Consider the following 72,089-nt stretch of genomic DNA (forward strand, 5'->3'; position numbering starts at 1 on the left):
TGTATGGACTATCGAAAGCTAAACACCACGACTTGTAAAGACCACTTCCCTATGCCTTTTATTGATCAAATGCTTGATCGGCTAGCCGGAAGAGCTTATTATTGCTTTTTGGATGGGTACTCGGGGTACAACCAAATTAACATTGCATTAGAGGACCAACAGAAGACCACTTTCACTTGTCCTTATGGCACTTTTGCTTTCAGCCGCATGCCTTTTGGCTTGTGCAATGCCCCGACTACTTTCCAACGGTGTATGATGTCTATTTTCTCGGATATGGTGGAAGATTTCTTGGAAGTCTTCATGGATGATTTTTCTGTTGTTGGTGACTCTTTTGACGAATGTCTTGCCAATCTCGGTAAGGTATTGAAGTGGTGTGAAGAAACCAACCTTGTACTTAATTGGGAGAAATGTCATTTCATGGTGACAGAAGGGATTGTCCTTGGCCATAGGCTTTCCGAGAAGGGTATTGAGGTAGACCGAGCAAAAGTTGATGTCATAGCCAAGCTCCCTCCACTAATTTCTCTCAAAGGGGTTCGCAACTTCTTGGGACATGCCGGTTTCTATCGGCGGTTCATCAAAGATTTCTCCAAGATCGCCAACCCGATGTGTAAGCTTCTTGAAAAAGAAGCTAAGTTTGCATTTGATGAGAAGTGCCTTAAGGAATTTAATGAGTTGAAGGAAATTCTCACCTCTACTCTAATTATTGTATCTCCGGATTGGTCAATGCCATTTGAGCTCATGTGTGATGCAAACGGATTTGCTATTGGTACGGTGCTTGGGCAAAGACACAACAAAATTATGCACCCAATTTATTATGCTAGAAAGACCCTCAATGGAGCTCAAATGAATTATACCGTCATCGAGCAAGAGGTTCTAGCCATTGTCTACGCGTTTGAGAAGTTCCGGTCCTATCTACTTGGATCCAAAGTGGTTGTTCATACGGATCATGCGGCCTTGAGATATTTGATGACAAAGAAAGATGCAAACCCACGGTTGATTCGTTGGGTATTGTTGTTGCAAGAGTTTGTATTTGAGGTCAAAGATCGAAAAGGTTGTGAAAACCAAGTTGCAGATCATCTATCTAGACTTGAGGAATCTGGGAGACCGAATGGAAATCTTGAGTTAAATGATGTTTTCCTCGATGAGAGGCTCTTGGCTGTATCTTGTGAGGTTGCCCCTTGGTATGCAAATATCGCCAACTTCTTAGTGACGGGTCTTATCCCCGACGATATCAAGGCTTATCAAAAGAAGAAATTGTTGAGAGATAGTCATTAATACTATTGGGATGAGCCCTATTTATTCCGCACTTGTGCCGACAACATCATTCGGCGATGTTTGGCCGAATCCGAAGCCATGGTAATCTTGAAAGCTTGCCACGACTCTCCTGTGGGGGGGGGGGGGGGGGGGGGTCATCACAATGGGAATCGCACAGCAGCTAAAGTGCTTGAATGTGGCTATTATTGGCCTACCATTTATCATGATGCAAATTTGATGGTGAAATATTGTGACCAATGTCAACGCCAAGGGTCAATTGGGAGGAAACACAAAATGCCAATAAATATTGTCATGGAGGTTGAGCTATTTGATGTGTGGGGCATCGACTTTATGGGCCCATTTGTGAGTTCTCGTGGTATGCGATACATCCTTGTTGCGGTTGACTATGTGTCCAAGTGGGTTGAAGCTGTAGCATTTCCTAACAATGATGGCAAGAGTGTCACTAAATTTCTCAAAAGAAACATATTCACAAGGTTTGGCACTCCAAGGGCAATCATCAGTGATGGTGGCACTCACTTTTGCAATAAGCAATTCGCTAATCTCTTGGAGAAATATGGAGTGCAGCACAGGGTGGCCACTCCCTACCACCCCCAAACTAGTAGGCAAGTCGAAGTCTCCAATCGGGAGATAAAGAGCATCTTAGCCAAGACGGTTAATGCAAGAACTGATTGGTCATCTAAGCTTGATGATGCTCTTTGGGCTTATAGAACAGCATTCAAGACACCCATTGGTACTTCTCCTTATCGGTTGTTGTTCGGTAAAGCTTGTCATCTACCTGTTGAACTTGAACATAAAGCTTTGTGGGCATTAAAAAAATTGAACATGAATTGGGACGAAGCAACCAAGCTGCGGTTATTTCAAATGAATGAAATGGATGAGTTTCGGTATCATGCCTATTAGAGTGCGAGTTTTTACAAAGAAAGGATGAAGCACTATCATGATGTCAAACTTCTGAAGCGAGATTTTCAACCAGGTGATTCAGTGTTGCTGTTCAATTCAAGGTTGAAGCTCTTTCCGGGCAAGTTGAAATCCAAGTGGTCCGGCCCTTTTACTTTGGTGAGTGTGTCACCCAATGGGTCAATGGAGTTAAAGTCCGACGATGGGATGCGTACTTTCAGAGTGAATGGCCATCGGGTAAAGCACTACCATTGGATGGTTGATGGAGACAAGATTGTTGATGCTCACCTGTTGAAACATGGCACAGGGCCTTAGCATCAAAAGTGGTATTACGTCGTGCCGCAACGTTAAATTGTGCGCTTCTTGGGAGGCAACCCATGTGCACTTTCATTTTTTTTTCATTCCATTGATTTTTGTTGATGTGTTGAGGAACCTAAGTGTTGAACCCAGAAATTCCCAAGAAAGCAGTTACACGACACATTCGACAGAACGTCGACCTGATCGACGAGACGTCGAATGCACCGTCGAGTGGATCGCATGAAACATTGGTCACTGGAAATAATGGCAAATCGACGATAGGTTTGACGCTCCGTCGAACTAATCGACGGTCAGAACGACGGGCGTTCTTCTCTCTTTTTCATATATATATAAAAAAAACTTGACGGAGGGGGGTGTTCACTCGACGGAGCGTCGAATTAATCGACGCTCCGTCCTTTTACCGCGACGGTTCGAAAACGTGGGTTTATAACCCACGTCCTTTGCACTGATTCTTATTTTTTTTATATCGTCTCTCTCCCTCTCTCTCTCTCTCTCCCTCTCTCTCCACCTCTCCCCCTTTCCATAACCGTTACCCCACCCACTTTCCCCTTTCCTTCACCACCCCACAACCGTCACTCCCCCCCTGCCCTACTACTCTGTCCCTCTGTGTGTGTGATTCTTCGGGTGTTTTTCCTTCCTTAAGGGCTGAAATCATATTCTTTCCATTTTAAGGTATGTGAATTAGTGGATTGTGTGCTCCCTTGTGTGATTGTTTTTGCATTCCATGGCTTGTTTTGATTATGTTTGCTTGTTTTGATTGTTTTTGCATTATTTTATGATTTCTCTTGGGATGCTCATTTTTTTGCTGGGGGTGGTTTGTTTGTGGTTGTTGGGTCATTGATCTTTAGCCGAGTCGGAGGGCATTATGACTAACACACCTCATTCATGAGATTGTTGTTGTTTTGCCCACCAACTGTTCGATGAAATGCCAAAGTATGGCATTGTGTGTCACGATGGCTTGGAGGGCATTACGACCATCGAGTTGTTTTGCCCGCCAAGTGTTTTCCCTAGTCTAACCCAAGCAAACATAGGGTGAAGTCTTAGTAACCCCAAAATACGTGACGATTGACACCTCGGCCAAAGAAGTGCATGGGATCTGTAGTTTTAACATGCGAAAGCATTCGACGCCTAGTTCGACGGCCCGTCGATTCAATCGACGGACCGTCCTACTCAACGTCGAATGAGCCTTCTCAGAATTCTTAACCAAAACAACATTGACGGTGGATTCGACGGCCTATCGAATCGATCGACGGGGTGTCTTCCCAACCGTCTTTCAGTCGAAATTTCCAGTGGCTAGCGTGAGATCGACGATGAGATCGATGTCCCGTCAAATAAATCGACGGGGCGTCTTTCCAACCGTCTTTCAGTCAAAATTTCCAGTAGCTAACAGGAGATCGACGGCTCGACGATCAATTCGACGACCACTTCGACGCTCGGTCGATCTGGTCGACGACTCTTGTAGCACATCGACGGACCGCTGGCAGCTTTAACATTATCGCATGTCTTGCACTTTTGTCTGATTCTGTTATATTTCTATGTTGTCTTAACAACGAAGGGTGTTCTTGTCTCAGGTATGCCGCCAAAGAATCCAGTCAAGCGGGGTGGTGGTCCCAGAAAAGGCCGAGGTCGGGGTCAAACAACCCTTACTCTTAGGGATGAACCCTCTGACTCTGAACGTCAAGCGGTAGTCCCAACGACTAGATCGAGGGCACATACCACCACTTCCCAAGCAGAATCACCCACTTTACTCTCCTCTCAGTCTGTAGAGGGGACTTTATCCTCCACATCCGCTGATTCTAGCGATGCAGCAACAGAACAACCAGCCGCTCCTGAGCGAAATTCAGATGAGGAGCAAGAGCGGCTGCGGCTGCACAAGATGGAGATAGCTGAAATCCGCTTCCCCTATGAAGGGTGCCGAAAGTACTATGTAAAAGAGGCCACTACAGTCAGCGGGGGTAATCCGAGGAGAAATATTCAAGAAGAAGAACAAATCAGTATGAGCGGCTTAAAGAGCTACCCTTGGATTACTGATCTCATCCAGCACTATCATCTTGAGGCATTCACACAGCCTCCAGGGGATTATTGCCCGGCCATGGTTCGGGAATTATATGCTACCTATAGAGTAATGCTCGAGCAGCGCCACAAGAACAAGAGAGCTTTGAAAGCCGCCCCTCCATTAGACACAATGTATGTTCGGGGTGTCCATGTTGACATCTCAGCCCGCACAATCAACAAGTTTTATTTTGGTGATGACTTCGTGGCGTCGACCACAGTGGAATATGATGATAAGTTTGAAAGAAGGGCTGAACAATCGGTACGGGAATGCTTTGCGACGGTGATGGCTAGAGGGCCGGCGGACCAGGCCCTATGGGTGAGACACTTGGCTGCCAAAATCCACAAGGCGGATATCAGCTTGGAAGCTAAATTTGGTGGAATTTCGTCACATATCGGGTTCTGCCCACGGGAGCAGATAACATAGTCACGCCGGACAGAGCAGTGGTTGTGGCTGCCATGCTATCCAGGTACCTAATGAACTTGGGTGATCTGATCAGTAGAGCCATTTGGGCACGCGTACCACATGAGGTGACAACCTTGATATTCCCATGCCTTATCACGTAGTTGTGTAGCTTGGCCTAGGTGAGGCACATTGATACATTTGCCGCTACTCTTCCCACAACAAAGGTGTGCTACATCACACGGAGTAGGGATGAGACCCTCCGTACATCTCAGGCCACCAGTACTTCATTGCTAGATCTCAAGGGTGAGCAGGCTGAGCATGTCATGGATTCAGTACCACAGGGCACGATTGATATAGGCACGGAAAGACTGTCCACAACAGAGGCCTCCACACCATCTGTAGCTGATGCTACCCCTTCTTCAGAGGCACCACCTCGGCCTGCTGTTCCATCTGCATCTCCTATTCCTCAGCCGCAGCATCAGCTTCCGAGGATCTCTTTGTCCTCAACAGAGCCAACTTCAGAGAGTTTGCAATCAAGGCAGAGCAGTGCTGATCAGCAGGTGACCCGGATATTATAGCAGTTGGGTAGGTTTGTCCAGAAAGAGATTGCACCGGAGTTGGAGCCTCTTCAGGAGGCTATGGAGAGGCATCATGCTAGATTCAATGCACGACTTGACAGTTTAGAGATGCGGATACTCACTATTGAGAAGAAGAGTGAGTCTGGTACTTCAGGAGATTTGAAGACTGAGCTTGACCAGCTCCGAGCTGAGATTGCGGCCCTTCGGACAAGAGAACAAGTTATTGTGGATGACCCGACACCACCTGCACCAGTCGCCAGCATTTTCAATTTGATCAGAGTAGTTGACTTGGTGACTGAGGATGAGCCTAGGGAAAGTCGCAAGAGAAAGAGACCTGTCACATTGGCTGATGATGATGATGAGGAGGAGGATAATGAGGATGAAGACCCCGAGCTTCAGGAGGGTATTCGGCGGTCGCGCCTGGACACGAGGTTCACCGGCGCATCTTCTAGCACTAGTGCTATCCAACACCAGTCAGGTCGATCACGATAGCTCCTCAGGACCTGCAACCACAGAGCCAGTCAGCTCCACCGCTTCAGTCCACTGAGCCAGCAGTAGAGAGGGCCCCCATTCGTACTGCTGCGGAGGAGACACCTCAGTAGCAACAGCAGGATTAGAGCATTTTAGGTCGGCCCCACTACCATGGGGTGATGGTATGATTTTTTTGATGCATTGGGGATAATGTATCCTCTTTTTGCTGGGGGTGGGGTAACCTGATGTACTTTGTAGTATATATATTTGTTAAGTTTTATTTAAAGTAATTGTGACTTTCATGGTTGTTGCATTTTGAACTTATGGCATGAAGTTTGAATGAAAAAGGATATTTATGAACTTGAAAATGGATTGATTTGAAATTGACCCCTCCGAAAGTTTATTGCGTATCTCAAGTTGTAATGAATTGACATGTATGGTTCTTTTTGTGACATCATAGATATTAGAGTGTGTATGAATTGAATGTTTAAATCCTTATGCCATTGTGAGTGTGAGAACTGCTTGTGTTCATTGTTAGCATATGTGGATCCAGAACTTGCCTGGTAGGTCGTGCTATATTGCTTAGGATAGTTGGTTGTGAAGTGATCATAGGCTTTCTTTCTAAATAGTCACGTCAACCTTAAAAAGCCCAAAACCCGTTCTATATGAATATCACTAGTTCCCACATTGAGCCTTTGATTTTTTTAATAATTCTTTCTTTCTTTCTCTCTTGATTAGCCGTAACAAACCTTTTCCCCGCTTCATGAATTCATTCCATGTTTGCACCCGTTCCCTTCTTGACACTACTAGAGAAAAGAGGCAAATCGCCTAAGCTAGGGGTGGTATATGTGTGAAGTAAAGGCCAAGAGCCTAAAGCTGGGGGTGTGTGAGTTGCATAGTCGAGAATTGGATGTGATAGCGGATCAAATTTTTTAAAAGTGTATATATATAGTTTTATAATAATAATATTATTGTCTCATTAAAAGATTGTAAATTCTAGTAAGAGTAAAATCACATCTTAGTCATGAGTTGAAGAATGAATAGATTGGGCATGACAAGAAAGGTCAAAATATGTAGTGTCAAAGAGGATGAGTCACTAATTCCCAAATGAGTATCCTACCCGTCCCCGAGCCTACATTACAACCCAAGAACAAGTCCTATAGTGATCACAACTGAACCATCCGAAAGTGTAGGCATTGAAATTAAAGGTAAGCATATGGTATCTGCACTTGTAAATCATGAACTTCTTTGTGAGCGCGAGTGCTTTCTACTCTCATCCATCCTTGTCCCGATTCTTATTGTAAAATTGTGTGTGGGACATTCTCTAATCTAAGTGAAGGCATAATAGTGAATACTCGCACGCATAAATGCTTCTAATAATGTGATGCCATCGATTGAAGCGTCATGGTCAATTCTAATAAGTTTGTTTGAAAGTACCCTGTTTGGGAATGAGGAAAGAGGGAGTTGATTTGAAAAATGCACATGCCGGTAGCGATGAGCAAGCACCATTGTAGTCACTTTTACTTTATTTTTAGCATAGCTGTAGTTTTATTTTGTGGTTGTTTTGTCTGACTTGCTTGAGGACAAGCAAAGATCCTAAGTTGGGGGTGTTGATGTGTCGGGAATTTGTGGCACATTTGACGCCTTTTTACTATGAATTTTGGTTGTTTTCAAGTAAGTATGGTTCTCGCTAATATGTTTTGTTGTGTTTTAGGAAAACAATGGCCCAAAAGCAAAAAGCAAAGAACAAAGGAAAAATTGGCCAGAAATGAAGAATCAATGTTCCGTCGATCAGCCGACGGACCGTCCTTCGAAGCGTCGATAAGCTCGATTTTCCAGTGATGACAAAGTTGAAACGACAAAGGACGGAGGCATCGACGAAGCGTCGAACTGATCGACGCTTCGTCGTTTGTGTCGTCAATCAGGATCTCTCAACAAGAAGAGAGAAAGACGGAATACTCGACTGAGCGTCGAACTGATCGACGACACCGTCCAATGGAACACATTGCTGAAGGTACAAAGGATGGAGAAATCGACGGATCGTCGAACGATCGACGGTCCGTCGATCTTGCTATCGGGGGAAATTTTGTCAGTAGCTGCTGTGCGTTTTTTGGAGCCTATTTAAAGAACATTTTAGGTTTTTTTTTTGGCAGTCGATCTTTATTGCAACCACGTGAACAAAGTTCCATTGGTGGGTGAGCATTGAATACACCCCTTTTGGAGCTTAGTGAAGACAACAATATTCCATTTTCCATCATCTTTATCACACTTTGTAAGCTTTATGTCTCATTTATTGCTTACTACTTTTGAGACCATAATGTGTGAGTAGTTTCTTTAATCAAAGTTGTGGATCCAAATGATGGGTGCTATGTAATGGGTGTCTAACATTGTATATATATATATATATATATAATGGGTTGTGATGTGTTTTATTATCTCTCGTATTCATTGTTCATTAGTGGTTGCAAACACTTGTTCATGCACAAACCCTAGTTTATTTGGAAAGATGAACTAGGGTGTGATTTGAAATAATATAACAAGGACTCGGGGCGCTAACCCTCGTTTAGTGAACTCGCTTAGGGATAAGATGAGTTCTACTTGGCATATTTAATCAATCTTATTTACAACTTTTCTGCATTTGGGAAAATCATGAAAAGAAATACTCTCTAACTATTGGAAAATATTAGAAAGTGCATTAGAGATTAAGTGCATACATAACCTCGACCCATTAGAAATATATCATATTGACACCCATAACATAACATCTAATCATCGCGGGGACACAACTTTGGTTCTCCAAATCCAAACAAATTCCAAGCACCTCAAAATAGCGAATACAAACCAAATCTCTTTTCAAAATATTCGGAATAGGATTAAAGACTTTAAAGACTAGTATCGCATACAATTAGTACCCTTTTCTTTCCATATTCCCTGTGGGATTCGACCCCAACCTTGTTTGGGTTACTATATTTGACAACGTCTGCTTTACGCCATTAATAGGTGTAATTTGAGCGTATCAACCACCAAAACAAACATACCAGCCACCACCCCAGCAAAACTACCACTCACCACAAAACCACCCTCCACAAGCCTATCAACCCCAGAATTACCAAAATCAGCCGCCACCCCTAACATATAATGCGCCACGTCCAGCTTTCGAGAAAAGACCCTTAAGAGAATTCACGACGCTCCTCGAACCAAGGGCTCGACTACTGGAAAGGCTACTGACCACGGGGTTAATTCAGAAAGCCCCACCAAAGCTGGCACAGCTCGAAAGCAAGTTTTAAAGGGCCGATCAGACTTGTACCTACCATTTAGGAGGGAACGGGCACAACACGGAGGATTGCATAAACCTGAAACACAAAATCTAGGATTTGATCGATGAAAGAGAAATCGTTCTGGAAACTGCGCAGCCAATATAAACATGAACCCGTTGCCGAATCATGAAAACCGCGCGGTCCACATGATAGAGAGGGATGAAGACTGGGAAGCTTGTGGAACATTGTCTCCCAAAATAACCGAGCCTCCTGAACAGACAATTGCTTCCCTCACGCTCCAGGGACGACCCAAAGTCAAAGTCTAGATCCTCAGTCCGGAGGTTCCTAAGGCTATACCCAAGCTCAAAATTTTGGTGCAAGCACCCGTGACAGCCCAGGTGGCGCAACGGGTTATACCTGACCCCAAAGAGCCAATCGCTATGTATACAACTATGACCCAGGGCATGACTCGCTCAGGACGATGCTACACTCCTGAGGAATTGGCCCAGAGCGCCGCAAGAAAGGAAAACATTCAGAAAATAGTGATAACTGAGGGAGAGGCCGAAGATTTCTGGCGGCGCATGCAGCTAAAAGATTATTCCATCGTTGAGCATTTGAAGAAGGCGCCTGCGCATATTGCGGTGCTATCATTGCTAGCTAGCTCACTCTCGCACAGACATGCTCTTATGAAAAGCTGGACGACACACACGTACCAGCGAATACAAGTAGTAAAGACTTAGCCGGGTTAGTAGCCCATATCAACGGGGAATATAAAATCCGCTTCTCCAAGGAAGAGTTGCCCGTTGAAGGGACGTCCCATAACAAAGCCCTCCATATCACCCTGGAATGCCATGACAAGGTCGAAGGGTACTTGTGGATAATGGATCGGGCCTTAACATTTTCCCTGTAACAACCTTAACACAGCTTGGCTATGTCATAGGCAAAATTTGACAGAGCAGGACGAGTGTCAGGGGATTTGACGGGTCCCTGAGTGAGTCCTTGGGAGAGATCGACCTGTAGATCCATGTTGGGCCGACCTCATTCACGGCTGAGTTCCAGCTCATGGTAATTACCTCAAATTACAACATGCTCTTGGGAAGACCCTAGATCCACTCCGCCGGTGCGGTACCGTCGAGTCTGCACCAGGCCATAAAATTTGAATGGTAGGGCCAGGAAATTATGGTTGAAGCCGAGAAAGATACCCAGAAGCATCTCTACAACATTATACCAGCAATTGAAAGGAATCCCAACAGATCAAACTTCCACATGGTGGAATACGTTGGGGCCACCCACTCAGAAGGGGAGGTCGACAGACCCATGCCGACAGTCCACAGAATGATTGCCTCCACGATGCTAAGAAATGGTTTTGAAATGGGAAAGGGCTTAGGAAGGGAACTTGAAGGGATAACTGAGCCCGTGCCAATCCCGAAAGAGAATTACCGCTTCGGTCTGGGATATACTCCTAGCGAGGGCGAGCTTGCAAAAGCTATCAAGAGACAATTTAGAACAGAGAACCTGCCGCAGCCGATTCCAAGTTGTACTAGTCATTTCCCAACAACGTGCCAATGCCAAATGAAGAAGAATTTGACGGGGATCTCGAGTTGCTGTTTTAAAAAAAAGGATGCTATGCGATCACCGACAAGATCCAGGAGGCACCCATCGTACATAGTCTGAAACCAGGAGAGCACGTGAACAATTGGAAATCTACTCCTCTCTTGGATCCTCGGTAGAGAGATAGATTTTTCTTGAAAAATAATCTTTTGCTAAAAAGAGGCGGCGTAGACTGAGACTCGAGCGACTGCCTTTTTCTAAAACTACCTAATGATGTTTCAAAATGGAAATAGTTTGGCCTTGTTCCGAACCAGGACCACAATTAGTAACTCATTTGCTTTTGAATTAATAAGAAGCCCCGGTCTACGCAAAACTGTTGTTCTTATTAGATAATAAAATGAAATATTTTCTTATAACAACCGACGAATAAGCCTAATTTTACTTTGCCTTGCTTTTTCAGTAATAATCATAATAAAATAACCAAAAATGTCATGACATGTCGCGAAACGAACGAGGAATATAGGCAGCAGGGGTACGACGAAACGACGATGATGCCAGAAGGGATGGTAGAGGAGTTGGAAGAATTAGAAGAGAAAAAGAAGCCCAATATGGACGAAACCGAGGTGATCAACCTCGGCAGCGAAGAGGACGTCAAAGAAACACGGATCAGTGCTCACTTAAGAGCCCCACAAAGGGAAGAGCTCATAGCTTTGTTAAAGGAATATGTGGACGTCTTCGCCTGGTCGTACGTAGATATGCCAGGGTAGAGCACTGAAATAGTGGCCCACATATTGCCCATCAAAGAGGGTTTTGTCCCCGATCAAACAAAAGATACGAACATTCAAGCCAAATATGAGTATCAGGATAAAGGATGAAGTAGAGAAGCAGATCCAGTATGGAATAGTGGAAGTAACGTCCTACCCACTTGGGTAGCCAACATAGTGCCAGTACCCACGAAGGGCGGAAAGATCCAAATCTGTGTAGACTACCGAGATCTCAACCGAGCCAGTCCGAAGGATAACTTCTCTCTCCCGAACATCCATATCCTAATAGATAACTGTGCCAAGCACGAGCTGCAATCATTTGTGGATTGTTTCGCCGAGTACCACCAAATACTCATGAGTGAGGAAAACGCTGAGAAGACAACCTTTATCACCTCTTGGGGAGTCTACCATTACAGGGTAATGCCGTTCGGCCTCAAAAATACCGGCGCCACATACATGAGAGCCATGACTATCCTGATCCATGATATGATGCATTAAGAGATCGAAGTCTATGTGGACGATGTCATCATAAAATCAGAAGAAAGCTCATAACACACCATGCACTTGCGCAAGTTCTTTGACAGGCTTTGCAAATTCAATCTGTGGCTGAACCCTGCTAAGTGCGCATTCGGAGTGCCTGCCGGAAAGTTGTTAGGATTCATAGTCAGCCGCAGGGGCATTGAACTGGATCCTACCAAAATTAAAGCAATTCAAGAATTGCCACCACCCAAGACCAATAAGGAAGTCATGAGTTTCTTGGGAAGGTTAAATTACATCGGGTGATTCATAGCCCAGTCAATTGTGATCATGGAGCCAATCCTTAAATTGCTCAAGAAAAACGCTCTCACGAATTGGATGGAGGAATGCCAAGAGGCATTCGACAAAATCAAAGGATAACTCTCCAATCCTCTCGTTCTGGTGCCGCCCAAGCAAGGGAGTCCTCTCTTACTATACCTGTCAGTATCAGAAAATGCTTTCGGTTGTCTGCTAGCCCAGCATGATGAAGAAAGCAAAAAGGAACATACAATTTACTATTTGAGCAAGAAGTTTACATCCTGCGAGGTGCAGTACACGCTCGTAGCGAAGACCTGTTGCTCTCTGACTTGGATCGCCCAAAAGCTAAGGCACTACCTATCAGTGTTCACTACCCACCTCATATCCCGAATGGATCCATTGAGATATATTTTTAGGCAACCAATGCCCGTGGGAAAATTGGCTAAATGGCAGATGCTACTAAGTGAATTTGACATCATATACGTTGTACAAAAGGTAATCAAAGGACAAGTCCTGGTTGACTTGCTGGCAGAGTGCCCCGTAGATAATGAGCTTGAGCCTTTACGGACTTTCTTCCCAGATGAGAAGGTAATAGCTATGGAAGAATAGTTGATAGAACCATACTCAGGTTGGAGACTGTTCTTTGATGGGGCAGTCAATTACAAAAGGTCAGGCATTGGAGCAGTGTTGATATCAGAAACGGGACAACACTACCCGATGGCCGCAAAGCTCAACTTCAGGTGTACCAACAACATGGCAGAATACGAAGCATGTTTCCTTGGCCTCAGGATGGCATTGGACATGAACATATCAGGGCTGTTGGTAATCGGGGACTCCGATTTACTCATAAATCAAGTAAAAGGGAATTGGGCAGCCAAAAATGATAAGATACTCCCGTATGTAAATCTAGTGCAAAGACTGTGCGGGAGATTCACGAATATCGATTTCAGGCATACCCCGAGAGCTCTAAATGAGTTCGCAGACGCGTTAGCTACGATAGCCTCCATGATCCAGCACCCCTAGAGTGCTCACATTGACCCTTTGGAGATCACATTAAGAGAAGAACAGGCTCACTGCGCCCACATCGAGGCCCAGCCAGATGGCCAACCATGGTACATCGACATCAAAACATACTTAGAGAAGGGATAATACCCCTTAGAGAGTTCATCAAATCAGAAGAAAACTATCAGGAGGCTGGCTAATGGTTTCTTCCTGAACAAAGAAGTATTGTACAAAGGACACCTGACCTTGGCTTACTCAGGTGCGTGAACGCCGGAGAGGCTACAAAATTGCTGAAAGAAGTGCATGCAGGGGCATGCGGTCCCCACATGAACAAATTCGTCCTTGCAAAGAAAATCCTAAGGACGGGTTATTACTGGATGACCATAGAGCATGATTCATGAAAAGTCGATCTCTCTTTCCGGAGGAAGACCTGGGAGTTCATCTGGGAATTCATCTGAAAATTCATTCACTACTGGGACGGATTGAAAAGTTGGTGGCTTTGCTTCGGTGTCATGAACTCGGACTAAGTGATAAATATAGCCCTTAGCTATCATCTTCCTTGCCTTAAGGTAGGAAATAAACCTACCTCTCGGAGACGCGGTATTACCCTTCCATTTAAGCACGGGTTCTCCCAAAAAATTGGAATCGAACAACTTTCATTCGGCAATCAACATTGGCATAACAAGAGGCCAACCAATCCATACCCATAATCACATCAAAATCTAGCATTTCCAGCTCAACTAGATCAACTTTAGTCTGGCGATCACATATCACAATTACACAGTTCTTATATACTTGTCTAGCTATCACGGGATCACCAACCGGAGTAGATACCTCAAAAGGTTTAATTGGCTCGAGTTTCACCCCAATACGACCAGCAATATAAGGAGTAATGTAAGATAGCGTAGAACCCGGATCTATCAATGCATAAACCTCATGAGAGAATATAGATAGTATACATGTAACCACATCCGGGGAGGACTCGAGATCCTGTCGTCCGACTAAATCATAGATACGGGGCTGGGTGCCACCTGAACTGGACACTCCCCCTCTGCCTCTACCTCGACCTGCTGGAATCTGGGGAGTCTGCCCTATCGGGCGCACAGAAAAAGAACTAGCCGCTGATTCTGTGGGCTGAACCCCAACTCTACCACTCATCGATGGACAATCTCTCATCATATGCCCAACCTGGCCACAGACATAGCAAGCATCTAAACCTCGGCGACACTGACCAGAATGTAACTTACCGCACTGGCTACATCGCAGTACTGGTGGTCTCCCCTGGCTATAATCACCCCCAAATTGAGAACCTGAGGCTCTCGAACTCTTACCCTGTCCTGAATGAATGGAGCAGTCAAATATCCTGCCTGCAAATTGAGGAGGTGCACTAGTCGCTGACTGGCCTGAATATCTAAAATGTGTCTGCCTTGATCCCCCTCTATAGTCGCTACCGGTACCCATAGATCTGGCCCTTTTACTCTGCCCTCTATCGATATCGCGCTCACTCCTTTGCGGATGTTGCTGCTCTTCTAAGTTCTGGACATGGGCCTGAATATGGGAAATATCCATCCCCTCTTGCAACGAAGCTGTCAAGCAATCCTTGAATAAATGTGGCCGTAAGCCTCTCACAAACCTATGCACTCTATCTCCCATGTCGGCCACCATAGTCGGAGCATATCTAGCCAATGAGTTAAAGTGAAGGCTATACTCCCGGGCACTCATATTTCCCTGCTTCAAATTTAAGAATTTATCCGTTCTGGCCCGACGAACCTCAGGTGGCAAATAGTGGTGGATAAATGCATCGATAAATTCTTGCCAAACCGAGAGAGGTGCATTTTCCTTTCTTGAAGATACCCAATTATTATACCATAGGACCGCTACATCACGGAGTCTATAAGATGCCAACTCCACAGATTCAGATTCGGAGGCATGGATGATTTTCAATATCCTCAACATCTCATCAATAAAACCTTGCGGGTCTTCGTCCGGCTTAGACCTAAACAATTCTGGAGGATTTAAACTCATAAAATCCCAGGCTCGAGTACTAATCGCCCTGTCACCTTACATGTACCCTGCCGTTGTGCCTGAGCGGCAACAAACTGTGTCAATAGATGAATATCCTCGGTCATTTGTTGACCCGAAGCAGCCGGTGGAGGGACTGGAGGCATAGGAGCTGGAACTGAAGCCCCCTCTTGTTCTTCTATAATAGGTGGAGTATGAGAGGTGTTTGATGGAGCCTCATTATGTGATTCACCTTCCTCTACATTAGTTGGCGGCTCCCTTTCTATTCGCCTTTCTGTTGTAGCCTTGCCCTTCGGGGCAGCTGTAGCTTTTCTCTTTGGCGGCATCACTGAAATCATAACGCATAATTAGGGAGGAGAAAATCTTATAACATAGCTCTATCGCACGATCTAGTAAGGAGAAGAATGGTAATTTTTCCTAAATGCCTTGTAGCCTCCTGTTTATAGATGTAGCGCGCAGCACACCATAAACAAGACTTTACTAGACACGGCTCGTAGACACTTCCTAGGATTGAACTGCTCTGATACCACTTTTGTCACGACCCGACAAGGGGCCATGAAGGGTACCCGGAGCTAACTACCGAGCACCACCCATTCTAATACCCATCATACTTATCCTGCATACATTTATTGTCCTCACACGTCTAGTCATAAGGAAAACTATTTTCAATTTGAACCATATCTGCATTTATATACATAAGCCCTTCGGCTATCCAAATGATAGATATACAAAGAGGGAAATCATGAGACCATATCACCCACACATACATATCTACAAGCCTCTACTAGAGTACTAGACATAAGGACGGGACAGGACCCCGTCGTGCCCCAATATGTACACAAAATAATATCTCAAAATAGCACCTCCGGAGTAATGAGGTGCTCCTATAAATCTGCTAATAGCTCTTATGGATCCGCGTCGTCTCCCTGTCTACCTGTGAGCATGAACACAGCGTCCAAAGAAAAGAACGTCAGTACGAACATTGTACTGAGTATGTAAGGCATAGAAAATAATGATACATCAATGAAACCAAGAGACATCAAGTAAGGAACAACCTGTAACTGACTGACATTTAAGAATGAAATAATGCATGCTAACTTACTTCATAAACATCATCGTATCATGTATGCATATATGTATAAACTGCCCGACCATGCAGGTACGGTGTGATCATCATTAGCCCGCATCCGGGGTAACCATCTCATGCTGCCCACTAGTGGTGTTTGCCCATGCCATCTAGACATGGTGTATACGCTGCCCGCCTTAGCGGTGTCTGCCCGGCCATAAAGGCACAGTGTAATATCATCATCATGTACTCATCATAATGCATGCATAGGAACTCAAAGACAACTATACTTTATCGGGGCGACGTAAAGTCGTGAACCCCCGATTCCATTATGAAGTTTCATAAGCATTCTGCCTTACCTTAAAGGAATTAGCATATAAGGTGAGAGTAGCACAAAGAACGACATTAATTAATCATAATTAGGATCATTAGCTCTGTAGAAGCATCATATCATGAACTTTAGAATCTTTAGACTTAAGCTCATCATCATCATTATCATACTCATAACGTATCTCTTATCTTTATCTCATATGAGGCTCTTCATGAACATAGACTCATACTTTCCGGAATGTAAGAAGGTCATGGAGAATGAGGGAAAATATTCACGTTTCTACCTTCAAGAGAGTTCATACTAATATTAGATAATCGATAACGTAAGCACACTTGAACTAAGCAAGAGAAAAATTGGGCAGCACCTTCTTTGTTTATACAACTTTCTCCATATCATATATCAACTCCCAATCATCAATGATAACATTCATAACATCATAATCAATAACTTTTGTCAAGTTCATCATTATCCAACTCCCACAATTCCCTCTCAAGGTCATCCATAATCATGATCATAATACAAAATTACATTCATCCTCACTAATGTCTATCCAATGTTCTTAACATCATTCATAACGTAATTATAATCACAACATATCAAGAATCGTGATTCATATTAATCTACTACTCAACAATGTCACTATTCTCATGTTTGTAACCCATTTTCTACTTCCTTATAATCCAAGTCTTTCAACCTCTCAATAATTTAAACAACATGGAATGATCATAAAACTTACCTTTGATTGAGTAGGAATGAGTTTTGGATAGCAATACTCCACTTCAGGAAAACCTTAGTTTCACTTCCAAAGAGATTTCTTGCCTTGGATGAACCCTAGTGAGCTTTTTGCACTTGATTCAATTGAATTTATGATATGAACCTTTGATTTCCTTTGTATTCTTGAAGATGAAATGTGTAGAACCCTCTAGAAGTCTTGAGAGAGATGGAGAAGTGGAAAGAATGAGAAAATAAGAGTGGGAACATGTATTTATACTTGCAACTTATTCAGCTTACACAATCCGTATAACATTGTACGGTCCGTATAAGTGTCTGTGGTTCACCATCAGGGAAAACATCTTCCTGTCGGGTGTTATACGGACCCTTATACGGACCCTTATACGGACCATATAAGCGGTCGTATAACCCCATTTCTCAGAAATTATTTCCGTCGTTCGTTTGATCTCCAATCCTTATGGAACCTTCTTGACACTTTTTTAACACTTCATTACCAATCTAAGGAGCGTTATAACTCCTCTTTAATAAATCATTAAGTCAACATTAGCTCGGTACTTTACGAAACTCTTCCAAAACACAGCATATGCTTTGCCTTCCTTAAGGAACTTTCTCTTCTTACTTCCAACATCTTTGGAATCTTAATTAGAATCGCTAAATAACTTTTCTTACTTATAGAAACATCGTATACTCCTTACCCTACGTTAGCCTATTCACTAGGCAACGATATGAAATTTTCCGAGGCGTAACATTCTCCTTTAATTTTAAGGAGGCACTTGACATTTTTGGGTTTAACCCCTTAGTAAAACCTTCTGCTACCATTTCTCCAGTACCACAGGCAAAATCATGCGTTCCTTTTTACACCTGATCATAAATTCCCGCGGCAGCTCTGTGTCCTCCTGCGCTATTTTAAAGATATTCGCCTTTCTAGTCGATATCTATTTTGTACCGACATGTGCCTTGATAAAGGCATCTGCAAACATTTCGAAAGAATTAACAGAATGCTCAGGTAATAAAGAATACCATGACACTGCACCATTGGAAAGTGTTTCAACAAACATTTTTAAGATTCAATTTCATCTGGTTGCATGTTGTTTCCCTTAACGGCACAAGTGTATGATGTCACATGCTCCTGAGGATCCGCTGTTCCGTCATATTTGGGAAGATCCGGCATTTTGAACCTTTTAGGAATCAACTTTGGCATTGCACTAGGAGGGAACGACAATTGGATGTATCTCTTTGAATCTGGTCATTTCAAAACCGGTGGTGCTCCCGAAATCTGATCTATCCGAGTGTTGAATACATTGAACTTCTTTTCGTTCCAGTCCAATCGACTGTTAACTCTTTCTCATTCTGCTTAACCGACTGGATAGGGCCTGAAGATATTTCATGATTTTCGGTGCTTCGTTATTCCCGGAACCATTCTAATGCCTTCTTCCTGATCCTCGGCCCTGACTGTTGTGCCTCCGTTTGCACATGTCTTACCTTTCTTCTATAGGTTTGCAATTACCTTTTGTACATATCAAAGATTTTTCTCAAGTCGGACCCGGTAACGTTACTTCACCTTCACGTCATCATCATCGTTTGGGGTTAAATCATCCCCGGTGTGCTTCTAACCCTGGAGTGAAGCCGCAGGTTTATTCCTTTCCCGAATTTCTCTAGTAGCCGGATCGACTTCTTGGGTGATTGTGTTGTTCAACAACTCATTGTTAAGGGCGTTGGTTTGATCTCCAGTGCCTGCCATATTCCGTAAGATTTACCCGATTTTGGAGAATTTATAAGTGATTAGTAAGGTTAAGAGCAACAAAGCAACACCACAATTATCTTTAGCCCCCACGGTGGGCGTCAAACTGTTTACCCTCAAAAGGTACAATTGAATTTGTTTAGCGATTTAAAGGATATGCATATTGATTTGTTATAAATAGTGTAAATAACGAATGATAAGTAAGGAAACCACGTAAATATAAAACAATAATAAAATAAGTCTGGATAGCTTGAGCTCAGAAAAATCTCTCAATGAAGATGACTCCGAATCGATTCCAAGCCTTGAAGAACAGTTTGTATCCAAAACAAAAGTAAATGAATCGTACTATAATTTGATTGAGTGCATAAAGTGTAAATTTTTATGCTAGAATTGGATGCAATATTGAGCTCCTTTTATAGGTGATAATTTTGAAGCCAAATGCCGCGAATCATTCTGTCATTATGAATAATAATGATCAATAAATGCTCCTTATTTACAAATGCATTACGTTTAGCTACATACCCGGACCGGATATGTAACGCCTGAGGCTAATAATTGCTCCACAATAATTGATCTGGATTCTTTGCTATAGACGCGTGTGAAATAGTTTCCTCCGGGATCTCTATTGAATTGCATCCTAATTCATTTCACTTGCCACATGTCAACACCATACCTTGCTACGTGTACCTTCAGTTTTTACCCTATACAAAGAACACATATAGTTACATTTCACAAATTCATACTAACACCATCTTAAGGAAAGAAACAACACTGAAAAGAAAAGGGAAGGGAGAAGGGGTTGCAGAATGTAAAACACTTAACTAAAGTCATGGGCGGAGCCACGTTTGGCCAAGGGTGGTCAGGTGCACACCCTTCGTCGGAAAATTACGCGGTGTACATAGGTTAAATGTTAGCTACTATGAGTATATATTTAATTTTGTACACCCTTAACACAAGTGAAAAGAAAATTTGCACACCCTTCGCCAAATTCCTGACTGCGCCACTGACTAAAATTCAAACAAGAACATATAATATAATTTATAAGAAAACATAGATCATCTAGCCTGTCACACTTTTAACATAACCGAAAAATCAAATATTAAAAAAGTGAAGAGGATTACCTCTTGTTGAGCAGTGACCTGGGACTTTGAGAATTGAAGATCACTTGATTGTCACGACAAGACTTCGTTTTGGCCTCCAACCAACGGAGTTTGACGTTTAGATGAAAGAAAACAAGAACAAATATTAAAATCGAATAAACGACTCAAAACTCAAAGCTTTCGGATAAAAATTCCTATTTAGCTGAATGTAAAGAGTCTTTATATCGCGTTATCGACGACGTCATTTCAAAACACATAAGTTGAATATATCAACTATAAAGTTGCACCTGAAAGAGGCTTTTTGTTCAAAAACATACATAAGTAGTAGTATTTTGCATGTTAGCGATAAGGGTTGGTTTTAAGAAACCAAAAAGTGAGCCATGAGGGCAATTTTGGAATACTGTGTAAACTTTATTATATGAACCACTTTTGTTACAAAAGTATCAAAATGAGGTGCAGTGTAATATCATCTCAAACTATAAAGAAGGTTATTTTATAAACATAAATCAAGGGATAAATCTTAGAATCATGGAATGTAAGTGTGAAATCTGTAAAAATGATGGATTAAGTTGAACGAGTTGGACATTAGTTGGCCAATCTTAGACTAACTATTGAGGAACGATCCATTTATTGATTAAGTACATTTCAACGCAGTCAAATTCAATCGAAAATGCCTATTTGCCATACCTAATTAACACCTAAATCTTTTTGCCTTTATTAGATCCATCGTAGATGCTATTCCTTCGGTGTTAATTCATGTGACATTGTTTAACTATGCATAAAGATTTTGAGAAAAAGGATGATGAAAAAGGCTTTTGAAATCTATGTTATAAATCTTAAATACTTGTGTCAAGCTTTCATTAAGGTGTCGTTTGGTTGACAGACAAAATTATCTCGTGATTATAGTTCTGAGACTAATCTATCCTATCTCTTAGATGGGATAAGAGGTGAGATAACATAAAACAACAATTTGAGGAATAAATTTATCCTGTGTTATTTATACCTCTCACGAACAAAACATAAATTTAAGTCAAAATTTAATTCTGGTATATCCCACTTTATCCCATGAACCAAATAACCTTAAAGGCATAAGGGGTTTTAAAGTTCCAATTTGTTTCTAATTCACTACAAGAAAAAAAAAATATTTGGCAGCAATTTTTTTTGGTTGCCGTATATTGATTATTGTTGCAAAATGTACTTTTGGCAACAATTTTTTTTTTGTTGCATAGACTTTTCGCAACGGCTGTTATTGCAACAACGCGCAGCAACTTTTTTGTTATTGCCAAAAATACTTTTTGCAACAATAATCACTACTATGGCAACAAAATTAAATTCTTTGGCAACAAAAAAGTTCATTTGCCAACAAGAAAACTAAGTTGTTGCCAAATATTAAATTTTTTGTTGCTATTTCTATACTTTCTTGTAGTGATTATTTTTTTAGGATCCAATTTGTTTCTAATTATAAAATATGACATTCTTTTTGGGATAAATTAAAATAAAATGAATAGATACATTTTTCTTTCTTTTGACGTAGCATGCCACCAATACAGATCCTCCTTAAGCCATGTTGCAAAATACGTGTCCCTCGCTTCTGCTTAAACGTAACATACGTAAGGCTCTAATACCTACTCCTAATAGTCTACTACTTATCAGCATAACACATACTATAATGTCTTCTTCATGTTACAGATACGTAGTTTAGTTACTTGTATATATACAAGTGGTCACAGCTAAAATAGAACAGAGAGAGAAAAAAACTTTTAAAATATGGCTACGGAACAACAAAAAAAGGATTTGAACGAGAGGGCTAAGCAAGGAGAGACTGTGGTTCCCGGAGGAACTAGAGGTAAAAACGCTGAGTCCCAGCAACATCTTGCCCAAGGTAAACTAACTATAGCTACTTTTATTGGAAAATGCAAATAGTACCTAGATCTATGGTCGGTGTATATCATCTTATAGACAATAGCGGAGGTTAATTAAGTTCTCATTTGACGAAAAATTATACTCCCTTCACTTTATAATAAGTGTACACTTCGTTTTTTTTGTTTTTTTTTTTTTTTTTGCTTTAAAGTAAGTGTTCTCTTGTATAATTAAAAATTAATTGTATAGATTAATCAATTATTTTATTTAAATTTACTTCTATTTAGGTTATTTAGATAAGTGAGTCTTTAGATTATTTGGATAAAGTGAGTTTTTACGTAAGTATTTAATTAAGAACAATTTAGTCAAAAAATATGTGGACACTTATTTTGAACTCTGGAGAGATGGAGAGAGTATTATGCAAATATGGAAAATATTGATTTTGTGTATATATAAATTTTTTGAATCACATTGCGACTTAAATATAGTGGAATAGCTCGGAGTGAAGCTAGAATTCTTGTTACGTGTTCGGCACAATTCAAAGTAATTTTTGCAAAATTTCTAATTTGTATTAAGTAGCTTCTTGCATATGGTTTGTTTGGTGATTAATATATAGTAATAATTCACGTGTTATAGGAAGGAAGCAAGGAGGTGAGGCAAGGAAGGATCAGGTGGGTAGTAAAGGACATAAGGAGATGGGAGGAGAGGGTGGCCTATAAGGCGGAACAGAGCCTGAGGTGGAGCAGGGACTCGACGTGGACGAGTCTACTGGTTGATTTGGACACAGCAAAGTTTATATTGTACTAGCACTTTATGAATTAGCTAAATGTGATATTACTGTACATAAAATGTTCTTCCTTTTCTAAGTAATAATAATTAATGCAATTCATGTTGCAGCACATAATTCACGATGTCTACCCGTTCGATTATAATTTTTCCATTTGGCCTCGTGTGGAAGATTAACTAGCAGCTGCAATTTCAAATTGATCAGTAACAGGTTTCAACCTGGAGAATAGGGAGGCCAGGATCAATAAGTTTTCTTTACATACTTCAATGTGAGGTGCCCTAGTCAGGTGACAAAATCGTCCTTGAAAGTTCTATTAATCCTCTCAGAGGTGGATTTGGAATTTAAGTTCACATTAGTTTTAAAACCGCTGATTGAAAAAAGATTGCATCATCTTAAAGGGCTAGATAGGTTTACAAAATAATATTTGAGCTACACACTGCTAGCATTAGTAGGGCAATTGGCGCGAATGCCCCTCAGACGTGTTGGTCTTTAAATTTTGCCACACTAATTCGTAGTTTTTAACTTTTGCCCTTTCCATCTAATGGAACGGAAGAAAAAGACTGAAATACTCCTACACCATAAACATATAAATAACGAAACCCAAACGAAATCCAAACATAATGACCATAAATCTCAATTGAACACAGAAATCTCCATTGAACGCAGAAATCTCCATTGATTGGAAACGCAGAAATATCCATTATCTTCAATACAACGTCGCAAAAAAGGTAAATACAAAACATATAGATTCAAATTTATTATCTTCGTTGAGTTATTATAATATAATTGGTAAATACAAAACATATAGATTCAAATTTATTATCTTCGTTGAGTTATTATAATATAATTGTTCAGAAACATCTAATATTCAACTGAAAATAAACATTGCGGGTGATAAAATTTACTAAACAACATCGAATTCATAGAATATATTGTGATTATTATACAATGCTTATCTGATTTTGATTTTGATATTCATATTCTGATTTTGATTAATTTATATGTTACTTCTGATTATTATACAATGCTTATGAGTTATTGTACTGAAATTGTGATAACTTCAGTTAATCAAGTAGAGTTGTGATAACTTCAGTTGACATAATTGTGAAGCCTCTACTTACCTTATAAGGCAGAGTTTCAGTGCAAACTCTATCTACTCATAGGCAGAGTTTTTGCAGGAGAACTCTGCCTTAAGGCAGAACTTAAGTTTGTAAACTTATCCTTATCCTTACTAGGCAGAGTTTGATCAAAACTCTGCCTAAAGGTAGAGTTCTTGCAGGTAAACTCTGCCTTAAGGTAGAACTTACAAATAACATAATCTGGTTATAAACACAGTTTTGACCGGTAGAGTGTTATACCTTAAGACAGAACTTACAGGCATAAATTTTGTTAACTTCTGATTTTTTTGAAACTCTGCCTGTACAGGCTTAACTTTTTCTTAACTTGTGAATCTAATGAAACTCTGCCTGTACAGGCATAACTTTTTCTTAACTTGTGAATCTGATGAAACTCTGCCTGTACAGACATAACTTTTCTTTAACTATGTCATATTTTTGAAACTCTGCTTGAAGAGGCAAAACTTTTGTTAAATTGTGATTTTTTTGAAACTCTACCTGAAGAGGCATAACTTTTCTTAACTTGTGATTTTTTTGAAACTGTGCCTGTACAGGCATAAATTTTTCTTAACTTGTGAATTTGATGAAACTCTGCCTGTACAGGCATAACAAACTTGTGATATTTGATGAAACTCTACATGTACAGGCATAGCTTTTGTTTAGTTGTGAATTTTTTGAAATTCTGCCTGTACAGTTATAACTTTTTCTTAACTTGGGAATTTGATGAAACTCTACCTATACAGGCATAACTTTTCTTTAACTATGTGATATTTTTGAAACTCTGCCTGAAGAGGCATAACTTTTGTTAACTTGTGTGTTTTTTGAAACTCTGCTTGTACAGACATAACTTTTCTTAACTTGTGAATTTGATGAAACTCTGCCTATACAAGCATAACTTTTTTTTAGTTGTGAATTTTTTGAAAGTCTGCCTGTACTGACAGAAATTCAGAACTTCAGTAACTTTGTTTTAGGATGAGTCAAGTGTTGGTAAGTAAACTTAATTTTACTGTGAAGTCTCTACTTATCCTTATCATGCAGAGTTTGATAACGCGAATTCTGCCTTACGATAGAGTTTTTGCAGGGAAACTTTGCGTTATGGTGGAACTTACAAATAACATAATCTTGTATAAAGGAAGACTTTGACCAGCAGAGTGTTATACCTTAAGGCAGAACTTACAAATAACATAATCTGGTATAAAAACTCTGCCTTAACTTACAAAAATAACATAATCTGGTCTAAGGCAGACTTTGACAAACAGAGTAAAAAATGAAATTTGCAGAACACAAATAAGATGAAAAAAATAGATTATAAAAATTAATACAAATAACATAGTAAGAACCAAGCATAGTAATATTCCATTAAAAACATTAACATAGTAATATTTAAATATTTCGATAACAACATAATAAAAACATCCATGTCCTAAAAAAAAAGATAAAACAATATACTTAGAAAAAACAACAAACCACCCCCTATAAATCACTCATAACCATTATAAATAGCTTCATCATCAACTTGACCAGTGTGCTGAAAGAGCCTTTGCCTGACATATTGAAGTTCTCAGCGTAGATCATCATTGTCTCTACTTAAAGCATCGTAAAGAGCTCTTAGAAAAGCTACATCACGCCTGCGATTAGTGATTTCTCAAGTAAGATGGTGATTCACATTATTATGGTTGTAAGGGTAATTAAAACGAGGATGATCATGTGGTTCCCTGCGATGAGGACGTTGGTATGGTTGAACATCACCATTAGGACGTATATTATTCCCATTAGATGCTATTTTGCATATGAATATATTTGTTTTTGAGAATGTAAATTGTTTTTTGTTTGTTTTCCAAAAATTGTATTGCTTTATAGAGGTAGGAATTATGAATATGAGCAGTTGGAGTAACTATTGAACCGGTGGGATTTCAATTTGGATAAGAATATAGACAGTTTTTCAATATTTTTGAATATAGACAGTTACTCCATTTTAAATTGGAGTAACTGTTCAAAAGTAAATCAAAAATTTTAAACGGTTTGGATTTCAATTTGTATAAGAAAATATACAGTTTTTCAGCATTTTAATTTATTTTTTAAATAAGCATCGCACTCTATGACTTTCAGAGTTTGAAACTCAGCCTGAAGATAGCAACACTCTCCCTGAAGGTAGAGTTTGACTGCAAACTCTACCTTATCAGTCATACTCTGTCCTATAAGGTAACTCTGCCTCAAGGGAGAGTTTCAATCAAAATCAACTCTACCTGAAGATAGAAAAACTCTCCCTGAAGGCAGAGTTTGACTGCAAACTCTACCTTATCAGTCATACTCTGCCTTATAAGGTAAACTCTGCCTCAAGGGAGAGTTTCAATGAAAATCAACTCTGCCTGAAGATAGCAAAAGGTAGAGATTTGCAATAACTCAAAAAAAAAGTTTAGCATGGTTTGCATAGTTTACATAGTTTAGCAAAATTCTCCCTGAAGGTAGATATTAAATTGCAAAGTTCTGCCTTAAGGCTTAATTTTGAACAAAGTTTTACCACCTCCCAAAAGTTCTGCCTTAAGGCATTGTTTAGCATACAACTCTCCCCCCAATCAAACCTTGACTATTTTGAACAATTATGCCTTGCACCTGTGTGACTATTGTCTTTTTAGCAAGTGCATCTTCTATTTATGCAGGAAGTTTAATAAAAATGGTGCCAACCTGCATTTATGTAGCTTTAAATGAAAAATGGGACGCCAACAACTATGTGAATCATGAGACGAACCTAATGCTTGTAAATGGTGGTGTAACTTTCGAAGAATTCAGTCAATAGTTATTTGAGACACATACAGAATATAGTTAGCAGAAAAAGGACAACATATGGTTTGACACTAATGAGAAAACATCCAAGGGGATGCGGGTAACAAATGACAAGGATCTTACCACTTGCTTGTACTTGCTCAACAACAATAAGAAATTCAGAAATTCCCGTTTCATAGTAGATTTCAATCAAACTGATGCTGAAGGTCAGACCATAGAAGATATTGACAGACAACTCTGCATTGCTAATGAAGAACACATATTTGTGAATGAATTTGATGGGGAACAACCCAACTCTATTGAACAGAACTTTGGGATTCAACATTACCAAACTGAAATGCTAACTCCAAACCAAACACCTCAACCACAAGAAAGACAGTCACCCAACATTGCACATATTGAAAATAATGACCTAAATGCTTCCCAACATCCAGCTTCAATGGGGATTTTATTTTTGACTCCAAACCCAATAGTTCAGCAAACAGAAATACAACCATACAACCAAAGAAAGATACTAAAAAGGAAGAGAATACAAACTAAAACAATAATTCTGACTCTTAGTGCATCAATTGATCAAATACAAGTTGGTACTTTCTTCAAAGACAAAGATGTTGTCAAGAAGTGCAAGAATAACATTGCCATTACACGTCATCAACAGTACAAGGTTGAAAAATCTTGCACACAAAGGTATTACATCAAATGTGTTGACTCAAACTGCATTTGGTGTTTCCACAGTTCAAGATTGAAAGAATCAGGACTTTTCAAAGTGATTAAGTATGAAAAAAAACACAGTTGTTCTATAGATTTCATCACCTCTGACATGAGGAATGCAATATCCAAAGTCATAGCAGAGTACATAACAGATCTAGTGCACCATACATTACAAGAGTAACACCCAAATTTGTGATTGATGAAATGCGAAACAGATATGGGTTGCACATTGGTTACCACAACGCATGGCGTTTCCTCCAATATGCTTACGATGTGATAAGAGGTAGCCCAGAAAAGAACTACCAACTGCTACCACAATATCTTCAGATGATGAAACATAGAAATCCTGGCAAAGTTATTAATATCAAGTATGCTTTTTTCGCTTATGGTGCATGAATTGAAGGTTGGAAACACTGCAGACCAGTAATGATGGTGGATGGAACGTTTTTGAAATTGAAATATCGTGGTGTCCTCATGATAGAAGTAGCAAAGGATGGAAACAACAACATATTCCCTCTTGCATTTGGAATTGCAGACTCTGAAAACAATGATTCCTACAGGTGGTTCTTCACACATTTAAAGTTTTCTTTTGGCACGCGAGAAAACCTATCAATTCTTTCTGATTTTCACTCAGTAATTGCAAATGCAATCAGCCAAGTGTATCCAGATTGCCAGCACGGAATATGCATCTACCACATGGAGAAAAACCTGCAGAAATATTTCCCATCTGAAGCGATTCTAGCCCTATTCTACAATGCAACAACTACATATAAACGGGCAGATTTTGAGAGCTACATGACACATATACGAGAAATTGACCCAAAATTTGCAGAATACATAAAAGAAGAACCACCAGAAAGATGGGCTGGTTCGTTTCACACCAACAGGCATTACAACATGCTTACAACAAACAATGTTGAGACAATTAAGTCTGTATTAAGGAAAGCAAGGGCGCTTCCAGTATTGGCATGTATAGATTACATACAAAATAATCTACAAAATTGGTTTTACAACAGAAGATTGGTTGCAGCAGGCCCATCCCGTGACCTGACATATTGGGCTGAAATGATGTTGCTTGAAAGGATAAGTTGAGGCTTCACAATGAAAGTAAGTTTATTTTACCAGCACTTGACTCATCCTAAAACAAAACAAAGTTATGCCATTTCAAAGTTACTGGAGTTAAACTCTGCCTTAAAGGCACAGTTTTATCAAACCTTGCATGATAAGATAGAGTTTAAAATCAAACTCTACCCGATAAGGATAAGTAGAGACTTCACTATGAAATTAAGTTTATTTTACCAACACTTGACTCATCCTAAAACAAACTCTGCCTCTTAAGGATAAGTAGAGGCTTCACATATGAAAGTAATTTTATTTTACCAACACTTGATTCATGCAAAAATAAAACAAAGTTATGCCATTTCAAAGTTACTTAAGTTCTGCCTTAAGGCAGAGTTTCCCCGTAAAAACTCTACCCTTTGGAAGAGTTTGCCCATGTGAAGGTAGAGTTTGCACTAAAACTCTTCCTCATAAGGATAATTAGAGGCTTCACAAATGAAAGTAAGTTTATTTTACCCATACTTGATTCATGCAAAAACAAAACAAAGTTATGCCATGTCAAAGTTACTGAAGTTCTTTCTTAAGGTAGAGTTTCCCTACAAAAACTCCACCTCAAGGTAGATTTTGCAGTCAAACTCTGCCTGATCAGGATAAGTAGAGGCTTCACAAATGAAAGTCAGTTTATTTTACCAGCACTTGGTTCATGAAAAAAAAAATTATGCCATTTCAAAGTTAATCTGAAGACAAAGATTAGCACTTCAGGCCTAACTTCACTCATTTATATTACTACTTTCCATAGGTAGAAAATATCACTGCTATCAAATTTGTCATGAAATATGAAGGTTATCAATATAACGTAAACCTGAAAGACATGAGTTGTGACTGCTTGGAATTCCAAACTGATGAGTTACCATGCACACATGCCATGGCAGTTATAGAGAAGAGAAGTTTCAACAAATCTACATACTGTTCAGACTGGTTCAAGAAACAAGCCTGGCAAGAGACGTATAAAGGTGAAATCCTATCAGTTGGAAATGAAGACTCGTGGGTTGTTCCACAAAATATCAAGGATATCAAAATAAACCCACCTGATAACAAAATCAGACGTGGAAGAAATCAAACAAAAAGATACCGTCCAAGAGGAGAAACAACAAAGTACACATACAGATATGGTATATGCAAGTTATTCAGACACTCTAGGCAACATGTAACCACAGTCGAGCTCTCCATCCATATGCAAGAAGATACAGGAAAAGAAAATTGCTATAAGATGCTATATAGAATATTTTATGAATATAATATAGATGATATTAACATTTGGTTCTCCGGAAAAGGCAAAACTTTGCTATAAGTAAGATTCACAGCAGTATAATCTGAAAAGAACTTATGTTTTTTGGCCTAATTATACTTTCTCTATTACTTCTTTTCTTCTTTCTTATTAAATTTCTATCTTCCAGCACTTGTGTTTCATAAAAACATTGGGAAAAACACAGCAATCTTACTTATTCAGTTTTATAATTTGTGCCTCTTGTGGCAGGTATAACAACTTTTTGCCGGAGAAAAAGGACAAAACAAAATTGTTATCTCAAATACTACAACGTGGTAAGGCAAGTCAGACAATAAGGCATAAGTTTAATACAATTTAAGCCTTGAGGCATAACTGAATTCTTTACTCTGTTGTTAATTTGATTTATATACTAAAAATGGCTTCACTCATAAAAAATGGAAATAAAACAACAAATAAAATAAAAAAGAAATAAACTTCTTTCATTAATATTATAAAAAAAAAAGATACAATGATCCTATACTATGAGGATCATTAATTTCTTCAAAAAAAAAAAAAACTAATCTACATCAACGATCTCTGGTTTCTTTTCAACAATAAAGCCAACACCAGTGTTGGTTTCGCAAATTTGGAAACACAGGGTGTCTCCTTCCTTGAGATCCATGGTATCAATAAAATGTTTCCAGCCTTTATAAAGGCGCCTGTAAGCGCCAATTTTGAATGTCATCCTGAATGCACGGGGATGAAAAACTACGATGGCTTCACATTCATAATCTGGAAGTTCCTCCGATATACTGTTTGGAAGAATCTGCATAAAATGAAAAAAATTACAAAAATTAAAGAATACTGGAAATATAAAAAATCAGATGAAAAAAAAAGTTAATTTCTAAAATTTACACATACAAAGTCATCATTACGGACATATGATTTTGTCAAAGTTTTCTCAAAAGATGGAATCATTTTTGTTTTTCTCTTGAAAGATTTAGATAAGAATGTACTGATATTGCAAAGTGAAGTCCTTATTTATAGTGTAAATTGATTTTTCAGTCAAATAAATTTAACATTATGAATTAATATCTAGTATGACTGAAATAAATACAGTTTTTGATTAGTTGTGCCAGTCAAACACATTAAATACGTTTAAAGACCACTGTAATAAAGTTAGTCACAGTTCTCCATTAAAGCAGACTTTATAATATTCTTAGGGAAGAGTTTGCAGTCAAACTTTGCCTGATCCGGCAGAGTTTCACTGCTACTTAGGGAAGAGTTTGATGAGGCAGAGTTTATAATGACTCACATAATTTAGTTTACTTATAATGTACTAAAAATCAAATTTATTTCATTTCCAAATCCCTCATGACCTCATACTTATCAGATTTATTAAGATTCCACAAAATTTTCTTAAGTTACTTAAGGCAGAGTTTACAGTCAAAGTCTGCATGTGAGTTCTTAAGGCAGAGTTTCCCCATGCAAACTTAGAAATACACTAATGATATTATAGAAGCTTGTGGAATGATCATAGGGCAAAGTTTGATGAGGCAGAGTATATAATGACTCACATAATTAAGATTACTTATAATGGACTAAAAATCAAATTTAATTCATTTTCAAATCCCTCATGACCACTTACAATATAAATAAGAGAATTATTCCACAAAATGTTCTTCTGTTACTTAGGGCAGAATTTGATAAGGCAAAGTTTGTAGTCAAAGTCTACCTAATCCGATAGAGTTTGACTCTAAAACTCTACCTTAAGGCAGATTTTGTAATGAGTCACATAATTAAGATTACTAATAATGGACTAAAAACCAAAACTCTGCCTGATAAGGTAGAGTTTGCAGTGAAATTCTGCCTTATCCGGTAGAGTTTCACTCTAAACTCTACCTTAAGGTAGAGTTTGTAATGACTCACATAATTAAGATTAATTTTGTCACGACCCAATCGGAGGGTCATGACGGGCACCCGGTGCTAACCCACCCGGGCACCTCTTATCGTACTCTCATATTCACATTTAGATGAGCCACATGGCTTACTCATAATTTACATACATCAATAGTGCTAATCTCATTGGGCAACAACGCATTTATATCATCATCAATAACAATGCCCATATCCATATACACAAGCCGACGGGACTATCAAAATGATATACAAAATATGAGCCGACAAGGCTACAAGACATCTAACCATACACAACTGTCTACGAGCCTCTAAGAAGAGTATGTCACATCATATAGGCGAGACAGGGCCCCGCCATGCCCATATGTATGTACACAAAAGAATAATACCCAAAAGCTGTAGCTCTGAAATGGATCTCCTCTATGTAGTCCCTGAAAAGAAATCTATGGATCGAGCCTGTCTCCCTGTCCACCTGCGGCCGTATAATGTACTGAGTATGTAAACCATAATCAACATCATAGCAGAAGCATAAGAGACAGCATAAGAAATAGCATAAGATGGGAGAATCAGGAGGTGATAGAATCATTTGTACCTCTAGTGGCCTTCATCATATCTACTTACTTGTCTTTCATAGGGATCTTCCATTTCTAATGCTTACTCATGCATATATACATATATATACATATTCGTATTCGTTTTTATACCTGTATTCGTATCTATATCATACCCGACCATGAAGGTTCGGTAGTTTACATACCCGGCCATGACAAGGCTCGGTGATTATACATACCTGGCCTTACCAACGCTCAGTGTTATCCGTACCCAACTGCAGTGGTGTGCGCGTGATAGATATCATACCCGGCCATATAAGCTCGGTGTCACATAATAGTCATACATACTTAGACACGTATACATCAAAGTCCATAAGTATCATCAACATCATTGCTATCATCATTTTCGTTACATCAATCCTTAGAGGATCAACTATCATATGAAGGAGGTTCTAGTATCGTGAAAGTATTGAGAAATCATGAGCTTTGGTAATCTTAGAGATGGAGTCATTTGAAAGGCATTATGGAACTCATGAAAGGATATATAGCAAAAGAACCGTGCCTTAATGAAAGAAGGGTTAGACTTACATACCTCTTTGTCTTCTTAACTAAATAACATTCACTATCGAAGCTTGAGCAATCTACATTTAGAAGGATTCATACCATGGTAAAGCTTTAATGACACTCTTAAATTAAAACTAGAATAATTCATGATCTAATGGAAATTGGGCAGCATTTCCTCTATTTCGTCAACTTCCACCATATTAAAAAACAACTCCCAAACATCCACAATAACGTCCACAATATCATCATCAAGTAATCACATTCCATTAAGTCTTCACAATTCATCCTTATGTTCAACTTATACCAACAACCTCATACCCATTTTAGCACATTTTCATACAATGCTTCCTTATCACTATTACTACCTTCCATAACAAGATTATATCCATATCATACTAAGAATCACGACTAAAGTTAGCTTACTACTCAAAAACATCATAAAAGTTACATTGAGCCCTCATTTTCCACTTTCTTCTTCTACCTAAGTTCTTCAACAACCAAGCATCGATGATAACATGAAATAAGCATGAAAACTAACCTTTTATGTCATGGGAATGAGCGTTGTAGCAACTATCAACTTAGGTGAAAACCCTAGCTTCAATACCTAAGAATCTCTTGCAGTCTACTAACCCTAGGAAGCCTTCTAACACATGAACACTTTGATTCTTGCCTCTTGATCTTTGTTTTCTCTTGGATTGGGGTGGAATATACTTGGAGAAGGGTTTTGAGCTCTCAAGACTTGTGGAAGATGAAAAATGAAATAAATGAACAAAGGTCTTCTATTTATACGAAAAGTAAAAATTCAGCCCGATGGATTTATACGGACCACTTATACGGTACGTATAATATCATACGGTCCGTATAAGTGGACCATATAACACCACCATGGAAAAGTCCCTTTCTGTAAAGGTCGATTTATACGGACCCCCTTGTACGGACCGTATAAAGTTATACAGACCGTATAAGTGGCAGTATAACTCCCAGTTGTACGAAACTTTCTCTCGATGATTCATTCGACTTCCAATCCTCGTGGAGCCTCCTTGGCACTTACATAATACTTCATTAACCATACAATAGGCCCTATAGCAGCTTCTCAAGATATTCTAAATAAAAATTATCTCAATTATAGTGAAAACCTTTCCGAACACGACTTATATTTCACTTCCTTCAACAAACTAAATTTCACATATTTGTACAACTTCAAAATCTTATGGTATGCACCTTAAGTTATCTAATACTTCCCTTAATCTCGTAAAAACTTCATGTTCATCTTAAACTCGCATTGGTCTATTTCCAAGGCAACAAACCTGGGATTTCCGAGGTGTAACATAATAATGGACTAAAAATTAAAACTCTACCTGATAAGGGAGAGTTTGCAGTGAAATTTTGTCTTATCCGGTGGAGTTTTACTCTAAACTCTACCTTAGGTAGAGTTTTCCCTTGCAAACTTAGAAATATACTAATCATATTATAGAAGCTTGTGTAATGATCTTAAGGCAGAGTTTGATGAGGCAGAGTTTATAATGACTCACAAAATTAAGATTACTTGTAATGGACTAAAAATCAAATTTAACTCTACCTTATGGCAGAGTTTATAATGAGTCACATAATTAAGATTATTCATAATGGATTACAAATCAAAACTCTGCCTGATAAGATAGAGTTTGCAGTGAAATTCTGCCTTATCTGGTAGAGTTTCACTCTAAACCTCTCCCTTAAGGCTGAGTTTATAATGAGTCACATAATTAAGATTATTTATAATGGACTAAAAATCAAAACTCTGCAACTTGCAAAAGTCTACCTTCAGGCAGAGTTTGACTGTAAACACTAGCGGATCAGGCAGAGTTTGACTGCAAACACTCTACCTGATCCCGGCAGAGTTTGAGCAAACTGCAAACTCTACCTTCAGGCATAGTTTTACTGCCAAAAAAATAAACCAGTATACATCATTGCAAAAAAATGAAAAACACAATAACATAATAATTGCATTCATCTATTGTGCTTTCATAACATATACACAAAAATATATGCAAGTTGCAAAAGTCTACCTTTGAAAAGTACCTACAAAACAACAAGGATATATTATAGAAGCTTGTTCATTGATCCTAACAAAGATAAACTAATTTTAAAGGAACTAAAATAAATACAATAGATGGCTATTAAGCCAAAAGTACCTACAAAACAACAAAAAATAATTACAAAAAAAAAATCACTCTCATGAAACTCATCGATTTGCCTGAGATAAGATGATAGTGATGAGGATTCATCAGAGGAGGAATCGTCAGATAAGATAAAAGGATTCTCAGGGAAAACACCCCTAAGGTCCATGACTGCATCCTTTAGTACATTGAATTCATCTTCCAACTCCTTCTATTTTATTTTAATTTTATCCATTAAATTAAGAATATTTTGCAATAGTGTTTTCAGCTTGGCCTTATCAACCATAGGACTGGACGAATCAAACTGCCTTGTTATCTTGTCAAATGCAGAATTAATCCCATGTTTCATACGTTCTGTATCTAAATAACCACCAGACAAAAAATTTGGTCTAATGGTTTCCCAATCAGATTTTATCAATTCCCACTTGTGCATGAGAATTCGCATAGATTCATTGCTTCCGCTTGAACTTACGTTATTCATTTTGAATCTGCAAAAAGAAATTATATTGAAACCTCTGTTTTTTATGTTAATGTGGATATGTATATATCCCTAAAAGAGGGTATTTAGAGAACCACAAGGAACCCTAAAAGAGGGTAGTTGAGTAATTACAAGTCCATTAAATGAAAGATAGAAAATTTTAAGTCTACAGTCAAACAGGTAGTTGGCCAGCATAAGCATTGAAAACCAAACCACAATAGTAACTATTGAACCGGTTGGATTTCAATTTGCATAAGAATATGGACAGTTTTTTAATATTTTTGAACATAGACATTTTTTAAAGAATATAGACAGTTACTCCATTTTGAATTGGAGTAACTGTTCAAAAATAAATCAAAAATCTTAAACGGTTTGGATTTAAATTTGGATTAGAAAATATGCAGTTTTTCAGTATTTTAGTTTATTTTTTAAATAAGTATCCAACTCTATCTGATAAGGCAGAGTTTGACTATGCTGAAGATAGCAAGACTCTCCCTGAAGGCAGATTTGGCTACAAACTCTACCTTATTATTCATACTCTGCCTTATAAGGTAAACTCTGCCTCAAGGGAGAGTTTCAATGAAAATCTCTACCTTAAAAGGTAGAGGTTTGCAATAACTCAAAAAAAAAAAAAATACACATCCCCTGGTAAAAATGAAAACATAATAACAGAACACTTGCCTTCATCAAAAAACACAAAAATGAGTACAAATATTTAGAGTTTCAAAAAGTGAATACAACTTGCTACATAAAAAATAAAAAACTAAATCTTTTATTTCTTGTTAAGGTTTTTCTTCTTCTTATTCCCAAAAGTACACTTTATGTCATTGTACGCATGGTAATCATGTCGTGCTTTTTCAGGAGGTGTGTAACAATCCGTTTCGTCATTACAGTGAAATTTTAAGGAAGGCGACAACTATAAGGCCTAACGATGTCTCCACCTTCTCGAATCTTGGAAACCTTTCAAGCCAAACCAAGATCGTCATGCACATCGCGTAAGCAATAGAAGTGCGAGCAAAGAAATAGGGCCAGACCACTATAGCGGACTCGTGGATGCTACAGCAGTGCCGCTGTGGCTGTATACCAACCGCCGTAGCGGTATACCAACCGTCGTAGCGGTAACAGCATGAGACTGCTTGACCGCCATAGCGGCGTGTTGGCCGCCCTGGCGGTACCGCTGCAGCGGTACACCTACCGCCGAGGCGGTTTCGAACAGTGAATTCCATCTATTTAAGTGACATTTCGGGAATTAACTTCATTTCTCAAAACCCTAGAGAGTCCAGCCGCCTTTGGAGTAATTTTGGAGCCAAAAATGATACTTCCTTGGGAAGGGTTATTTCCCTAACCTCTTTCATTCATTCTCCCAACATTGATTCTCATTAAGGATCCTTGTTTAGAGTCACAGATGGGAATCTTAATTTCCAATATAATGAACCCTTGTCCTTCTTGATATAAAGTCTTTAGGATATTTTCCTATGCACATCATCCTAACATGATTCCTAACCAAATCCTTCACCTACCCCATTAAAATATCTTTGAGTCTCTATTTTAGATCTTGGAAATGGGTTTCCTCAAATAAGCCTAAAATGGCAAATTGACCAAACTAGTAACTTGAGTAAGGTCATGATTGTTCTAAATGAAGGTTGATCTATCAACTAGCATTGTGATAGTGAGTTTTGAGGTAGTTTAAAATTCCATATCTACCTTAGCAATTTCGAAGTCCTTGGGAAAGACCCTATTGATGAATTCTACTCTTGGGTCTCATGGTTGTCTCCGAGCTTTTTATATGGATTACGCGGTGGTGATTGATTGAGGTGTCACTGGATGTTCATGGTACCCGCTCGGTCATGAGGTAGGTTATGGCTTCCTTTCGGTAGACTCCGGTTAGTTTTCGTATTGTTGTGTAGAAGAAACGGAGAATGCATGCATAGGATTTGGAGATATGGCATGGAATCGTAGGATGGTATTGTTATGTGTGACATGTTTGCTCGGGATCGTGGCCTGTAGACTCCTTAGGTATTGATGTGACCTTGTTGATTATCGGTGGATTTATGTGACTTGGGAGTAGCAGACGGAATCTAGTTAAGCCTATCGATGAGATTATTGTAGTGAATCTAAGTGCTAGTTGGAAATATAAAATGTGTCACGGTAGTGAAGGATATCCTAATTAAATGATAACGAGTGACTCGAATGTAGGGTGAGATTCTTGTCCTAGGTAAATAGGCTTATTAGGAAAATGGTAATATCGTATGTTAAATGATTGACCTGATGTGTGTTGGGACTAGACGCCCCGTTATACGTGTTGATTGTTAATTGTGTTGGTTTGATGCCATGTGTAGTTGGTAGATAGCGAATGTCGCTTGTTATCCTGATTCGGATAGGATTGACATAACCATTGTTGTTATGTGTACTATGATACATTATTGGTGTACACACTGTTGGTACTTGAATTATTGATATATTGTTGGCGTACCCCGTTGAGGTACTTGTTGATGATTGACATATACATTGCACGTATTCTCTCATATTATCATGCATGGCCGATATCCGGTGATGATCAGGTATCGTTGATTAAGCGAAACTGATGTTTGATAAACTCTTTTACTTGAGTGATTGTGAGGAGGCCGATGCCCAAGGTTCAATTCCGGGATCGTTGACTTATGAAACTGATATTTGACAACTCTTTTGAGTGATTGTGAGGAGGCCGATGTCCGATGGTTATATTTAGGCATCGTTGTGCATGGTCGATTTCGATGTTATCCCGGATTCAATTGTAGTGCATGGGCTCCGCGGGTCCCCCAGAGTGGTGTCGGTGAGACTCCCCCCTGTGAGCAATTAGCTAGGATCCCGTTTGTCTATTTGGCAAAGATCTGAGACGGGTGGCACTCAGACTTCACGAGTCACACTGGGTTGTGCTGCCGAGACGTCGATATTTTCATCCAGAGTACATGTGTACATCTCATTTGCATAGCATGGCATGGCATCACATTCATATCATTATTGCATTGCATTGTATTATGACTTGAGTGAGATATCATGATGACTATATTGTGACTATTGTGTTGTTGATTTTATTTTGTTGATTGGTGTTGGATTAGATATACTCAGACTTATCATATGAGATTTAGATGCTATACATAGGTAACGATGAACATTTGGACTTGACTTTTGTGACCTATGTTGTTGACTTGTGTCTGTTAAACTAACCTAAAATTAGTAGTGTATCGTGTTAAGCGAGGTTGTACATGAGGGTGTCGTAACAATGAGTTCGCTCCTAAAACACGAACGAGCGATCTGGGAATGGTAACGATGTTGGGAATCTGTATATATGTTTGGCCAACTCATAATTTATGCTAGATTGGTTGGAACTTGAGGTAGATTGAAGTTGCGAATCTACTGTTCGGGATATGTGACTTGATTTAGTGATTATCATCATTTTTCGTGAATTCTTTACCAATATGTGTTACTAACCATTGTCGGCCTATGATACTTACTCAGTACGTGTGGTTTGTACTGATATTGCACTTGCTACACCCTTTTTGGGGTGTAGATTGTTTCAGGTGATTGATCGGAGTATATGCGGAAGTTATGCGATGCTTGTCTGGAAGGCCTCCTCCCATTTCATTCCGGGATTGGAGGTTGAGTCTTATTATATGATATCCCTCTGAAATTTACTTAGTCGCTCTTATATTAGTCTAGACCAGGTCATGGGAATTTGTATCGAGTCTATAAAAACGTATTGTCAAATTATTAACATTCAACTTTGTATTTATAAATGAAATTCCGCTGTTTTCTTAAGTTCCAAGAGCTTTGAAAGAAAATTTATGTGATTGAAGCGTTGTATAAATGAGAGGGTTCGCCTACCAAGGTGGGAAGGTAGGTGCCCCTACGAGACTAAAATGGGTCGTGACAAGGTGTCTCATAACCATCATCTATCTTGTTTAGCCAATGACAAACCAGGTTTATTGACCAATTCTTCATATAATCCATCACATTAGAAGGATCCCAATTCTTTGGATCTTCACCATTGATGAGCATATCAGCAAACTTGATGACAAAGCGCCCACAATTGTTATCTCTAAAAGTCATAACACAAAGTAGCTTTAGGACAAAAGAGAAAAGTAAAACATAAACAATAAAAATCATCTAAAGAAACAGTAGCTTTAGGACAAAAGAGAAAAGCAAAACATAAACAACAAAAATCATCTAAAGAAACCTGAAAAAATGTCAAAAAAGTAATGAAGATACATACAATCCTTGCTTTGGACATTCAACGAAAGTATATGTTAGTTTGCTGGTATTTGTATATGATCGCCTGTATTGGTCAAAAGCAAAATTCTCCAACACTTTGGGGATGATAGTACAGAAGCACTCTATATGGTCAATTAACTGTTGATCGTTTTGATCAAGTGAGTTGTAAATTTCGAGTTTGTGCTCATTAATAAAGAAAACCGCAAAAGCATAATGCAAGATTCCATCAACTTCTTCTTTGCCTAGGCGCATTGGTATTAAGACCCTATCAACATTATCCCGCGACATCTCCCTTTCAACTACCCTATAGATATGATCATTAAGGCAAAAGGCAAGTAAATTTTCAGAATGAAGAGGGTAGTAAGAAGATTTATCTGCAAGTTGAAGGTATTCATCCATTTCCCATTTGAATACATTATCAAATGTTATACTCGAGCATGCGTACTTGATGGCATCATTAGAAGTGGGATGATATATCATCTTCTTCCCCAAATAATACATCATCGTATTAATATGTTGCATCAAGTTAAAAAACCATAAGATACAAATTTAATCAGGCGTAAAGAATAAAAAATAAATGAACATATAACAAAAAAGAACATGCCATCACGAACCTCATCATCAAGCGCATACATTCCATGGTATATTTCATAAAAAACCATCCTACGTTTGGGTGTAAAATCTTTCAATTTAATGTTTTCATCAAGTTTATTCACTTCAGCATTATAGATTACTACATCCTTTGTCCTGATTAAAAAAGAAATTATTAATAACACACATAAGAAACCTGTTCAGTGAAAGAAAATAGACAAAAAGTTATGCCTTAATGCCTAACTTGATTTAATTTGGAAAAGAAAATTACGCGTTAAGCCTGTATTTGAAAAACTTTCCACCTCAATTTAATAGACAAAGAATTAAAAACTTACTTCGGATGATCAAATTTCGAGGCTGGAAGCTTTTGTTGGATTTATGAACTTATTAAACCTGGCCACTGATTTGTTTTGTGCATCATAATGGAATGGGCAAATTAGTCTGTAGTTATCCTTCCAGTCGCTTATTTCCTTCCGTTTACCTCGAGGTAGATCATTGTAAGCAGACTGGAGGACCCACTCAGGTGCAGGGGTATCGGCTACCTTCCTCTTTTTTCTCTGACCCCTTGTCTTTAATGAAGAGAGTGCTTTCCCTTTTACATTTGCTTGTTGGACAACAACAGGGTTTGTATACCTTTATTACAATGAGCATCTTCTTTTGAGCTACCCTCTGTGTCTTGAACACAAAGTTCACTCCTTAACGGAATAGCATTTTCAATAGGGCCCTCAAGTACCACACCAGTGAAATGAATCGTTGACATTTTACCACCCTCATTAGTCTGTTCAGCAGGCAAATTTTCTGATTTGTTTTCAAGCACTGAAGACTCATTATTTTCAAGAACATTACCTGTGATTTCATCTTCAACGGTTTCAGGTGCATCATCTAAAATCTTTGCACCTTCTTATGTTGTTTTATCTCTAACAGGAGATTCATTTAATAAAGATGCTACTTCAATATCATCTGCCAAACTACCTTCTCTTGTAGCATCTCGAACAGGAGTTTCAATATGTTCAGATGTCATTGATATATCAGCTAGCACATTATCAATTGTATGTCTAACAGGAGATGCAATTAGTTTTGAGGCAATTGCTGCAGCACATGACACATTAATCGATTGATGAGCATCTGAATTACCCTCCTCTGTTCTTACACCTTCACCGAGAGATTGAACTTCACCAGATACTCGTTCAGTATTAGATGGCTTAGTAGTTGTTTGAATAGATTCTGACACCACTGAATCGTGCACTTCTGCTCTTTCTTCTCCAACAAAAGATTCAATATGTTGTGATGCTTTTTGTAGAGTTGGATCTGGCATCAATTAATCAACTTGTTGAGATGATAATATTGTATCATTTGGAATAGAAGGTGTTTGATCAGGATCCAACAACAACTGATCAATATGTTCTCTTGTTTCGTCTCCAATAACTGGAACAGAAGAATCAACCCCTGTTTTAGGAAAACAATCTTCTTCATTTTGTTCCTATATGGCAAAACTAAGAGAAGGAGAACGGTATGCCTTCTTCAAACGTGTTCTCTTGTATGCTACAATAGAAGTAGCTACTCTTTCAGAACAAACATTACTTTATTCAATTTGTTGCGTACCCTTAGCAACATATCCCGTCCAATCCACAAGACTCATAACGCCAAAAAGTGGATCAGATGACTATTCAAACTCAACAGTCTGTTGACCCATATCTGAGTGAGATGATCTTCGTTGTAGCCTAACAGACAATCCCTCCACATTTTTATGAGAAACGCCTCGTTTATTTTTCTTTTGGACATCGAGATGTCGAGTGACAGGTCTTTTTGTGCTCTCTCTATGCTTTTCAACATATGACAACACTATTAAATAATCGGAATGCTGAGAAACATCATCAGGACTGGCAATACTTCCCGATTCAAATTTTAAACCTGATTGTAGAAGAGCAGCAACCAGTTTATCCATACGTTTCTTCTCCTTCTCCTTATTAGACAAAATCTTATCCAATTTTCCATCCAAAGTCTTCTCTAAAAATTGCACACAAAACAAAAAGAAGAAATTTTAAAAAATTTGGAACTCAAGAAGAGAACTTATGCTTGTACAGGACACAAAAAGTTATGCCTGTACAGGAAGAGTTTCAAAAAATTCACAAGTTAACAAAAGTTATGCCTCTTCAGGCAGGGTTTCAAAAATCACAAAGTTAAATACAATTATGCATGTACATGCGGAGTTTCAAAAATATCACAAAGTTAAAGAAAAGTTATGCCTGTACAGGCAGAGCTTCACAAAAATCACAAGATAATAAAAGTTATGCCTGTACAGGCAGATTTTCAAAATAATCATAAGTTAAATAAAAGTTATGCCTCTTCAGGCAGAGTTTCAAACACAATCACAAAGTTAAAGAAAAGTTATGCCTGTACAGGCAGAGTTTAAAAAACTACGCAAGTTAAGAGGATTTCAAAAAAAATCACAATTTAACAAAAGTTATGCCTCGTCAGGCAGACTTTCAAAAATATCACATAGTTAAAGAAAAGTTATGCTTGTACATGCAGAGTTTCAAAGAAATCACAAGTTTAACAAAAGTTATGCCTATACAGGCAGACTTTCAAAAATATCACATAGTTAAAGAAAAGTTATGCTTGTACATGCAGAGTTTCAAAGAAATCACAAGTTAACAAAAGTTATGCCTATACAGGCAGAGTTTCAAAAAAATCACAAGTTAAAGAAAATTATGCCTGTACAGGCAAAGTTTCAAAAATCACAAGATTAAAAACATGTACAGGAAGAGTTTCAAAAATTACAAAGTTAAAAAAACTTTATGCCTGTACCGGCAGAGTTTCAGAAAACACACAAGTTAACAAAATTTATGCCTCTTCAGGCAGAGTTTGAAAAATCACAATGTTAATAAAAGTTATGACTGTACAGGCATAGTTTCAAATTCTGCACAAAAGTGGAATTCAAAAGAAAATAACCAAACTAGCCAAAAAAAAAAACAAACACAAAATACATACCTCAACACGATGCTCTAGAGAAGAGCTTCGATTGTTATTTTCAACAACAGTATTATTCCCTTCATCAATATCTCTTTCATCACTCTATTAGAATGAAAAACAGACAACAATGAAATAACAACCACAGAAAATATTAAAACCAATTAACAAGGAAAAACTCAGCAAAAGTTAAGAGAAAATTATACCTGTACAAGTAGAGTTTCAAAAAAATCACAAGTTAACAAAAGTTATGCCTCTTCAGGCAGAGTTTCAAAAATCACAAAGGTAAACACAATTATACATGTACAAGCGGAGTTTCAAAAAATATAACAAAGTTAAAGAAAAGTTATGCCTGAACAGGAAGAGTTTCAAAAAAAATCACAAGATAATAAAAGTTATGCCTGTACAGGCAGAGTTTCAAAACAATCAAAGTTAATAAAAAGTTATGCCTCTTCATCCAGAGTTTCAAAAATATCACAAAGTTAAAGAAAGGTATGCCTGTACAAGCAGAATTTCAAAAATCACAAAGTTAAAGAAAAGTTATGCCTATATAGGCAGAGTTTCAAAAAAATCACAAGTTCAAGAAAATTATGCCTGTACAGGCAGAGTTTAATAAAACCACAAGTTAACAAAAGTTATGCCTGTAAAGAGAGAGTTTCAAAAAAATCTCAAGTTAAAGAAAATTATGCCTGTACAGGTGTCACGCCCCGAACCTGGGCCTGGTCGTAACACGGCACCCGGTGTCTGACTGCATGTGACCGAGCGAACCAACTGGCTGACTGAATCAACATGTGATATCAAAACATAACTGAATGTGGAAACAATTAAACACATGCTGATATACTAAAGGTCTGACTGAAATCATAATGCGGAAGTACTTAGACAATCTGAAATATATCTGAAAGTAGCCAACATGGCTAAACCAAAAACAACTGAACGACTGAGTATAACTGTCTACAAGGCTAACATAACAAATATCTGACTGTCTGAACTGTGTCTATGAAGCCTCTAAGAGTACTGAATAATATAACTGTCTATAAACTCAATTAACTAGATAGCTGACAACGCCCCGAAGGAATTTGGGGCTCACCAGTAGCTGATACGTGCACTCCTAAATAGCTGAGTCGTCAACCTGTATATCGTTGCCTGCATCGCGAGATGCAGGCCCCCAAGCAATAAAAAGGGACATCAGCACATTTGAATTGTACTGGTATGTAAAGCAACTGAAGCAATAAAATACTAAAACTGAAACTGATAATTGTAACTGTAATAGCAAGGAAGTAGAGATATGAATACTCCCTGCTCTGTATCTGAATCATCTATATTATATGTGTCTGTATATGTGGGGCCTCGGCCCAATAATAAATGCACGCTATGGCCTCGGCCTAGTAGTGCGTCAGTCAATGGCCTCGGCCATGTATACGTATACACAAGACTGTGTTGTGCCCTCGGGCAAAATCACATATGTATAATTATGGTTAATTAATAAGGACTGAGACCATAACAACAATGAACAATTCTGAACTGAAATAGACATGCTGGACTGAATTGAAAACACTGAGTGTTTCTGAGCATACTGAATTTCTAGACTGAGACTCATGTGGTAACAATACATAAGTCTATAAAGATTACGTGTTGAGTTCATGATATTCAAATTGATAACCATGAACGAATTCTGTAACTGCAAACCTAGAAGATAACAGTTCTACAACATATCATAAAACTAGGGCTAAACTCTACTTTGAGTCGAATTACTGACAAGTATGAAGAATGAGGCGTAGGGAGAATCATGAACATTCCCTAACGTAGATAGTTAGCCTCACATACCTTAATTCCAGCCTTTGAGCGTAATACAATGTTCGTCAACCCTTTCAACTTTGATCTATATCAATACAAGTCAAAGGAATTCTATATTAGCAATAATATTCATGCTTTGGTCATCTAAGCATTTTATCAAACACTTAATGGGCTTGAAGCTCCACAGTCTCCATTAATGGTGATTTCTTCACCCAATTCCCATTCTATTACTTCTAGGTGATTCTACAATCTTAATTAGATGTAATTAACATCATTCTTCATCACCCATATGAATACAACAATCCCAAGTCAACAATCCAAAAACCCTAGCATAGTTCATATAATTCTCTTTATCAAACCCATTTACTATTCTCCCAAGAACTTATCAACACTTTAATCATCATGAAACATCATAAAAATTACCTTAGTTATTGTAGGAATAAGCCTTGAGTTGAAATACTTCACTTGAACAAAACCCTAATTCCACCTTCCATGGAATTTCTTGACTTGAATGGATTTGATGTGTTTCTCACACTTAGTTTTGTGGATTGATGAAGTGGATCTTTAGTTTCACTTGGATTCTTGCATATGAAGTGTTTGGATGGCTCTAGAGAACCCTTGAGTCGTGGAGGAGAAATAGGAATGAAAAAAAATGAGCTTAGGTCTCTTATTAACATCTTAAAATCTGATCCGTCGGGCAATTCTACGCCCATTTTTACGTCCCGTACAATTTGTACGGACCGTATGTCATTCCGTATAATCATTCCAGTGATTTGGACATTCTGGACCAATTATACGGCTGGAATATATGGCCCGTATAAATTTTACGGTCCGTATGTTCCACCGTATAATTTTTACGGTTCGTATGTTTCCACCGTAAACTGACAGAACACTGTTTAGTAAAATGGGCATAACTTTTTATACACAGCTCTGTTCAAGACCCACAATATACCGTTGGAAAGCTATTTCAAAGGGCTACAACTTTCATCAAGGAAGTTTTCCCAAATTCCAAATTAATAGAGGGGTTATGGTCGTTGGAAGTAAGACCTTCTATAAACTCACTTGCAAACATGCCCCGTAGAGTGGCTTCCAACTTTTCTTTGCCTAAAGACATTTCTTATGACTTAATTGGTTTTCAAAACACTTCCTATAACCCTCATATTGGTTCCATTATGTTATCATCTTATGAGTCAAACTTTCGCCCGAAGCTACGAGGTGTTACAACAGGCAGAGTTTCAAAAATCACAAAGTTAAAGAAAATTATACATATACAGGAAGAGTTTCAAAAATCACAAAGTTAAGAAACTTTATGCCTGTACAGGCAAAGCATCAAAAGACACACAAGTTAACGAAATTTATGCCTCTTCAGGTAGAGTTTGAAAAATCACAATATTAATAAAAGTTATGACTGTACAGGCATAGTTTTAAAATTCTACACAAAAATGGGATTCAAAAGAAAATAACCAAAGTAGCGGAAAAAACAAACACAAAATACATACCTCAACACGATGCTCTAGAGAAGAGCTTCGATTGTCATTTTCATCAACAGTATTATTCCCTTCATCAATTTCTCTTTCACCACTCTATTCAAATGAAAAACAGACAACAATCAAATAAGAACCACAGAAAAACATAAAATCAATTGACAAGGAAAAACTCAGTAAAAGTTAAGAAACTTTATGCCTATACAGGCAGAGTTTCAAGAAACATACAAGTTAACGAAATTTATGCCTCTTCAAGCAGAGTTTGAAAAATCACAATGTTAATAAAAGTTATGACATTACAGGCATAGTTTCAAAAATCTATACAAAAATGGAATTCAAAAGAAAATAGCCAAAATAACAAACACAAAATACATACCTCAGCACGATGCTCTAGAGAAGAGCTTCGATTGTCATTTTCATCAATAGTATTATTCCCTTCATCAATATCTCTTTCATCTCTCTATTCGAATGAAAAACAGACAATAATCAAATAACAACCATAGAAAATATTAAAATCAATTAACAAGGAAAAACTCGGTAAAAGTTAAGAAAAGTTATACCTGTACAGGCAGAGTTTCAAAAAAATCACAAGTTAACAAAAGTTATGCCTCTTCAGGCAGAGTTTGAAAAGAAAATAATCAAAAATAGCCAAAGAAAAAAACAAACACAAAATACGTACCTCAATATGATGTTGTGGAGAAGAACTTTGACTGACATTTTAATCAAAATCATCATTCCCTTCATCAATATCTCTTTCATCACTCTATTCTACACAATAATGGGATTCAAAAGAAAATTACCAAAATAAACAAAAAGACAACACACAAAATACGTACCTGATTCTCCAGTGAAAAGCTTTGATTGTCATTTTCATGATCATTATTATGCTCTTCACCAATAACTCTTTCATGACTCTATTAAAAAACAAAAAAACCAGACAACAATAAAATAAGAACCAACTATGACATAAAAGAAAATTAAAAGAACCATTACCTTTGCAGAGTACTTTTCACCGACAAGCATTTCCTTTACTCCATTAAATTGTGGAGCATGCTCTTTTTGATTCTTTTTGTGCGTGTATGACAGCATAGTAGGCTCTTCAACTATGCCAACAACATCACAATATTTTTTGAGATAAACGGTCCAATTAGACCAAATCCAAACCATAAAAGTATGGATAAAGCCAACAAAATGATAATTTGTGGTCTTTATTTCTTCACCTTTTTTTAAAATACTTCTGAGTGAATTGATAAGATCATTATAACACTCGTGGCCCCAATTAAACTGCTCAAATAACTCAATATTCTCAACATATACAATATGTTCCGACTTTACAGTCTTATCGTGTCTACCACCTAATAATACACGTCCTAGTATATACACCTCAGCTAACATCACAGCATTAATGTCCGTTTCAATTAAACTTTTAGAGTCTTTCATGAAAGTCTTTAAGTCAGTCATTTTCAATTCTTTTTACCATCCTGGATTTGAAAATACTTTCGCAATAAAGAACTTCCATTCGTTGTTCTATATTTTTCAGTAAAAGAACTACGAGGAGGTTTAATTTGAAGACCAGTGATTTTCTTAAACTGTTTTTCTGTAAATTTTGCAACTTTCCGATTGAAGTTAAAATACATGTCATCCCCCGTTCTCCGAACTTTGGACAACAAAACACCTGTCAAGAGGACTCCAGACAACTTCAGGTTATTCAACTTCATTACATTCCCTAAAGGATGTTTTTCCAACATGGTCAACTGTCGTACTGATAAAAAATCCTCAGCAGTCTTAAGATAACTCTCACCCCCTCGCCACGCAGCAGTAATACGTGGCCACCTATTTGGGTGAATATAATAATCAGCAAATCGATCATCAACATTTCCACTGTCGCTATTCATTTTCAAACATTGAAATTAGAAAAAAAAAACAAATAAATGTCAAACAGAAATACAAATACAGAAAATAAAAACCCACCAAAAGCACCCAAAGCACATTCCCATCATAAAATAAGAATAAAACACATGCATTTGGGGAAAATGAAAAAGAAAAACTACACACAAACCCCTTGTAAAATCTAAAATACATATACAAAACGTTTAAATTAAAAAACTAATCAGAATACATAAATAAATATTAAGAGGAACTCACCCTTGAAATGCAACTTCCAGTAAGAGAATTCAAGTTTGAAAGAGAGAATCGAACTTGAAAATGTCACAAAAACCGAATTGATTTACAGTTTTCGAATTGGAGAAAAAGAATAATAAACCGAAGGAAAAACGAGAAAGGGCGGGCAATTTATATATGTCATAAAAAAAGTTAAAAATTTACCCTAGTGCACATGGATTTAAAAAAATGGCACGTGCACAAAATTAGGCCTTCAGCTAGAAGTTTGGATGTGAGTAAAAGCAAAATTCTGCCTGAAGAGGCACAAGGCAGAGTTTCAAAGTCAAACTCTGCCTAATTAGGAAGAGCTAGAAGCAAAATTCTACTTAATTAAACTATGCCTCTACCCACCAAAAAGTTAACAAAAAAAAAAAAAAAACTGCTTTAAAAACCACAAAAATAAGAAAAGGTATACAAGTATTTTTTTTAATTTAAATATAATATGCTTTATCAGTTTTAAAATAAATAGTAAAAGAACATGTGTATACATTTTTAAATGTCAACGATGTGTGTAGAATGGACACATTTAATATTGTATGAGTTGATTAGAACTTGGAAAAATATTTGCAATTTGGAAAAATATTTGCGAGTTGCAAAAATCTACCTTCAGGCAGAGTTTGGCTGCAAACACTCTACCTGATCCAGCAGAGTTTGAGAAAACTGCAAATTCTACCTGATAAGGCAGAGTTTGACTGCAAACTCTACCTTATCAGTCATACTCTGCCTTATAAGGTAAACTCTGCCTCAAGGGGCAGTTTATATGAAAATCAACTCTGCCTGAAGATAGCAAAACTTTCCTGAAGGCAGAATTTGACTGCAAACTCTACCTTATCAGTTATACTCTCCCTTTTAAGGTAAACTCTGCCTCAAAGGAGAGTTTCAATGAAAATCTCTACCTTAAAAGGTAGAGATTTGCAATAATTCAAAAAAAAAAAGTTTAGCATGGTTTGCATAGTTTAGTAAAACTCTCCCTGAAGGTAGATTTAAATTGCAAAGTTCTGCCTTAAGTCATAATTTTGAACAAAGTTTTGCCACCTCCCAAAAGTTCTGCCTTAAGGCATAGTTTACATAAAACTCTCCCCCTAATCAAACCATGACTATGTTGAACAATTATGCCTTGCACCTGTTTGACTATTGTTTTTTTAGCAAAACTCTCCCTAACGGCAGAGTTTGACTGCAGAAAAAATAAACCAGTATACATCATTGCAAAAAAAAAAAAACACAATAACATAACACTTGCATTCATCAAAAACCACAAATCGGCATACAAAAATAGTCCTTTCATAACATATATCACACAAAAAATATATTGTATAAGTTGATTAGAATTTGGAAAAATATATGCAAGTTGCAAAAGTCTACCTTCAGGCAGAGTTTGACTGTAAACACTACGAGATCAGGTAGAGTTTGACTGCAAACACTCTACCTGATCCCGGCAGAGTTTGAGCAAACTACAAACTCTACCTTCAGGCAGAGTTTTACTGCAGAAAAAATAAACCAGTATACATCATTGCAAAAAAATGAAAAACACAATAACATAACACTTGCATTCATAACATATCACAAAAAAAAATGAAATTCACTTTTCTATATCAGTCCCCAGAAATCAAGTCTCAACAGGAGTCTCTTCCGATTAAATCAAAGTCCAACAAGGTAAATCATCATCATCTTTGTGTCCATCTTCGCATCTCTGACGTTTTTTAGAAACTTCAACATCTGCTGCTACTTCATTTAGATTTTGTGATGCTTCATTAGAAGACAACACATAATCTCCGCGTGCATAAGCATCATTAAAATCAGCAACAATTGATGCTTTAAGTGCATGAAGTTTTTCGCGCTCTTCCCTTTCTTTTGCAAATTTCATTTCAACCTCAGAAAGTGTTTGAGTTTTACCAGAAAATTGACTTGATGTAGAAACAGCAGCATGACAAAGAATATCCAGGGGATCATTTGTCGTAGAAGTAGATTTACAAAGCATATTCTTCGGATATTGCTGCAAATGTTTTTGCAAATGTGGATCTAACTTGCCCTCTTCATTTACCGGATCAGCTAAATCAGATTCTCTTTAGTATACACACAACCTAAATATGATTTGTTTTCACGATGGAGTCGAACTAAACTTTCAATAGTGCCAATCAAAGAAACAAATTGTGTGTCCAAAGTGTCAATTCTACTGTCTAAAGTAGTCTTTTCAACACATTCAGCAGCAGCTTTAGTCAAGTCAACAAATCTTTTATCCAATTCTTCTATATGGCTATTCAAACAATCATACAAAAAGTAAGAATAATCAAAAGAGTAAGAATAATCAAAAATAAGAAACTAAGTAAAAATAATCAAAAAAGTACAACGCATGTATACAAGCAAAGATATGATAAAAATTAAACAATACCGTGACTTGCTTGATAATCTAGTTTCTTATTCACACTAGACATAACACCCTATATAGATAAATCAAATAAAAAAACATGTATTATTAGGCCAGAACCCAAACATAACCAAATGGAGTTTTGAACAAGTTAGGCCTGAAATTGTAATAACTTCAATTAACATAAAAAAGTTAAGAAAATCAGGTAAAGTTTTACATTTTTTTGTCAACTCCTGCTTGCAAGGTAGGCAAAAACTTTGTCCTAAGGCTTACTTCTATAACATAATCTGGTTTAAAGGCAGACTTTGACAAGCAGGGTGGTATACCTTAAGGCATAAAGTTAGGCCTGAAGGCAGAAGTTGCATCACAGTTCTGCCTCTAAGGCATAACGTTTGAACAAAGTTAGGCCTGAAGACAGAAGTTGCATCACAGTTCTGCCTCAATGGAATAACTTTTAAGCAAGTTATGCCTGAAGGCAGTAGTTGAAGCACAAGTCAGGACAACAATCTCTGCCTGTTAAAACAAATATAATGGAGGAGTTTTGAATAAGGCCAAAAATGCAAAAATACAAATAAAGACAAAAAAAAAATACATAATTACTACTTACATCAAATATGTGATCAATCAATGGTTGTGGCTAAATCACACTCGAAGAACAAGAGCCTGAATCAAAAGAAAATTGAAGTGCAACTAGATAATTGTGCCTCTCTTGTCCTATAGCAACAACAGAGTTGATATGTAACCTATTAAATTTTTATACCACAATACAAAAAAACATGACACATTTAAAAAAAATGACAAAAAAGAAAAAGAAAAAGAAAAAAGCAACTGAAAAAACACATACATTTTCAGCATGGAAGAAATTCTCAGTAACAACATTATAAGGAGCTTGCTTTGATGGACCCCAACGCAACATACGAGGAAACTTGAGACCATTGTACTTCGAAAATCCTCGAAACATAGGGAAAAGCTCAATTGCCCACACATGTAAAGCATAAGGAAAGTCGGTAATCATATAAGTCATATTTCTATTAAATGGCAGTCTTGAAAGTCCTCAAACAACAACGAAGTGACTGTACCAACCATTCAAAACCAAGAGTACCCCAAGGATAAGAAACCCGAAGAACATCATCATCAATTATCTTCATTATATGATCTTTAACGAAACAGTGCTCATCACGTCCCAACAACACCCTCTCCACTATATGGACCTCAGCAAGCCTAACACCATCACTGTGTTTTGCCCAAAAACTAGCAAGCCGATTAATTGAACAAAACTGTAAGAACCTCTTGAGATCAGACAACTTTATTCTATCCTCATTTGAAAAATATCGCCTCAACAATCTATTTGGTCTGGTAGAAACAACACTAAAATCACCACCACAGTTATCCAAACCCGTAATAAGACGAAAATATTCGCGATCAAATACACACTCACGACCAAAATCTTAAACTTTAACACACTGTCAGTACCAGAGTTAACTTGGGATAAAACCAAGCAATGGAACATATTATCACACAAGTGTAGATCAACCAACTCCATAAAAGATCCAAACACACCCCTTTTTAACAACTCCAAATTAGAGACACTCAAAAATGACATAATAAATCCTTAAATTTAAAATCACCACTCCACAGACCACATGCTTCAAACCAATGTTCAAACTTAACCAAAAGATCATCTGCCTATAAAAGAAAAATTAATACGAAAAGAAGTCAAATTAGAGTCCAAAAGTTAGTCAAGTTAGAGTCCAAAAAGGTAGTCAAGTTCTGCCTTCAGGCAGCAATTTACAGTCCAAAAAGGTAGTCAAGTTAGTCCATCAGGCAGAACTTTAGAGTCCAAAAAGGTAGTCAAGTTAGGTCATCAGGCAGAACTTTACAAATCCAAAAGTTAGTCAAGTTCTGCCTTCAAGAGCACTTTAGAGTAAAAGAGGTAGTCAAGTTAGGCCATAAGGCAGAACTTTACAAATCCAAAAGTTAGTCAAGTTCTGCCTTCAGGCAGCAGTTTAGAGTCCAAAAAGGAAGTCAAGTTAGACCATAAGACAGAACTTTACAATCCAAAAGTTAGTCAAGTTAGGCCATCAGGCAGAACTTTACAAATCCAAATATAAACAAATTATTTTTTTAAAAAAGGACACAATTAAAGTGTACCATAATACAATAAGTTACTGGACTACTACACACCTGCATCATATAAGGAAGAGAATAGACAAGAGGTCAGTTTCATAAACAAAAAAACATACACAAAACCATACACACACAACACATGCTGGAATAGAAACACTTACAAAAATAATTTCATGCTGGAATAGGGATAAATTAAGTTACAAAAACAAAAAATTAAACATAAACTAAGGAGTTTGAACAACTTAGGATTGAAGGCAGAGGTTGAATCACATCTCTGCCCTCTAATGCATTACTTTTGAGCAAGTTAACCAGAAGCAACTTAAGCCTGAAGGCAAAAGTTGAATCACAGGCAGAAGTTTCCTGAAGGCAGAGGTTGAATCAAAACTTAGAACATTCAACACAAAGAAATCCAAAAGCACATATTAGGCCTGAAAGGCAGAAGTTGAATCACAGGTAGAAGTTTCCTGAAGGCAGAGGTTGAATAAAAACTATGAACATTCACCACGAAGAAATCCAAAAGCACATATTGCGCCTGAAGGAAAAATTTGAATCACAGGCAGAAGTTTCCTGAATGCAGAAGTTGCATCAAAACTTAGGAACATTCAACACAAAGAAATCCAAAAGCACATATTAGGCTTGAACGCAAATTAGGCCTGAAAGGCAGAAGTTGAATCACAGACATAAGTTGCCTGAAGGCATAGGTTGAATCAAAACTATGAACATTCACCACAAAGAAATCCAAAAGCACATATTAGGCCTGAAGGCAAAATTTGAATCACAGGCAGAAGTTGCACGAATGCAGAAGTTGAATCAAAACTTAGGAACATTCAACACAAAGAAATCCAAAAGCACATATTAGGCGTGAACGCAAATTAGGCCTGAAAGGAAGAAGTTGAATCACAGGCATAAGTTGCCTGAAGGCATAGGTTGAATCAAAACTATGAACATTCACCACAAAGAATCCGAAAGCACATATTAGGCCTGAAGGTAAAATTTGAATCACAGGTAGAAGTTGCATGAATGCAGAAGTTCAATCAAAACTTAGATCATTCAACACAAAGAAATCCAAAAGCACATATTAGACCTGAAGGCAAAAGTTGAATCACATGCATAAGTTGCCTGAAGGCAGAGGTTGAATCAAAACTTAGAACATTCAACACAAAGAAATCCAAAAACACATATTAGACCTGAAGGCAAAAGTTGAATCACTGGGATAGGTTGCCTGAAGGCAGAGGTTAAATCAAAACTAAGAAAATTCAACACAAACAAATCCAAAAGCACATATCAAAAATCCACAAAAAACAAAGGAAACATGACATAACCATGAAAAAATCATACAGAAACTTTGAATAAATACTAAAACCATAGTTTACAATCAGAAACGATCAATTACATACAAAAAAATTATGGAAAAAAAAATAACAAAGGTGAAGAATATACCTACAATAAAAAAATCGACTACAACAACAACAATAATAACAGCTATAAATTCGTACCTAAATATTCGTAGAATTAAAGAGAAAACTCAAAGAACAATTTAACAATTTAACTGGAGAAACAAAGAAAAAGTGCGTTAATAATCGAAAAAACTGCAAAAACGAAATAGTAAGGGTTCAAGAGAGTAAGGGGTAATTTCGTCCGAAAAAATTCATTAAAAGAGGCGAAAGGATAAATATTAAAGATCACGCGTTAGAAGGGCAAAAGTTAAAGACCATCGCGTTTGAAGGGTAATCCGCACAAAAAAAAAGGCATTAGTAGTAATCTAGGCCGACCCAAGGCCAAAGCCTCTAAGGCAATGGCTTTGGGCCCCCAAATTTTGGGGCCCCATTTTTTATTACTAAGTTTTATGCTAATTTGTTTCAAAAACTGTAGTTTCTAACTACGTAAATTTTTTTTCGAAAAACTTAAAGATTGTATGTCCGAATTCACGATAAAAATAAAGAAGTTGGACTCTTGAGATTCAAATTGTGTCACATAAAGCACAATATTTATAAAAGAAAAAAAGAGAAGAAACTTTTTCAGTCGCGTGATTGATTAGCTATATTGTCAGTTTATTTTTTTCTAATAAATTGATTTGAAAAAATTGTTAACAACTTTGCATTGTTCTTAACGATTATAAAACAGTAATTAATGACTTCACACATTAAAAAACTAGAAAAGTAGACTTTAAATAAATAAATAAATATATATATATATATATATATATATATATATATATATATATATATATATATATATATATATGACGATCTTTCTCTTTAAAAAAAGAAAACAAAATTAGGCCTCTCTCTGAAGTTTGGCTTTAGGCTCTTAATCTTGTTGAAACGGCCTTGGTAGTAATCACGGACTAACATGTGAATGTGTGCTGATTAGTTATCACACAATTTATTATAGGGCTCTTGTAGGAGCCGGAAAAATTAATGATGGTTCAAAAGTTCTAGAATTTTTTTTTACAAGAGACGAGCAAGATGATGAAAAACAAAAAATACAAATGGCCAAAGTCCAGAACTCAACCGATTTAACATATGACTTTGACACACGTCAAAGAATTTCTTACCCGTCATTTAGAAAACTCGAACTAATTAATTCAGACCCTTGATGTGGCAGACATTAAGAAGTGATGTGGCACCTGTCCAAGGATTCTATTTATTTATTTATTTATTTTATTTTTATAGCGATTCCCTTAATTATATTTATAATGTGTCAATTACTACTTTCTCTTTGTGCATTATGTTGCATTTTTCTCCTTCAATCAATTTAATACATTGGAGTAATTAAAAAAGTAAAGTATGATCCGTTTGATTTGCCTAATAAAAGCCCAAGTCGCCAATAATGGGTGATATTTGTTTTCTGCCCACGTACCCTATAGCACTTAAGTATACCATCTGAAGTTTGTCTCTCTCCTTTATTTCTCTTTTGCCTCGTGATTTGCTTTAAAATTTTCACCTCCATAACTCCTCTGATTCAATTCCTACTCTTAATAATACTCATAACTCTCAAGTTTTTCAAATTTTTATATTCATAACTCCCAAATATTTAATTTAAAAGTTTAAGATACCTTCTGGTATTCCTTCATTTATATCTATATAAAATTATATTTTTTGTTTCATTATCCTTTCATTTCATACTTGAAGTAGTAATGTTGTTATATTTATTTAGTATTATATTCATGCTTTAGTTTGGCTTGAAGAAAAAGAAGGGCTCTTGATTGGTGAGTGGGAGTGGAGGTCGACAACAACTAGGGAAATTATGCATTAATTTCATGTTTTTTCCTACTATTTTTTTAACGATTAAAATTGTAAGAATAATATGCATATTGTATTATTTTATTATCATTATTTTATCTCTCTCTATGATTCCTCTTTGGTTTGGCTTGGAGAATAATTAAGAAGGTCTCTTGAATGGGGATCGACTTGTGAAAATGGATGTCGAGAACTCGAAAAATTATGCATTAATTCCGCATTTCTTCCTACTATTTTTCAGTCATTAAGGTCGTAAGAATGATGTGGATATTGTATTATTTTCTTCTTTATTTATTTTTTCGTATGATGTCTATGATTCCTCTTTAGTTTGGCTTGAAGAAGCAGAAGGGCTCTTGAATGGTGATTGATTTGTAGAAGTGCCAAAGCGAATGTCGACAAGAACTCGGGAAATTATGCATTAATTCCGTATTTTTTTCCTATTATTTTTTAACGATCAAGGACGTAAGAATAATGTGCATATTTTATTTATTTTCATTTTTTCTCTATTTATTTTTTTGTATGCTCTCTCTATGATTCCTCTTTAGTTTGGCTTGAAGAAGAATGAGAGCTCTTGAATGGTGATCAGCTTGTGGATGTGGATGTCGACAAGAACTCGGAAAATTATGCATTAATTTCGCATTTTTTCCTACTATTTTTTACTTTTAAGATCGTGAGAATGATGTGGATATTGTATTATTTTCTTCTATATTTATTTTTTTGTATGCTCCTCTGTGATTCCTCTTTAGTTTGATTTTTATATGAATTTCTGATTGTCATAAATTAGTAATTCCTTTTGGTTCAAATTAGTACAAATCCAATCGTCTTTGGAGTTCACGAGGAAGTACCATTTATTTATTTTTATAAAAATATTTTTATTTTCATCTATACGTTTTCATGGACAACTTCTAACATGTAATATTGTTTGTAGTATCGTTTATATTTTTGACTTGGTCATATATATATATAATCACGCGAAGCGCGGACAAATTCACTAATTTATGATACATGTGAAGTGTGTAATTGTGTAACTGCATATCTCCTATTTTATTTTGTATTTATTTTTGGTTAGTTAAGTCACAGAACAAATTAAGTACTAGTACTAAACATAGGTAGTAAAAATGATTCTTTTGATTGTTTTTATTTTCTTTATAAATACACATATTCGATGTTCAATTACACATTCACTTTTAGCTCTCCATATTTTTAATTAATAGGTTAAGTTTCTTTAATTTAAACATTGCAAAATAATTGTTTATAAAATTAAAATATTTTGCCGATTGTTTTTGGTTGTATTTTGTCATTTCATTTAGAAAAATACCCAAAATGTTATATATATTTCTATAATTTTCAATAATTAATTTTTCTTACATAAACCGATTACACATTATATTCTAAAAATATAAGTGTTTTTAGTAATTTGAAATTTAAATTATTTCAAAATAAAAGTGTTTAATTGTGTACATATTTTAGATTACTACTTTATAGTCATTTATGCTTTAATTATTATATTTATTTAAAAAAAAAAAAAAAGACAGCTCGATGCACTAAGCTCCCGCTATGTAAATTTGCAAGACATATAATCAAAATATAAGAAAATAAGTCGTATAAATATTGTTCTATTTTACAAATTTAAAATAATGACATATAACATTTTCTCTTGGTTCCTTATCCATTAGGCATGTGTTATTATATCTGAACATAATATCCTTTTCTCCTATAACTAGTTAAAAATTTATTTTCAATATTAATAATAATGAACTCATTTTACAATTTTAAGAATGATATGATAAATAAATCAAACTGAATTACGTCTTTGTGCGCTATATTACTTACTTATAGCCGGATAATAGTTTTGAAATGAAACAGTAGGGTAAACATTCAGTTGAAAAATTAAAGTTAATAAATATATTTTATATAAAATATAAAATTGACATTATATAAAAATTATAATCTAAAATAGTCAAGGTAAATTTATAGTCGCCAATAAACGCTTGCTCAAGTCTTTACAATTAAGAGAACTTGTCTCAAACTTTAAATGGAGAACAAAACTGCCTTTTTGGAATAGTTCATGGGCAAAATTGATCAGTTTTTTCTTGTTTTTGAGCAATCGTTAGTAGGAATGGTATTTTTGAGCTGTTTGGCTAGTTGAAGGGTAACTTTGAATAATAAACGTAACAACAAAGTCATTTTTGAGCCAATAATGTAACGGAGGATAAATTTGACCTATTTCAAATAGTTCAAGAATATTTTTGGACGTCCTTTTCCAATAAAACATTATAAGCTATATATTTTGTTAGCTTAAAACACTAATTCTATTTCTGTAGTAAAAGTTCGTTTCGCTTTATATTGAGGTTTAAAATACTAGGAGATGTTCTTTTAAGCTTGTTTTTTTATTATATAATTACGAATAAAGACAGAAAAAAAAAAAGGGGAAAATCACTAAGGATACAATAGATACCAACGATTCAATACAAGGTCAGATTAGTCATATCATTGTCATTTCATTTATATAGATCACAAGAAAGCCACAAAAAGAAGTAGAAAAAAAACGCATAAAAAAATAGTAGAAGCTTTTTGAATGTTCCTTCTAGGCTTCGACTATGAAGGCTCCATTTAAATTTGTCAATTCAAAGAAAGTGATTTTATCTAATGCAGCAATAAACTTACTTCCTGTCTTGTCCTTTTCTATTTCTACCTTGTTGCCTCTTGAATCTTGCTTTCTTTTGGGATTATTGGATTTATCTACCGGGAGTTTGTGTATTTCAAGTTATTCATGATGTGTTGCTATCTTTTAGAAATTTTTGTGTTTTCACCTAGAATATGATCATTCAAATGATATTCTTGCTTTAGAAAATGTTTATTTTTAATTACATGTGAAATGGTGATCGTCCAAATGATATTCTTTCTTTAGAACATGTTTATTTTTTAATTACATGTGAAATGTGATTAACAATGTGTATTTGTTTATTTCTCTCAAAGAAAACAGAATATGACACAAAGTAAAACAAAACAAATACACTATAAACATCTATATATAATATAAAGCTAGGCATAAACAATCCTATGTGACACCTCTCTATGACCTCCATTGGCATTTTTTTTTCTCCTTTTTTTGACATTTTTTTTGTATTTTCCTTGCTTTTTGTTCCAAATATGCGAAAGAAGTGTGCTGCCTTCTTCCTTCTACTGTCTGTACTTAATTGCCCACTCAGTTATGGTATTAAATACTCAATATCATCAATATACACCAATAAAAGCTTAAGAATTTGGAGGAAAGAAATAAGGCTTATTAAGTTAAAAGTTAGTAACGGAAAAGATAATGCTTATTGGTACATTAAAATATTTATTACTATTATTATTTTACCTCTTCAATTTAACATCAGTTACAAATCAATATAATCATCATATCTATAAATTATCACCTTCAAACATTTTCTTCCTACATGGTTATCTTTTCTCCATATCCACATCTCACAAACTTAAAACCTTGGCAAATTATATTTGTGGTCGATTTGGTATTGTGTTAATTGTGAGTCCTTGCCCCCGTCATCAACAATGTAAAAGAAAAAGAAATGTTAGTTGAATAGGGATTTCACATAAAAAAATTGGTGAGTTTTGTTTTTATTTCTCATAGTTTCACACTTTCACTTTTTGTAACTGACTAATTCTTTTCCTTCTTCCTTTTTAATCTAATCTGCTTGTGTAATCTTTCTCTTAATTGTCAAAAGTGTTGGTGTTTTGAAATGGTAATAGTAAATATTAGGAGAAAGAAGTAGGTTTTTTAAACTTTTGTAGTATAAATTTGGAGGTGTAGATTTTGAAATGGAGCGTTATTAGAATGAAAAATCAAAAGCGAAGAACATAAAAAAAACTTAAAAGCCACAACAAAAAGGGGTATAGGGAGGTGGTACAGAAACATATTTCCTATGTATTTTTACGGACTAAATATATATTATGTCCTATTTAATATATGCAAAATCTCTTATGTAGATATTAAAGTAACATAGGTGGCACGGCAACATATATTATATATCATGTATCAAATCTACATATAATATAAAGTTAGATATAGACAAGGTGATATGACACCTCTCTATGATCAACATTCATATTTATCTTTTTTTCTCAAATTTTTGCCTTTCTTCCATATTATTATGTCATTTTGTTTGGCTTTTCTCATTATTATATTAAATATTTATTAATTCCCCATTATTAGAAAGAATGACTAAACAAATCCTATCAATTAATTTGGAAACGGAAAACGCCTCTACCACTTAATTGAGGATTTAGAATGGGTTATTTTCCATTAGATAGGGAAGGACAGCACACCGCTATGCATACTCAGATTTATCCTTCAGCTTGGTTCATCATATGTAAGTTGATTCAACGATTCTCTGTTTTCAACTCCATTATATTCTTCTTAGTGAGTAGTGTATGTGTTTTGCTTCTTTTGAAGTATTAATTGTACGTAATTTTCTGTTTTTCTTCGTAGGTGCCGGCGTCTTTTTTTTCAGTAGCAGACAATTGCAGCACTTCAAATTCTGAGGCTTCCTGTGCAATTGTGCAATGTAGGAAATTGTTGTCCGCAAGAAAAAACACTGAACAAATGATTGTTTTTCAGTGATTGGATACCTTACCGCAGTCCGTTGATTGATTTTTATATAGGAACCGCTCCATTAGAAATAATGGTAATCTTCTGTTTAATTTTTTTAATCTTTTATGGGTTTTGACATCTGTGATAACAGATTTGTTTTTGAACAAAACCAGCCATAAGGATGAGGGATGAAATCCTAGAGAAAAAACTCCAACCGAACTGACAAATTTAATTTATGAACTAATAACTTATGTCATCCTATAATGGTAAATAATCTCATTTTTCGTTTTGTTGGCGTGCATTTTTGGTCAGGCAAACATTGTGGTATTTGATAGATGAATTATAACGTTAATTGTAACATAGTCAAGAGAGCATTACATCTTTGATGTTCCACAAATTATTTTTGTCAAGCTAAAACACTTTTTGAGTTAATGATATATATATATATGATTGTTGATACTGTTTTCTAGATTATAAAAGTCAATTTACGTTTTCTTTTTATTTTTTAACAGGAAGGGATAGTGGAAGGACACACATAAGACTTAAGCCCTCTAAATGCAATTACTAATCAATATTATTATTTACAATATTAAAATGATTATTTTCCCTCATTAAAGAAGTCACTATATATAATACTTGCAAATAAATCAATAGATACAATATTAATACTATTTACGAACAACATTCAAATAGGAACGACACATATCTTTTTCGTGACTAAGTAGATTAATTAATCAAATTGCTTAGAAAGTAGATTAAAGAGGTCAATACCTTCAGTATTATTGCCAAGGCAATGCTCAATCTTTCCCCTTTAAAACATAACCTCCGGTGAATTACTCATGTCGATAGAGTTAAAATATTAATTTCTTTTGTTTAATTAATTCACAGAATTAAACTATGTCCGTATAAAATTTAAAAAGGTGTCTCTGCAAATCACAAAACTTTACTAAGTAGTTATTTTTTTAACCGCGCGAAGCGCGGATAGATTTACTAGTAAATTATTAAGCCCATGCTACCATGGGTCAATGACATTACTGGCTTCCCTTGGCGCTTCCTTTGATTTTGTCATATTGGCAATTTTGAAAAGGCCATCATGGTATGGCAATTTTGAAAAGGCCATCATGGTATTCCCAAACGAGACTCTTGATGTATAAGCAGAAGTTATCAGATTGTTTATAATATCATCTTCTTGGTGGTTCAAAATATCATCTTTTGGCATTTTAAAAAAGTGTTACCTTGACGCTTCGCCATCGGCATCTTGACGGATTTTGAAATGTTCACCTCTTGGAGGTTTGAAAAATAGCATCACCTTGGGGTTTTGGATATTACCTACAACTACTTGTTTTCTCTATCAATAGAGACTTATTAATTTAACTGATAATAGAATTATTGTATCCAAAATGAGTGTTGTCTGGTAACCTCATAGAAAGACAATCACTCTTTTAAGACAGTGATAATATAACATCTCAAGCCTTTCCTTCCTATTGTTTTGATTCAATTTATTAAAAGTTCAACCAGTTGTGAATTTCTTTCAACACTAGAAAAATATTTCTTTGTCATTTCTGCTTGAATGCAAATTTCGCACTTATATAATTGTTCATGATTGCATGCTAAGTACCCAATCCTTGACATAAATTTCATAGAACCAAAATTTAAATTTTCTAATCTAGCGTCTCATAACATAGAATTTGACTCAGAGATAAAAGCAGAACTCTTAATATTATTAATACTCATCTTGAACAAACCATTTCAATAATATCCTTTTCCAATAAATATAGATTTTTTTTTAGAAATAATAACACTATCAGATTCTATGACAATCTTAAAGCCTTTCTTAGACAACAAATTTGCAAAAACTAAATTCTTCCTAATTTCACGCACGGGATAAACGTTCAACAAAGTTAATTTTTATCCAGATGTGAAATTTAGTTCCACACCGCCTTTGCCTTCAACTTTGGTGTCAACAACATTGCCCATAAAACACCTTCAAGCGTCTTGCATTCTTTACAAGTCTTGTATAAGTTTTTGTTGTTAGCACCATAATCTAGCCACCATTCTTCTGACTTTGAGGCAACAACAATATTTACTTCTATTACCATTTCAATTTTCAAGTTTGATACCATAGCAACTAAAACCGGTAACAACTTCTTCAATCATGTTTGACTTTTCGGAATTTTCTGAGATCCCAAAATTCTTTCCAATCTTCTTAAACCTGCAGTCACGAGCATAATTTTCTTTCTTGCTACAATTAAAGCAAGTAACTCATTTGATAGTCTTTTTCTTAAAAATCTTTTCATTGGCTTTAAGACCAAAACTAGAACCTTTTTCATACTTTGTCTTGCTCTCAACATAGTGACTTAGATAATTAATCTTTGAAATAGGTTGAAACTCTGAGTCGCGTGCACGAGTTTCAATCTCAATTTGCAAATGGATTGTGAACTGCTCAAAAATTAGAGTTTCACGAGAATGCAAACTTTTCTTTCTATAATTCTTCCATGAATTAGGTAGTTAAGACATAATTGCACCAATTTGTAGGGCATCACGAATTTTCATATTAAGATCTCCTAGTTTAGAAGGATCCAAGTGCATGAAGTTTCTTTCTCTGCATGAAACTCAAGTTATTGCAGAGAAAGAAACTTATTTGCGCCTTTTGTTTCCGTTTTGATATGTTTCCTCCAATGCAACCATACTTTTTTCGGACTCTTCAGGAGTAAAGATCATAAATTAGTCAGCGTACTGAGAATATGCCTACAACAAATTAGTTCATCCTCTTCACATTTCTTCCTTATAGGTTTCAGAGTTTCAGATTCTCGTTCAGTTGATTCTGGAATTACAGTGATTTCAGGATCCAAAACATAATAAATTTTCAAAGCAGTAAGAAACACTATCTTATCCTTCTCGCGAATGAAATTAGTTCCATCAAATCTATCAAGCTTGATGAAATCCTTATTCACCAAAGAGATTCCAGAATTTTGATTGATTTCCATAATAGTGAAATCAATCTTTTGAAATTGTGATAATATCACGCCTTAGGTTTTTTCGTCCTATTCACACACACACACACACACACACACACACACACACACACACACACACACACACATAATAAAAGCATGAACATAAATGTTGGTGGACCAAAATATTCTTTAAATGTTGAACGACTTTTATCCCCTTTAAAATGTTACATCTCGTACTTTCATGTTAGAATGCGTCGTAAGTGAATCAATATGAACCAGAGAGGTTTATGACCTTAACGAAGATAATGATGGGTTAAAATAAGTGTTTAAGTAAGTATCGCGAGAGTTGGAGGTTAAACGAATTGAAGCTATTATAACCCGTATTTTCTGGGTAAAACTAGGAGTGCTTAATATGCTAAGAAGGTCGTGTTTTAATGTGTTTGAAGTGTTTAATAGTCATATGTTAAGTTTTGAAGTCAAGCGAATTGTAAAATAAAAGTCGGCAAAAGTTGTCGCAAGTTACGTTCACAAGTTTACTGAAATTTGGGTCAGATGTCACTGAGCTTTTCTCTCAATGTACTTGGAGTTACAGAGTGATAAACCCACCAAATTGAAGGTCTACGAGTCTAGTTTCCAACACATTAAACTGTTCATCGACAACGTCAGATTAGAGAGATATTCACGTTTTTGCGAGATAGCGCATGCAACCCCTTAGGACCCACTCAAGGTGGTGGAAATTTGTAAAAGATGTATAAATCAGTGGCAACCATTTGAGATCTCATTTTTCATCCTCTACATATTATAAACACCCTAAAATACTTTCCAAATGTTCTCATAACATCCTAGAGCCGAATCAAAGGCAAACAACGTAAATGGGTTTGCCTTTGGGGCTATACACAGAGGCGAATCTAGGATTTCTGGAACATGGGTTCATTACTAAAAAAAAAGGAAAAAATGTATTAATTGGGACTTGATCCCTAGACCTCTAGGTAAATAACTCAACTTTCAATCAAGTGCACTGTCACACCCCAAACCGAGGGGCATGACGGGCACCTGGCTTTACCGGCCGAGTACCGTCTGGCGTACATTCAACATACTCAACTTATAACAACTACGAGGAACCATATGACATATTTGTAACATAAAGGGATCACCTGTACGCAGAAAAGGTCCAACACAGTAATTTATATATATATACACACAAGCCGACCAGGCCGTTGCTAATGTTTACAAAAGATCACATGGCCGACAAGGCCGCAACAACAGTACCAGTACCAAATTAAGGTTGACAAGGCCGCATATAACATCTATACATATAACACTTGTCTATGAGCCTCTAAAAGTGAAAATAAACGTAACATAGTGATCGAGACAGGGCCCTGCCATATCCAAAAGATATAGATAAAGCATGTATATCGTAGCATACCAAAACTGAGCAAGTCCGGAACTAGTGGAGCTTACAAACTATCCGCTGAACTGTGCAAGCCTAATCAGATGGTCCTCCAATTGCCTGTCAGAACCTGCAGCACGAAATGCAGCGTCCCGTGCAATGGGGCGTTAGTACGGATGAAAGTACTAAGTACTTAAGGAAGGAGTACAACAACTAACAAGGAAACGTAGTAGAAGAAGAACCATATGCAATGCATGTTGTAGTTTAAAATCATGAATATACATAAGTAAAGGTAACATCATCATCATAACTGTTACACCTCGTAGTCGTGTACGTGAAATCTATTAGGCGTTAGTTGTCTAAGTCTAGACGTGGAGCATTTATTTCATGGTTACGAGGGTTTGAGTTCATATAATAAGCTATGAAAGACTCTGGGACCAAGTAAGTCAAGGAAAATAAATTTGTCGAAAAATTGAAATAGGATTTGAGTCAACTTGGGAGGGATATATCTCCATGTGTATTAGGAGTTTTAAGGTGTTTAAAAATCCTAAAATGAAGTTCATCGAGTCTAGTTTATAATTCAACAAACCGCTCATCGATAGGACATCGGAGTAGAGAATTATAGACGTTACAAACTGAACTGACAGCGCAGAAACAGGGTCGCTACAGTACTGTAGCAGCACTGCTACAGTGCAGCCGACCCCAGCCCTTATAAAAAGGGTTAAAACCCCATTTTTGCATCCAAAATTCTCCAAATTGTTCCAGAAACTTCAGCACCAAAAAGGGGTCTTAAATATTACATAGAAGTGAGGATCTTGCGTAAAATTCAAGCTACGGAATACTAATCGAAGACCGGACAACTTGTAGTCGCGATTATCATATCGTTTTGTGTTGGAGTTAGCTTGGGAACAAGTGATTATTGGAGATCTTTCTATTTTAGTAAAAATAAGGTATGAATACTTGAATCTCTCCCTTTATCAAACTTGATTAAGGAATAGTTATAAGAATAAAAGTCATAGTTTGTTGTGTTGATGTTGTTGGTTTGTGGATGAAGTTTGAAGGGAAATTTGAATGAAAATACATACATTTGTCTTGTATAAAGTTGAGAATGTTGTTGTTGATGTTGTTGGTATTGTTTGGGAGTTGTTTTGGTATTTGGAAAAAGTCGACGATATAGGGGAAATGCTGCCCAAATTTTTGTAACCCAAATTAGACTTCCATAAATTAGTGCATATAAGTTGATGGAAATGTGCAAATTAGTCTTCCATAATTAGTACTTATAAGTTGATGGGAATGCGATGAAAGTAAGATTAATGATACATTTCTCGATATATATAGGCTCGGGTGAAGGGGAAGCTTCGATATAAGGAATTCTTAAGTGGTGGCTTGACGGATAAGGTATGTAAGGTGTTCGCTTCCCTCTTTCTTTGGCACGAATCCAATTAGTACATAAATACGAGCGTTCCATAACAAATTCCACTCCATTCTTATGCTTTGTATTTTCAATCTTAAGGTCTTGTTGTTTGATTGATTTTTTTAAAACATTATTTCACTCATCGTCATCGATTATCCCTTTGGACCCCATACGAATTCCATAAAATATTCGGAGGTTAATGACCTTATGTCACCCCGAAAGGCCAGGAATCAGATCCTTGATTTCTCATTCAAAATCAGCCTCAGAACATTGTTGCTAAAGGAAAATAGAGTTCTGCGCAGAAAGCCTTAGGACCTTGCGCTTTCCTTCCGCGATGCAGAAGGAAAGCGGAAGCCCTCAGAACTTTGTGCTTTCCTTCCACATCGCGGAAGGAAAGCGGAATACTGCACAGTTTTTTTTTTTCAGTCCAGCCCAATAATGGTATATACATATATATAAATGTATTGCACTATTTTACTACACCGCGCCGCGCTATAGTCAGTCGGGCATGGCGCGTAGATGCGCAGACCACTGCAGTGGGCATGTTATGATATTGCCCCGGACGTGGGCTAATGATGACAACACCGAGCCTTAATGGCCGGTCATAATTTTACATATATGACATCGAGCCTTACGGCCGGGCATGGATACTATCCATTATATACAGACATATACATATATGAGCATACAAATGATTTTTTCCATGCATTGCATTTTGTACTACCTCCAGATGTTCGATTTTCTTTTGCCTATATTAATGTCACATTTTATCTTAATTATGTTGTTGCCCTCCTGCCTTACATACTCAGTACTTTTATCCGTACTAACGTCCCTTGCACAGGACGCTGCATTTCGTGCTGCAGGCTCTGACAGATTTATTGAAGAGCAACCACAGTAGGATTTCCAGCTTCAGCGGTGTTAGCAAGTACCCCTACTCCGGGCTTGCTATCTTTTAGTACTTTCCTGTTAGTGTAATATATGTTCATATGTATACTCTTAGAGGCTCATGGACATTGTGGGATATGTAAATATTATGTATGGCCTTGTCGGCCTTGTTTTGGCTTCTTGACATGTTTTGATTGTCTTGTCGGCTTTAAGATATACTTGATGTTGTAGCGACCTTGTCGGTCCGCATGTGTATATATGTGTTGATTTATCGAATACCTTTATGTTGGTCCTTTTCAGCGAGCAGATGTTCTTGAGTTATGGTATGTGACGTCCAAGTAACAGTTAAGTCATGTGACTTCAGCCTACGGGTCGGGGCTTGTCATACTCCTCGTCAGGGGTGTGACAATAAGGTACTCGGCCTTAACAAGACTCGGTGTGAAACGTACCCAGCCATAATAAGGCTCGGTGTTATCGTACCTAACTGATCAGTGGTGTGTAATACATACATACATACATACATACATATATATATATATATATATAGCTTGGGTGTGTCATTATATCATATACATATACATATATAGCGCACATTAGTGCCGTACCCACCGATTATAGCTCGGTGGTGTGTATAATAATATATATACACACACACATGCATGATGAACTCATAGAAACAGCGTCTGGGCCTTTCGGAGGTCGGTGATCTCCGAATACGTTATGTCACTATCCTCGTCAATAAGAACTTCAATAGAACTTGGATCACAATGAACTAAAGCTTCAAATAACATATTGAATCATGAAACATAAGAAGTGGGAAGCATTAGAATGGAGTAATCTCTTTGTGGAATGTTCGTTAATAGGTATAGTTGGATTCGTGCCAAAGAATAAGGAGAACGAAAACCTTACACACCTTGTTAGTCTTCTTAACAATCCAACCTCGCAGCTCGTCTTGCATCCCAACCTTACACCCCAACCTTAAATATTCAGAACAAGTCACTTGTAGATATTCCTTCAACTTGAAGAAAGCTCTAATTCAACAACCATGCAAAACAGATGAGCAGGGTGTCAAGTGGGTCGGGCCAGCCCGAACCCGGCCCGGTAAACCCGGCCCACCACTAAGAGGTGTAAGGGGCTGGGCTAGGTGGGATTTATTAGGGGGCTGGGCCGGACAAGGTGGACAGCCCACCAGCCCGGCCCACCAGTAGCCCGGGTGATGGCCCACCGGGGCACCGGCCTGGCCCGACCCACTTCAAATAAAAAAAATAAAAAAAACAAAAAAAACAAGATAAGTACTACATTTATTACTAATAATAAGTATTTTAAAAACATTGTATCCCAATAAATTAGGAGTCTCTTTTTACGGAGCACTTTAGTTTTCTTTAAAATTGTATTTTAAAGCTAGACAATCTTGTTTTCTCAACAAATATACCTTTGATACATTTTCAGTATATAGTATATATTTGATTGTGATAGTACTTATCTCAACAAATATACCTTTGATAAATCATTCAGTTCAATTTCATGCCTTTTCACAAGTGTCTACGCAACACACCGGTACCCCCCTCCACCCCCACCCCCCTTAATAGGCTAATACCCGACGCTCCGGACTTGTGAAGATATATGTGACCACAATGTTGACATTTAACATGTTCCTCATTTACTCTCTCAAAATGCATCCACACCGCACTTGAAGTTAATCTTTGAACTCGAGGAGAAGGTGGAGGTGAAGTAATGTATACTAGTTGAATAACAAATTTAGATAAAAAGAGAATTGTGGAAGAATTGTGTGAAAATGAAGAAGAATTGAGGGGTATTTATAGTTTGAAAATATAACCAAAGTGAAGTTGTTCATAAATTTAGGGGTTCAAATAAAATTAGCAACGACTAGTTTTTTAAATTTACAACGGCTAGCTTTTTGAATTTGACGACAACTAAACTTTTTTTTAATTTAGCAATTTTATCATTAGATGTAAATGTTAATTTTATTATTATTAGTAAATGTAAATGTCTATTTTTGTATTAGAACTTTGAAAAAAAAAAAAAAAAAAAGCCCGGCCCGGTTAGCCCGAGGTGTAGCCCCTATCCGGGGTGGGCTGGGCCGGACACCCTTTTCCCTCTCCAAGCCCGGCCCCCTAACTTACGGCCCGACCCACTTGACACCCTTGAGTCGAGCTACGCAAGCACACCGGATTAACGAAGAGGGAAATCATGTCAAAATCGTGCTAACTTTTACTTCGATCAATTTTTGAGTTTATGATAGTACCGGGAGTCCCTGTGACTAAATGATAATCCTCATTGTGACGACCATTGAAACAACGAGATCGAAGCGGTGCGCAAAACACGTATGTTGTTTTTGAGAAAAAAAATATACTCCGCCTCCTTATGCTTGGAGCTCACGTTGCTACTATGAAGCAAGAGCTATATTTTCCCTTTGCAGCTAAGGAGGTGCTGCATAATTACTCTCTTCATATCCCTTTCCAAAGAATGAAAATGATATATAAGTGTTGCTACATTGCAAAGAATGAAAAAGATATGTATATATGTTACTACATTCCTTTGACACGCGTAGTACTCTAAATAAATTCCTTTAATAATCAATATCTAATCTTGCCACCACTTGCTGATGTGCATGCACTTAAATTCACTTAACACCACTTGTCCACAACACATGTGGATCATATCCACATAATAATTCTTCAACAACCCAATATAATTTCTTGATCTCAATTCACTTAAATAGTAACTATTTTTAACACACTTCATATACTCATGTGATATAGCACTAGTCCATAACCTCCTTTGCCACACATAAAATATTGCAATCATCGTCGTCACAGTTTTCCGTCTTAAATCATTTCGGGACTGAGTTATTGATTTCCATGCATGAATATGACCAAATCTTACGGGCTCGGGTAAATTTTCTCCTGTTGGACGGTTCAATTTCCTAGTCCAAAAATACGGTGTTACTATAGCTTGGACCGTATTTCATTCAAATAAATGTTGAATCTCGAAGAAACTAATCTTCTCTGATTCGTTAAACTTCTAATCCTTACGACATATCCATACTTATCCTTCTAACCACCTATAGGCTTGTGGATAACCTCGTTTTCCGCTACTAATGTCGTCTACCTTGCACGCTTTTTAACACACGAAAATACGGAATGTAACATGCACCATTTAGCTTTTTTGTGGCATGGGTTCCAACAGATAGTATTATACTAATTTTTAAAAAATACACATAATATACCTAGTTTTACGAAGAGACCATGTGTCTATGTGCCTGTTACACCTCGTAAATTTCCCCGTGAATGTACAACGAATAGACTAACGAAGAATACGAGTATGGTGTTTTAATTAGAAGGGAATGACGTTTGACGACCCTAAGTAAGATTTCAAAGGCAATGGGAACAAGAGATAGGTTATTCTCCACAATGACTAATTATAGGTTTTGAAGACTTGAAAGTCGCAGATTTGCATTTTGGCCCAGTCGACCGTAAAGTGAAATACGAACCGTAAAGTGGTATACGGCCCGTAAACCACCATGTCGTATTTCAACTCGCAAAACTTTAACCTTCTGTCAAATGTTTAAATGGTTAAATACGACTTGGAATATGGACCGTAAATTGAAATACGGCCCGTAAACTGCGATCGTAAATCGCCATGATCCCTAGCATACCTTTATGGTTTTGTTATGCTTAAATACGACCATGATATACGGCCCGTAAACTGGAATACGGACCGTAAACTGGGTTTACGACCACTGTGCACTTCAACTACTGTTCATTCCGGATCAGATTTGAAGTCATTAAAAGGAGACCCAAGCTCATTAAATTCATTTCATCTTCACGATATTTCTCTCTAGAAGCCTCTAGAATACTCTCCACTCTTCATTACAAGAAAATCAAAGGAAATCCATGATCAATAGCACCAAATTCATGAAACAAAGTGTATGAAACCTAGCTAAAGTTCATCTCTCTCAAGAAAACCCAAAGGAAGTGAAGTAGGGTTTTGGTGCTAGAGGAGTAATTCCATTCAAGGCTTGTTCAACCATCATCTAAGGCAAGTTTCATGACTAAAACATGTTGTTTAAGGTATTGGAAGGTTAAGATACTTGAATTGTAAAAAGACATAGGAAATGGGTCATTTATGAGTGAATAGTGTCATGGTTGGATAGTAGTTGGGTTGGATTATGAATGTTGGAGTGTTGTGATTATGAATACGTTATAAATGACATTTAGACCATGAAATAAGTATTAGATATGAGGAAACG

At 36.9% G+C, this 72,089-nt stretch overlaps 2 protein-coding genes and 1 long non-coding RNA gene across 3 annotated transcripts; 2 read left to right on the top strand and 1 right to left on the bottom strand.

Annotated features, from left to right (window-relative positions):
• The first annotated feature begins 21,959 nt into the window (after positions 1-21,959).
• LOC132609053 (uncharacterized) lies at positions 21,960-23,101 on the top strand. The gene is made up of 2 exons (XR_009570658.1): positions 21,960-22,219; positions 22,834-23,101. It is a non-coding gene; the product is annotated as an uncharacterized LOC132609053 (long non-coding RNA).
• A 4,922-nt stretch (positions 23,102-28,023) lies between these two features.
• LOC132612015 (uncharacterized) lies at positions 28,024-30,004 on the top strand. Its single transcript, XM_060326365.1, has 2 exons — positions 28,024-28,554; positions 29,453-30,004. Exons 1-2 carry the CDS (start codon positions 28,024-28,026, stop codon positions 30,002-30,004), a joined length of 1,083 nt encoding a protein of 360 aa, XP_060182348.1.
• A 269-nt stretch (positions 30,005-30,273) lies between these two features.
• LOC132609051 (uncharacterized) lies at positions 30,274-30,928 on the bottom strand. The gene is made up of 2 exons (XM_060322878.1): positions 30,842-30,928; positions 30,274-30,746 (listed from the first exon to the last, which is right to left on the bottom strand). The coding sequence occupies exons 1-2, from the start codon at positions 30,896-30,898 to the stop codon at positions 30,498-30,500; spliced, it is 306 nt and encodes a 101-aa protein (XP_060178861.1). The 5' UTR covers positions 30,899-30,928; the 3' UTR covers positions 30,274-30,497.
• Positions 30,929-72,089: the final 41,161 nt, after the last annotated feature.

The sequence above is a fragment of the Lycium barbarum genome, chromosome 9, assembly GCF_019175385.1.
Source record: "Lycium barbarum isolate Lr01 chromosome 9, ASM1917538v2, whole genome shotgun sequence".
Classification (NCBI taxonomy): Eukaryota; Viridiplantae; Streptophyta; class Magnoliopsida; order Solanales; family Solanaceae; genus Lycium; species Lycium barbarum.

Excerpts from the sequence above, each read along its gene's own strand:
- LOC132612015 (XM_060326365.1), top strand. The coding sequence starts at position 28,024 with ATGGTGGATGGAACGTTTTTGAAATTGAAATATCGTGGTGTCCTCATG. Across the intron at positions 28,555-29,452 it reads GGAAAGCAAGGGCGCTTCCA|GTAGAAAATATCACTGCTAT; the intron begins GTATTGGCATGT and ends TACTTTCCATAG.
- LOC132609051 (XM_060322878.1), bottom strand. The coding sequence starts at position 30,898 with ATGATTCCATCTTTTGAGAAAACTTTGACAAAATCATATGTCCGTAAT. Across the intron at positions 30,747-30,841 it reads ATGTCCGTAATGATGACTTT|ATTCTTCCAAACAGTATATC; the intron begins GTATGTGTAAAT and ends CATTTTATGCAG.